At 36.0% G+C, this 51,119-nt stretch overlaps 1 protein-coding gene across 1 annotated transcript; it reads left to right on the forward strand.

The window, feature by feature from the left end:
- The first annotated feature begins 1,073 nt into the window (after positions 1-1,073).
- On the forward strand, positions 1,074-49,362 carry STXBP3 (syntaxin binding protein 3). Its single transcript, XM_045801618.2, has 19 exons — positions 1,074-1,206; positions 11,688-11,737; positions 12,332-12,413; positions 16,530-16,606; positions 19,100-19,178; positions 20,488-20,588; positions 25,037-25,191; positions 27,975-28,065; positions 30,700-30,824; positions 33,574-33,669; positions 33,804-33,861; positions 37,742-37,807; positions 38,546-38,626; positions 40,494-40,632; positions 40,920-41,026; positions 41,787-41,879; positions 43,541-43,626; positions 47,515-47,663; positions 48,457-49,362. Exons 1-19 carry the CDS (start codon positions 1,158-1,160, stop codon positions 48,549-48,551), a joined length of 1,779 nt encoding a protein of 592 aa, XP_045657574.1. The 5' UTR covers positions 1,074-1,157; the 3' UTR covers positions 48,552-49,362.
- The last annotated feature ends 1,757 nt before the right edge of the window (positions 49,363-51,119 follow it).

The raw sequence follows: 51,119 nt of genomic DNA on the forward strand, positions 1-51,119 counted from the left end.
CAAATTATCCCATAGACTACTCTATTGCCTTCTGTGTAGCTTATGCCTTATCGTAGTCCCCACTCCACCACAAGCTTAGTATCCGTTTCCCTGTCTTTAAGGGTTGCTTTGAGGATCAATGAGATAGTCCACTTACCATGACACCTTGCGTATAATAGCACTTAGTAAATATTAGCCATCATTATTACGGGTATAGTGACTATTTCCACTTTTCTATTAAGACCATTGGTTCTTTGTAAATCTGCAGGAAAGTCTACTTTCTGACAGTGTATATGATGGTTATGTCACAGATGGGGCTCTCAGCAGCTAAACTGATTTATTTTGTGATTGATTACTTTCATTTTGCCTCAAACAAACCCTCCCAGGAGATAACTCTCTGCCAAAAATTTCTTTAAGAAAAATTTTTAAAAAATTTATCAGAGAGAGAGCACATGCACAAGCAGGTGGAGTGGTACTCAATCCCAGGAGAACCTAAGATCATGACCTGAGCCAAAGGCAGAGGCTTAACCCACTGAGCCACCCAGGCGTCCCAAGGCACTTGCTTTTTCAACTAACTTTTGACTACCTTCAACATGCCAGGAATGGAGGTCTCAAAGGAGATTTAAAATTCTTCAGAAGTGGGTCTTTCATTTATTTGAGTGCCCTGAAAGTCTTGCATAGTTCGGGGCACACTGGAGGGGACCTCAGAGTTCTACACAATTATCATGTCCTTGAAAAATGAATAAAACCTTTAAGACATAAATTTTCTATTCGGTAGTTGAGCTGGCTACTGAGTGGAGTGTATTATGAATGGCTTCGCAAAGTGAAGACTTCCTTTGCAAAGAGAAGGAAGTACTTCTTCACGTACTGTGTGCGTGAATTCGGAATTACATCGCGTTGTCTGTCAACCGACAGGCACGATTTCCCTTTTGACCTCACATGTCGACGAATTTCTGCTGCCGCAGCCTCCCGTTAGGGGGCGCACGACGGCCCAGGCAGAGTCCACCCTCACTGCGCAGCCTCCGTCCAGGGGTGGGCGGGAATCCCCTTGCAGTCGCGCGTGTCGTCACCGGAGGGCGCGGCCCGGGGGTGGGGGCGGGGCCAGCCGAGCTGCTTTCTCGCAGCTAAAGTAGGTTGCGAGCGGGAGGTGGTGGCTGCTTCTCTGCAGTGCTGGGAAGATGGCGCCGCCGGTGACGGAACGGGGGCTGAAGAGCGTCGTGTGGCAGAGTGAGTGCGGTGGGGCAGGGGCTGAAAGAGGGAAGGCCAGGAGGCCGCCTCACCGTGCTTTGCTTTCCTGCCCCGGACCAGCAGTCTCTTGGGGAGCCGCCGCGGGCACTTGTTGCTTTGGAAGCCGCGTCCCTGTGGGGACTTTTTCCTGCTTTCCTTCCCACCCCTATTTCTTGCCAGCACCAGGGATGGGCAGGGTGCGGGTGCAAGTGGCCTTCTCCCTCTCATGGGGCACCCTCTCGCGTCGGCCTGGCTTTGGCCCCAAGGCCCCGCCCTGGGTGAGCGGCCCCCAGCCTGGCTTTTTCTCCCGCGGCCCTTGTGCCTGTCCTCTGCGGTGCTCCCCACGCCCCTCGGCTCCCCCCCGGAGCCCCACCAGTCGGTGATGTCTCTCCACCCGGGACAGTCTGTGCACTGTGTTTCTGTAACCCGTCCCTCCCCTTCTCCCCACACTTGTTCCCAGAGATTGCTTATTCTGCATCTTCGTTTTAGTACCAAGCAGGGTTTTATAACTACACTTTTCGGTGTCCCCTAAAAGAAAAATAAAACCTTTCTGTTAAATAGATCCTTCTTCCTGTATGTCTAGAGGAGCCCACTTTCTAGAGTTCTTGAGAAGGAACCGTTTGAATGATTAAATCTCGGGGCAAAAGCTGCATCTTCACTTCTCTCTCTGCACTCTCTGGGCCACTCCCTGCTGTTAGGACTGTACTACTGCTTGTTAGTTACTGATGTTCGCTCTTCTGCCTTATCATCTACGATTTCATAAAAATCGCTCCAGAACCTAGGTCCGCCAGGTTAGAGAAGGAATGAAACCACCAAACAGGAAGAACCATCATTGTTTGGCTTGCTGAGTTGAAATTAATTATGGCCTAGTAGTGGAAAAGGGAGTAACATCTAATTAGTATTTCTGACTCCAGCGTGTTAAGCAAAGGATAGAAATGACTTGAGTTAACAAAATTCTGAGAGTTACAGAGTTCCTTGTATAAAATTAAAGCTCCAAATCAGTAACTGGCATATTGCTGAACATACTAGATACTAAAAACGACTGTATAAGTAGAAGGGGGAAAATAAGTTATGATAACATGTTTTTAAAAATTCGATAATTATAAGGTTGGCATTCTGTTTTTTTTTTAAGATTTGCATGGGTGACTTAAGATTTGGTAGTATTTTTCAATCACAATGGTATTTAAGTACATTTATGTGAAAATGGGTAGTCAGTTGCATTGTATAAATAATTTCCAAGTATATATGGTCCTTAACATCAGCATTTATCAGAAAAACCAGTTAATGATAGTAACATGAGTTTTGATACTGTGGAAACTGGGCAAGAGGGAGAGTTTAGACATAACAAAATTTCCGTCTAGTGCTGTTAACTTGAGGTTGCACCAGGATGTCAGATGCTGGTAAGATAAGACGGGAGACTGAAAGGAAGGAAAGAGATGTCAGGGTTAAAAAATAGTTCTTTGAATCTTTGTATAAATAGAAACATAACTAAAAAACAAGATGGGTGTATGTAAAGTAGAGAGAGAGACAGAAGAGGAACTCTGAGTTCTGTTAGCAAAAGATGATAGAGTCTGTAAGAAATGATGAAGGAATCTTCGAAGAGGTAGGAGAATCCTGCATTTGCCTGGGGAAGGGTTTTGCTAGATTGAAGATAGTACAGTTAGGTCATGGTAGAAAGCTAAATAACTTAACCTTTAATTTACCCAAAATGTAGGGAGAAGGAAACTAATATTTTTTTTGAACATTTATTCTGTGCCAGGCATTATTCTTTCCATCTATTAAAATTTGGTAAGAATTATTATCTTTATTTCATAGATGTTAAAACTGATACAGCTATTATCATAGCTGTATTATTCATAATAGCCAAAAAAAATCAAACAACCCAAATACCCATGGATTGATGAATAGGTAAATAACAAGTGGTATGTCCCTACAATGGACTATTAGGCAGTAAAAAGAAATGAAGTACTGGTAGATGCTACAATATTGAATCTTGAAAAAGTTGTGCTGATGAAAGAAGCCATTCACAAATTGTATGAGTCCATTTACATAAAATGTCGAGAATTGACAAATATATAGAGACAGAAAGTAGATTGGCAGTTGTGTACCTCTTGGGGGAGGAGAAGATGGGGAGAATTTATTATGGTGGTGGATGCACAATTCCGAATATACTGAAAGCTAATTGTACACCTTAGGTAAATTATATGGTATGCAAATTATATTTCAGTAAAGCTATTTTTTAGAAACCTGGTAGAGCTATTAAATATAGACTTAGTATTCACACTCAGATCTTTCTGGCTGCAGAGTTAATGTGTCATGTGACTGACTTTCAGTAATGTTTAATTTAAACCATAGTTCAGAGCCTTATCTTATGCTCAGTCTATCGCAATAGCCTCTCCCTCCTAACTATCCCTCCAAGCCCTTGTTCTCAGTCTATCTGGCCAATAGCTGCCAGAATAATTTTCTTGTAACAGTGCAGTGCTGTGATCATGCTGATCTCCTGCTTGAAGACCTGTGGAGAGAGAGCCCTCCAGTTGTCTAGAGCTGATTTCAAATACTTGGTCTAGTTTTGAAGACTTATAACCTGACCTTAACCTACCTTATGATCTATCTTTCCCTTGTATGACCTTGATGTTCAACTAGCCTGTACTGTTGACTCGAAATCTTCTCCATTTTTATGCCAGTATCTGTCTAGAATGCTCCCATTATGCCCTGTTCTTCACCTATCCAAATTTTAGCTAGCCTGCCTTCAAATCTTGGCTCAAGTGGGGCTACTATCTCCATAGTGGCTTCTTATTTTAACCCAGCCTCCTATATTTCTGTAGCATTTGGTTTATCCTCAAATGGCACTTTTCATTACTGCCTAATGTGTCTTGATAAGCTTTTTAAAGTTGGGTCTACTATTGTGTCTTCTAGAGGCTTTAAATTCCAGACAGGCCCTAGTAAAATGCAAATGCTTGTTAAAAGTAAACAGTAGATTAGTTTTATAATTTTCTCCATTTTTTGCTACCCAAAGTCCCATTTATTCAATAAATATTATTGAATTCCTATGGCAATACAGCAATAGAAGGCAGACAAGTTCCCAGCCTTCTTGAAGCTTGTGTTCAAGTAAGAAATAATAGAAAATAAAAATGTAAACAAAAAATAAACATCATTTCAGTTTGTGATATATATATGCGGGGGACTACTTTAGCTGGATGGATCAGGAAAGGCTTCTCTGAGTAGGTGACATTTGAGCTGAGACCTAAAACATGAGAAGGGATCAGCCTTTAGGGACTGTCTTAAAAACACCTTTTCACAAAAAGCTTTCCTATTTTGAGTGCAAAGGCTATATTTATTTACAAAACTAATTTCCATACTTAAAATCAATGAAAGTTTCTAGTGTGTGATATTTCTCATTTGCCACTTTTTGCTACAGAAAAGCAGTAGCAAAAATATCACTGAAAAAAGGTTTTAAATAAAAATTTGATGAAGTTTATTTAAAAAATAAAGCAGCAAAACAAGACTAATTAAATCAGCCTCAAAGCGAGCTTAAGCCACCTATGGCATTTTTTTTTTCCTTAACACAGTCTTTTTTTGGGTCTGTAAATAGTATAGTCTGATGTCTGTGACTCATAGCACATATTTTACAGGAAGTGTTAAGAGAAAGTTGATCTAGAAAAATTACAAATAAAAGAAATCAGAATGCATTTAAGCCAGTCCTTTACATGTTTAATAAGCTTTTCCCCTTTTTCACATTTTCCTTTTAGTCCTTATATAGCTACAGATACATTTTTTATTATTTGTCATTCTGTGACTTCTTTTTTTTTTAAATACCTAACATCGACATAGCATTTTCCATGCTATTTCATAATCTTTGCTATTAATATTTTTAAGTGTCTAAATACCTTGATGTGGCAAAAAAATTTTGATAGCAGAAAATTGTCCCAGCCTCCCACTCCAGATACAACCACTCTTAGATTTCTTACAAATTCTTCTACAAGTTTTCCATGCAAATATAAACACATATAAAATATATTTTTGTTGGGGCGCCTAGGTGGCGCAGTCGTTAAGCGTCTGCCTTTGGCTCAGGGCGTGATCCCAGAGCTCTGGGATTGAGCCCCACGTCAGGCTCCTCTGCTGAGAGCCTGCTTCTTCCTCTCCCACTCCCCCTGCTTGTGTTCCCTCTCTCCCTGGCTGTCTCTCTCTCTCTGTCAAATAAATAAATAAAATCTCTAAAATATATATATACATATATATATATATTTTGTTTGTTTTAATCAATTATTCTTGTTTTATGTATTTTTTTATCCTGGTCATTTTAAGTTTATCTTGTTGAGCAAAATTTTATTCTTTTAATTTATGGATATTTGCACAGTCATACATTTATTGAAATCAGTATTAATTGAGTATCTACTCTATGCTGCTCAGTATGTTAGGTGCATATATCTCTACTTCCTGGAATTCACAGTTCAGTGGGAGGTGATGGTACACAAGTAGCACGTGCTGTGTTATAAGTAGTGCAAAAAGGTTTCATGTGTGAAGAGAAAAAAAAAGAACCATTTCCTCTCTGGGAGTGGATCCAGGAAGACTCCAAAGAGGAAGTGCAATTGAAATGTGGTAGGATTTTGCCAGACAGAGGAAAATCTGAGCCATGGCCCAACATGAGAAAGTGCAATTTTTATGGGAGAGGCAACACAACAATTCCTTTTGAGTATAGAGTATTTGTTGCAAGGAATAGGGTGATGAAGACTAAAAGGTAGGTTGGAGCTAAACAGTTTAGACATTAGGCAGTGGGGAACCATTAAAAAGGAAAGATTTTTTTTTCTCTCTCAAATATCAGTCAGTAGCAAAATAAATAAATAAAAGTAGCATTTTTGAGATTCTGTTGAAACAATGCTGAAAGAAAGTTGTTTTCTTCTGTTTTAAAGGGAAATGACTAAGATTTCATTAAGCATATGGTGAAGTGTGCTAATGCTAAGTATACAGCTGGATGAATTTTTATCCATGTAAGATCGAGATACAGAATGTTTCCAAGTATCCCATAACCCTTCCCAGTCCAAATCCTAACCTCTTCCCCAGAATAACTACTATTCTGACTTACATTGCCATTAAATAATTTTGTGACAGTAGCTTTTTATTTTTATACCTTTATGTTTAAGAGAGAAACCCTCCAGACCTTATAATGTTAACTATTTTCTTTACAGAAATACAGAATTTACTAAGTCCCTACCTAGAAATATTACTGCTTTAATATTTGCCTTTGTATACATTTAGTTGGTCTTAAAGTAGTCCTCAGTTTTCATATGTTCTACTTTCATACAATTTTTAAACAGTATACCTTGAAAGCCCTAAGTGGTTTTTCCCGTGTGCAGTTCAATCTGTTTTATTCAACTGACTAATAATGAGTATTGCGTTTTTTCCTGCCCCGGGCCCCTGGTTTTACCTTTATAAAGATTCTTACCTGGGATGCCCAGATGGCTCAGCCACTTAAGCATCTGACTCTTGATCTCAGCTCAGGCCTTCATCTCAGGGTCATGAGTTCAAGCCCTGCATTGTGCTCCATGCTGGGCCTGGAGCCTACTTTAAAAAAAAAAAAAAAAAAGATTCTTACCTGTTCACTAAATAACTTGGGCCACAGGTCAGCAGAATCTGTTGGAATCCTAATTAGGAATTTAGTGACATGTGTAAGGTTTCTGAGAATGTACATTTCTTTATGGCCTACAAGTCTGCTTTGACTCTTGGCTTTTTGATTTTTCAAACACATTGTCATTATGCATTACTTATAAAAGACTGGTTTATTATTTCTCCTCATTGGACTGAGTTGGAAGACTTGGTTTCCACTCCAGATTATACTTAATATTCCCAGCCTAAAGAATGAGGAGTTTGGACCACATGTTCTTTAAGATCTTTGAGCTTGAATTCCTTATGATTTCATTTTTTAGATCTTCATTTTGTTATATTTTCTTTATTTCCACTTGCATTCCTTTTTTTTTAAGATTTATTTATTTATTTGTTGGGGTGGGGGGAGCAGCAGGCAGAGAGAGAAGTAGGCTCTCCACTGAGCAGGGAGCCCCATGCAGGTCTTGATCCCAGGACCCCAGAATCATGACCTGAGCCGAAGGCAGACAGATGTTTAACCAACTGAGCAACCCAGGCGTCCCGTCCACTTGCATTCCTCATAGTTTCTCTTATGCCATAGTTTTTCTTTTATGTTGTTTTGTTTAGGTCATAAAAATATTAGGTTTTCATTGTTTAATGACATTTTACAAATCATTTGTGTCTTAAGGCATTTTGCTCTGACATCTGCTTAGCATGATTCTTTGCTCCTTGTTTATTTACTTAAGCATGATTCTAGTCCAACTTTAGCAAGTTAAAATGAATTCCATATGTATTAAAGATCTAAAGTGTAAAAAGTAAAACAATAAAATGTGGGGAAAATATAGGATAGCATGAGCTAGACTTTTAAAAAAACTAACTGGTAACCCAAATCCCATTTAAAAAAAAAAAGACCCGATTAAATAAAAATTGTAAATTCCTATATGGTAGAAGACACCAGCTAAACTACAGATTCAAAGAAAGTATTGACCACATGTAGGAAGAAAGGGTTAATCTATAGAGTATCTGCAAATTGATAAGGAAAAGATAATGACTCAATAGAGCAATAAAGGATGTAAACAGTTGATTTGCAGATTAGGACATTGAATTGATTATTTTTAGTGGAAATGTAAATCAAGACCAGTTCCTTTTTTTGACCCATCGGATTGATATCATGCTGTAATTGGGAAGCTTGCTGGTGGGAATGTGAATGCTTAAAAGCTTTTGAGAAAGCATTTGGCAACATACAGTAAAATAAGGGACACATTTTTTTTTGATGCCAGCAATCTCACGGGAACCTCACTTTCAAAAATAAAAGTAATGGTAAATAAAGATATATGTATGGGGCGCCTGGGTGGCTCAGTTGGTTAAGCATCTGACTTCAGTTTGGGTCATAATCTCTGGGTTGTGGGATTGAGCCCCCCGAGGTGGGCTCTGGGCTCAGTGGGGAGTCTGCTTGTCCCTCCCCGCTCTAGTACATGTACTCTCTCCTCTCTCTCTCTCTTCTCTCTCTCTCAAATGAAGGTTGTTTTTTTTTTTTTTAGATTTTATTTATTTGGGAGAGAGAGAGAGCGCACAGCAGGGAGAAGGGTAGAGGGAGAGTCAGACTCCCCACCGAGCAGGGAGCCCAATATGGGACTCAGTCCCAGGACCCTGGAATCATGACCTGAGCTGAAGGCAGAGGCTTAACCCACTGAGGCACTGTCAAATAAATAAAGGCTTTAAAAAAAAGATACATGTATCAAGATCTTCATTGCAACATTATAGTGGCAAAAATGGAAACAGGATGAGTACCTGTCATATAGGAGAATAGCTGAATAAATTATGGTGTGCCTGTACTAAGGAATGTAATGTAGCTATCAAAAAGAAGTATTTGTATCTATATGCTTATAGTCTGTATAAAGGGTATCTATAATATATATTTAGTGAAAGCAAGCAAGTGACAGAGTAATGTATATATGTTGATTCCATTTTTGTAATAATTTGATTATTAGAAAAACCTCATAGATGTTAGAAGAGGATGTGCACTTGGGTGATAAATTGGAGTGGGAGGCAAAGAGACTGTTATGGTGTTGGTCCAAGAAAGAAGGTCAAAATGTGGCAAAGGAGATAGAAGACAGAGAGTATGAGAGAGATTCTGGGGACAGAATAAATGGGATTTAAGCGGGGGGAGAGTCATCCTAGACCAGGACTCAGGGCTAGGAGACTAGGTTGCAGATGATGCTGTTTATTGGTAAAAGAAAAGAGAAGGAACAGTTTTGGAGGGAAAAATAGTTTAGGTTGAGAATACAGTGTTAAGTGAAAATTGCGGTATCTAGTGAGCAGGTGGAAATACATAGGTGTAAATCACGGAAAAGGGAGCCGCATTTGAGATCTGGATTTAGATAAAAGCAGGTAAAGAGAGAAGGGTACCTTTTCCAGGTCCATGTTGAGATTATCTTTAGTACTGGTATTTTTCCCCTCTTATTTCCTTTATGACTTACACATTGCTAGGTTTTTTGGTTTCCTTAAAAATTGTTATTCATAGATGATTTCCTATTTTCCAGACAAACCAGTTTCTTGTGTTGTCACCAGGTTTATTAATAGTTTCCCTGTGATTTAAGATAGTTGTGCAAGTATACTTTACCATACTGCTGATGCAGCATACTAAGTTAGCTCTACTCTCATTTTTCCCTTCGAAGTTTTCATTCCCTCTTTGGTATTAGTTTTAAATACATTTCCTTTTGCATTTAGGGGAAAGAATGAGCAAAGCGGAGTAGTTGGTATTAGTTGTTATTTGGGTAGCATTTGAACTGGTGGAAGGTCAACTTAGTAGTCGGAGGCCATGTGGTAGAGGATATTGTAAAATCTAGATTTTATTCTGTAGGCAGGAGTGAACACTTGAGGGAATTTCGAGGTAGGCTTTGATATAAATAAAAAATTGCGCTTCAGGAAGATAATTGACAGCAATGTGAAAAAATGGATTGAAATGGCAAAGGGGAAATCCAGGTAGGAGACTGTTAGAGTAGTTCAGTGAGAGATGATGAGAATCATCTGTTAGTTAACAGTTGGGGATAGTGGCAGTCACCAGAAAGAACAATCAACACTGCCTGATTATTGGATATGGGGGATGGAGGAAATATCCAAAGACTATGACTAAGAAAATGCCAATAAAATTCTTAGAGAATTCTAGAGCAGTTTTTAGGGAACTATAATCTCAATTTGAGGCATGTAAGTGCTTAAACCTGTACTGTATAATTGAATGAAGGAGATAGGCTGTAAGATTTGTAGAAAATTGAAGGACTGTTGGGTGTTAGGGGATAAAGGGAGAAGTTGGTCAGAGTACAAACTTACATTTAGAAGGTAAGTTCTGGGGATCTAATGCACAACATTATGATTATAGATAACAACACTGTTCTATATACTTGAAAGTTGCTAAGGTAGATAGATCTTAAATGTTCTCATGCCCCCAAATTACTAAAAGAATGGTAATTATGTGAGGTGTTGGGAGATGTTAACTAACATTACAGTGATAATTATATTGCAGTATATGTGTATCAAATCAACACATTGTATATCTTAAAGTTTTGTTTTGTGTCAGTTATATCTCAATAATGTTGGGGAAAAGTGAAGGATGGATCTGATAGATGAAACTTTTAAGGATGAATATGCTTTCTGAGGGAGAGAGTAGAGCAAGCAGAATAAGGGAATTGAGTCTTTGAGATATATCCATATTTGGGGTGCTAGAGAAATGTATGTAAGGTCAAATAATTTTCATGAGTATTTGGAGGAAATACCTCTTTAGTTCTATAATATTAGTTGATGTGATTTCCTTTGATTGCCTTCCAAACATATCTTACCTGTGACGGTATCACTTTTCATGGATGCCCCTAATTTCTAGTCCACAAAGCTAGTTTTTTCTTTATTGTTTATTTTTAAGATGCTAATACTGTCTAGGTATCTTTGGATTCCAAGGCAGCACTATCCAGTAGAAATAGAATGCAAGCCTCATATATAATTTAAAATTTTCTAATAGCCACATTTAAAAAAAAAAGTAGAAGGAAATGGATGAGGATCATTTTAATAATAAATTTCTAAAATGTTATCATTTAAACATGTAAATATAAGAAATTAATATTTTCCATCCCTTTTTTGTACTAAGTCTTTGAAATCTGGTGTGTATTTTATACTTTCATTGCAAGGAGCATGTTAATATTTATTGATTATAAATCAAGACTGAATAGTGCTATAATGTAAATTGTTGAAAATTGTAATGCAGTAAACCAGGAAGAAAAGTACCTAGTTTTATCAGATATAATTTAGCAATGGGCTAGTTAGGGATTTTCCTGTGGGTTTTGTTTTCATCTTGTTTACTTGGGATTTAAGTAGAATAGGAGAAAGCAAATCAGTTAATAGTTTCAGAAATATTTTCCAGATACATTTATATACTTAAATATATTCTTAAGTGTATTAGTCTTTCATAATATTTTTATTCTCAAAAGTTTAAAAACATATTACAGTTTAAATATAGGTAGGGGGTGCCTGGGTGGCTCAGTCGGTTGAGTATCCTGTTCTTTATTTTGGCTCAGGTCATGATCTGAAGGTCATGGGATGGAGCCCCCGGTTGGGCTCCCTGCTCAGGCACGGGGGAGTGGGAGGGAGTCTGCTTGAGATTCTCTTTCCCTCTGCCCCTCCCCCAACTTGGTATGCGTGCATGCTGTCTCTAAAAATAAATAAATGTTAGGTATTAAAGATAACTGGATTTTCACTTAAAGTTTAACAAGTATATGTACTTTTTATGTAGGTTAGCAGATTTTCAAATTGGATACTTCCCCAAGGTTTTTCATCTTTTGAGTAGTTATTCTATTATTATATTTCTAACTGTTGATTAAGATTCATTAATAATTCTTTTTTTTTTTTGGCAGAGATAAAAGCAACAGTGTTTGATGACTGCAAGAAAGAAGGCGAATGGAAGGTAGAATTTGCATATTTTGCCCTTTAATTGAGGACATCGATATATTATCCTTATTATACTTCTGTAACAGTATAGAGTCTGGAACCATACTGATTGCATTCACATCCCAGCTTCACCACTTGATAGCTGTGGTTTCTTGGATAAATTCCTTGATCTCTCTGTTCCTGTTTATAAAATAGGGATAGTATTACCTCATAGTGTGGTTGTAAAGATTAAATGAATTAATCCATGGCAAATGATCAGAACAGCACTAGAATATTTATTATTCCAGAAGTGGAATTTTATAAGAAAATTTGATGTTAAACCCAAGATACATTTAAAATGAACAAGTTCTCAAAAAAAATAAAACGAACAAGTTCTCTGCTTCAAAATGGAAATGTTTCTATTTGCTTACTTATATATGATATTATATGTATGTGTATTGAGAAAATAAATCTCCAGGTCACACAAGTTAAAAGGTGAGTTGAGATAATTTTGCCTGCTGTCCTAATATTTTCATTTTATATCATAAAAGGTCTATGTTTAAATTCTGTCTTTTGTGAATTCTTGGCAATCAAGTACTTATACTATTTCTTAATTTATATTCATTTTAAGATAATGCTTTTAGATGAATTTACCACGAAGCTTTTGGCATCATGTTGCAAAATGACAGATCTTCTAGCCGAGGGTATAACTGGTAAGTGCTAACCAGTACTCATCATGAAAACTTTTCTGTTGTGATTGGGAAAGTTCAAAGTATTAATAAATTTTAGTTAGACATTGTGTTTCTGAGGGGGTTATGTTTTATTATTTTTATAACACTAGCCATAATAATTACACTGGACATTCTTTTCTCTGTGAATCTTCAGAATAAGTTTTTTCTTCAGCTGAGATGAGAATTCAGTACTCCTGACCAAAACTAAGTCAGTTGCCTTGTTGAGTTTGTTATTGAAATTTTTAACTCTTATATTTGATAATGGTTTTGTATGTTGACACACTTGATTTACCTCCTTGTTTTTATAAATGTTACTGGTTTTCACATATTGCTTTTAAGTAGATAGTAAGATTTATGTTATAAAATCAACTTTTGTACATATTTACAAGTGTATAATATTGACTTCATAAGTTTCTCTTTATTACCTAGAAATGAGACAGTTAATTATAAGTTTAAATCAGCATTAGAATGGCATTATGAAAAAAATCATGCTGCCACAAGTTATCTTCCATTAGGCAGGATTGTGTTAATGAGATTTTAATCTCTCTTACCTTTTAGGAATAATACTCATATTTTATAACATTTATAATCCTATCATCGTCCTTAAACTCCTCATCCTTTCACTCATTTATTTAAATTTGATCTTCATGACAACCCTTTATTTTTAAAGATTTTCTATATTTATTTGAGAGAGCGCAGACTGAGAGAGATCTCAGAGGGAGGGGGAGAAGCAGACTTGCCACCGGGCAGAGAGCCCAATGTGGGGCTCGATCCCAGGACCCTGAGATCATGACCGGAGCCCAAGGCAGACGTTTAATGAATTGAGCCACCTAGGCACCCCATGACAACCCTTTAAAGAGATTTAAATACCCTCACTGGTAATGAGGGAACTGAGACTCAAAGTTAAATATAGGGGCACCTGAGTGGCTCAGTCAGTTAAGCATCTGCCTTTGGCTCAGGTCATGATCTCAGGGTCCTGGGATTGAGCCCCATGTCAGGCTCCCTGCCCAGCAGGGAATCTGCTTCTCCCTCTCCCTCTGTGTGTTTGCTCTCTCTCTAGCTCTCACTCTTTCTCAAATAAATACAAATTTTTAAAAAGTCAAATATAATTCTTTTATATTTTGGAACTTCATGTAGGATGTGTACCCTCTGTCACTGCTACTTGTGAGGTTCAAATCTACCAGTATTTTCCAGAAAACCTGAGCATTGTGTATAATGGGAGGTTTATCTAAAAATTTTAATAATGTTTATTTTGATATTTACATATATAAAATCTTTAATATATAATCTTTTATTATTGATTATATATTCAGTTTGTCTTTATGGTATTTATGGTCTTCTCAGTGGAAAAAGCTCTCAACTAGAAATTAGAAGATTAAAGCCTTGATTTTTCTACTATTGGACAAATGTAATATTGATTAAGCCACAAAGTTTTTTAAGTTTCCAGAGGTCATTCTGATTTGCAACTAGAGTGAGAACCATTTGCTAATGTGTATGAAAACTCTATGAAACTACAGAACCATTTTGCACTTTAGGGAGATTTTATTGAATTTTTGTAGACCATTGTTTCTTAGCGTCTGTTCAGTGTTGATGTATTCTTCAAGGAAAAGATTCTGTTGCCAAGTAAGTTTGGGAAATAGCATTAGACAAAGCTAAACAGGTTTCTTTAGGACTTTCCAGAGTTTTTTTTATATGTCAGTGTGTATGTGGATCCCCTGGGTTCAGGAGTAGTACTCAGTTTTCTAAATTTATTTGACCACAAGAAGCTTTTTTTTTTTTCTTCTTTTTTTGAGAAGCATTTCATAAGGACTGTTTATCCTGGAGCACATTGCTTCCTTATATCCTCTGCTGTCACCTCGGTTTGCTGTGGTTTAATCATCGTCATATCTATTAACTTGAACTTGTCACAGTCCTTTTGAGTCCCACATGGGCTCTCAAACTGAGATTCCCTCGATTAGACTTGGCATTGCAGGTTCAGTGATCATACTTTCTGTCATCATTCAGGTCATTTGTGAAAATGTTCAGTAGAGTCTTAGAAGTTTTAAAAAACTGATGAGAAAAAAATGCATGTATGAGGCTACTTCAGTGAGGAATAAAGTAGAATCCTTTTAAAAAATAGACTGGGAGTTAGATTATTCCTTTGTTACTGTTATAGGAATAATCATAAAAATCTTTTTTAAAAATCTCTTATTAGATATCCATTTTCCAGGGAATTGAAGAAGTGGCACTTTGTGCTATTATTAACCAGACATTTCAGAGTATTTGCAAAGTCTGTATTCTAAATCATATCATATTTTCACATTTTAACATGTGCATTACTCACCAAACATAGTAGTATATATAGCACAAGATGACTGTAAAACATTTGATTTTGAATATTCAGCAATAAAAGTAAGTTTACACAGATTTAACCTTAATCTTTTTTTTTTTTTTGATTTATTTATTTATTTGAGAAAGAGCACAAGCAGGAGGAACAGAGGGAAAGGGAGGGAGAATCTGAAGTGAACTTGGAGTGAAGCTGGTCTTGGGGCCTGATCTCACGACCTGCCAAGTTCACTATGTGAGCTGAAACCAAGAGTTGGTTGCCTAACTGTGCCACGCAGGCGCCCCAACCTTAATCTTTTAAAGGTGAAATTACAATTGTTGGGAATGGAGATAACGGTAAAACTAAATATTTCCTTGGAAACCTTATTTGATATCCTAATAGGAGCTATGATAAACCTATACTAGTATAAATGTAGGAATAAAAAGATGATTCACCATATTTACCAGGGAAGTCCAACAGTAGCCTCCTTTGCCTGTTAGATTAATCTTTTTTTTTTTTTTTGAAGATTGTATTTATTTATTTTATTTAGAGAGAGTGTGCCTGCACACAAGCACGGGATGGGGGCAGAGGGAGAGGAAGAGAGAGAATCTCAAGCAGACTTTCCACTGTGCACAGAGCCCCCACAGGGCTTGATCCCATAACCCTGAGATCACGACCTGAGCCAAAATCAAGAGTTGGATACTCAACTGACTGAACCACCCGGGCACCCCAAGTTTAATCTTTTTAATTCTTTCCAGGACCTTTGTCAACTTTAGTCTTAAAAGGTGGTTCTCTTGATTTGTAGAATGATACTTTAGTGTTTTTTTTAATACAGTTTTAACAGTTAATTTGACAGTAGAGAGTTTACTAGTTTTAAATTTACTTCATTTTATGTAAGTTAATCTTATGAACTTAATTTCAATAATAAAACTGTAATTGAGTAAATTGTCGTATATCATTGTTAAAAATATTGCAGAGTTTTAAAAGAATAAGAGTTAATAGCAGTTTATTTGAAGAATATTATAGCAGTTAAAAATTTGTATTCTGGAGTCAGTCAGATCTGGGTTGGAATCTTACCTGTTCTACTTTCTAGCTGTGTGACTTGGACAAGTTACCTAACAACTTCAAGCCTCATTTTCCTCATTTGTAAATACTTACTTTACAGGTTTGTTATATAATACTGTAAGGTTTAACAGATAATTCATGTTAAGTGCTTAGCCTGATATCTGGTATCATATTTGCTATTATAGTAGAATATTTTGAGAAAGAAATACATTTTTTAATTTTTAGTGCATTTTCTTGCTTTCTTCATGGCACGTTGCTTGCTTATGCTGATAGACCTAACTATGAAATAGCTGCTTTATCTTTTTTTTCTCATCATGAGCATTTAGCCCAGAGTTTAGTTTTAGGGAAGATACATTTTGGGGATTTTTTTTTTAAGGTTTTATTTATTTGTTTGTTTATTTGAGAGAGAGGGGGGGTGCAAGTGGTAGAGAGGGAGGGAGAGAGACAAGCAGACTCCATGCTGAGCATGGAGCCTGATGTGGGGCTCGATCCCAGGACCCTGAGATCATGACCTGAGCCAAAATCAAGAGTTGGATGCTTAACTGACCGAGTCATTCAGGCATCCCTACATTTTTGGGATTTTTTAATTTATCAGATGGAGACAAAGAAAATGTTAAACCCAGTATATGTAAATGTGTTTCCCTATTATAAATAAGAAGTAAAGTTTACTTTAAAATTGTTTCAAGTGTATAAATACTTGGTTATATAAAATTACTTTTTTTTATTAGTTGTGGAGAATATTTATAAGAATCGAGAACCTGTCAGACAAATGAAAGCTCTTTATTTTATCTCTCCAACATCAAAGGTGAGTATTTTGAATCTTTAAAAGGTATGTTCATCATTCACCACTGATACCATTTTCTCATAGAAAATTCAAATAAAACATTCTTTATTAGAAAAGTAGTGCCATACACTAGCTTGCTTAGGAAAGTTTTTCTGTTAGAAAATTGTTTCATTTGCACTCTTCTCAGTGAGAATATATAAGTGAAAGAATCCTCCCCCCATATATGAAAGCAGAATTTAATTGTATAAAACGGTAGTTTCTTTGAGTAATTTGCTACTCAGTGCTGTCCTGTGCAACCATATTTTTGGGATGACGGAAGTGTACATAAAAGAAATAGTCTTAGATTAATCCTTTATCTTAGTGACTTCTCTATAGCATACACTTATGCATACCTATACACGCATGTATGTAAATATATTTTTATGTCAAAGGAATATCTTAGTTTAAGATCTGTGATTGAGCTCATACTTAAAGCCAGACTGTTAGAGCCAAGTAAATACCAGATTCCTTTATTCTGTACAATATCTGAGAATGAATTTTTCAATACGTCGTTTCCATATTTCCACTCAGAATGTTAAGTTGGCAATTCTAGTTTCATTTCTTCTGATTCTATTAGCAGGGAAAAAAACCAGATATTCACTGTTTAGTCTCTGCATATTGGCTGCTGCTGTTGTTTTCTTTTTTTAAAGGTTTATTTATTTATTTATTTATTTATTTATTTTAGAGAGAGAGAAGGGGGAGGAGGGCAGAGGGAGAAGAAGAGAGAAACCCAAGCAGACTGAGCAGGGAGCTTGATGTGGGGCTTGATCTCAGGACCCTGAGTTCACAACCTGAGCCAAAACCAAGAGTCAGATGCTTAACCGACTGAGCCACCCAGGCGCCCCTGGCTGCTGGTGGATTTTAGAGACATTTTATATCCTAACACTAATTCTTAGCATTAACAGATAATGGTATGAAAGACTATGTGGCCATTGAAAATGAGATTTCTAGAAAATTTTAGTGATTTAGGTAATTGTTCATTTTTAATGTTAAGTGACAGAAGCAGGATACGAAATTATGCATTTAGTAAAGGAGCAAAGGACTCAGAAAAAAATGGTACCTGAATGTGGCTCCTTTTTCTACTAAAACCAACTCTAGTTTCTCTTTCAGTTCTGAGTCAGTTACCTGTGTCCTACAGCCCTTGGGTTCATTGGACACTAGTGGAAAAACCTAGTGAGAGACTTCCTTCTTCAGTGGCTGTGTGAGCCGGAGACCAGTGTCAGAGTGTTCCCAACCAGGGGTCATAAAATGACAGATTTCAGGAAGAGTTTGGCTATAAGAGATTTTCTGAACACCAGGGAAAGGTCAGTTGGTGAAAAAGAGAAGCCCTGGTGGTTTGTTTGCTTATATACCTACAGCCCTTAGGAGGGGAAATCTTTTTGCCTTCCTCCTTTTGTGGAACTGCCTGTATTTAGGATTCTCCCAACAACAAACCTAAGCCTCCAGTGGGAATTGACAAAGGAAAGCATTGACACATCTAAGTGGGTCAAGCTGCCAGAGAGGGGAAGTTCAGTGAGAATGAAGAAAATACACATCTTACAAAATATAGCTGCTTGGAAAGAAGGATGAAGACCTGAACAGAAAAATAATACACATAAGGGGAGTGTAGTATAGCACATAAAAAAACTTCCTGAAGCTCAAAGATGTGATTTCTCAGTTAAAAAGTTAATTGCAGAAAAGGGTTATCATCATTGAAATTTGAATTAATAGCCTGGAAGGTCAAAATGGAATCTCTCAAAGCAAAAAAACAGTCATGGAAATTATGGGGGAAAGATAAGAGACTTGCTAGATAGAGCCATGAGATCTAACAGAAATAGTTCTAGGACTTCCAGAAGGAGATAAAGGAACAAATGGAGGGGAGATCATTAAATTCTGTGTTCTTCATTTTTGCTTCCCGGTCATTGTCATCTTTAAAACTACCAGCACTATAAATTAATTAATCAAAAAAACCCCACAAAACTACCAGTACTGAGGCATGTAAGAACTACCGGACTATATTACCTGCCATTCCTCCTCCTTGCAGTCATTTCCCAACCTCTGGGTCTTTCACTATCCCTTGACAGTTTTACTCCTAGCTCACTGTTAGTCTCTTCAACACCTCTTCAGTCGTAGTCTCAATGGCTTCATTATCTGGGAGGATAACATTTCCAGGATGTTCATCGGCTTCTCGACTCCCTGATTTGTTACCTTCTTATGGTCTTATGTGTGGCTTCAGCTTTCCTCACTGAATTGTTCCTGGATCTTCTCATTGCTGAAACAGTACTCTGTTCATACATATTACCTTACTACTTAGGTTTTTAGCTATTACTGGCTAAACAACATAGCATTTAAAAAAAAATCAGTTTATAAAGTAAACTTCTAAAAAGTTAAGGTTTTTTTTAATTATCAAAAAAGAATACTCTTAGTTATTTCAAAAGCTGACATATTTAAATTAGTATTTGGTTAAATGTATATTAACATCTAACCTTTTTTAAGTCCGTAGACTGTTTTTTACATGATTTTGCAAGTAAATCTGAGAACAAATACAAAGCAGCGTATATATACTTCACTGACTGTAAGTAGCTTTGTAGAAGTATTGTTTCATTGTTTAAAATCCCATTAATTGTAAAGTATTTATTACAGTACTATGATTTTCTACTTATTGCTTATTCTAATTAGATTAGAAAGAATCTAAAGATATAAGATCATATCTATCCTAATTCATATTAAGGTGATAGAAAATTAAATTACGACTAGTCATTTTTGCTGGTATACAGTGGTGGGGGGTTGGTGGTGAGGGCTGTCCCTCAAATTCTATGCTGATGACAGGAGGAATTTTTTTTAAATCAAAGTTTTAATTGGGGATTTGATTATATAATCAAAAATAAGACCCTTTGGGAGAGTACTGAAGAAATTGCCATCTGCTTGGCAAATATTAATGGAGAGAATATGTCACATTTCTCTTACCATGCCATATGTTCAGATAGAAAGCAGCTAAACTAAAGAATCACAGAGAAGTCTAGAAACACGTAGAATCCTGCTTTATGTTTTACCTTACATAATTATGCTGCAAAATGAAAATGCCATTCATCTAAGTGCAGTCTTGGTCTGTGCTATTAGAGATTCATCATTTGAAGTAGTATATTATTTTTCCTGTAGGTTATTATTTATCTCATGCCCGTAGTAGTTTGCATTTTAAAAATATAATGCCATAACTATTTACCCTTTAAATAACTTTATTATACAGAAATTCATGTTTATGGAATTGATAAAATTTAATGAATGTAAAGCCTCTTAAGGAATCTTGAGGCTAAAGAGCATCATGTTAAAACACACTAAGACCCAGTGGTTGATGTTCCAACCTAGATTAAAGGTGGGGTTGGGGGGAATAGGCTCTAAGGTCCAGAATTTATTAGTCTCAGGATTTCCTGACATTAGAGAAGTTCTTGTAATACGTACAAGGAAAAAACTAACAATTTGTGGGGTATGGTTGCACTTAGTGCCAGATTTAGAAAAGTAGTATAAATTCCTAAGAAGTTCTGAAAGTCCTGTAACGTTTAGTAAGTTGTGGGTTTGGACCTGATTTTCCTTCCTGAAAATTTTAGTTTGCTGTGTAAGCAGCTCTCTAAGGAAATAATCTTATCTTATGGTGCCTATGAATGAGGAAAATGGAATTTCTATCACAGCCCTCTTGGCTAGAATACATCTGCTCTGTAAAATGAAGAAGAATATTTACATACTATCTCATCCTCATAGTAAATTACGTTGTGAAAGTCACTAATTATATGTAAAAAATAAGTATTCTTGGATGTTGAAATGATTTATTCAAAGGAATAAAAATTTTGTTGGAGTTACATGCTTTGATTTTTTTTTCTCTCTCTCAGTTTGCCCTGATAGTCTCTTTAACAAAATTAAAGCTTCTTGCTCCAAGTCAATAAGAAGATGTAAAGAAATAAATATTTCCTTCATTCCACTTGAATCTCAGGTACTTTCTTTTTTTATTTTTAATTTTAATTCATAATGGATTTTATATACTGTGTATTTGGTGATTTTGAACAATCCACAAATAAATATTTCTCATGATGAAGGAAAGGAGATGAGCATAAATTGGAACAGAACATTATGAAAGTGGAACTTAAATTTCATGGCTGCCACTAAGTCCTGTGTATGTCAAGTTTTATAGCACTATTAGATTATGAAATCAAAAGATTTTGAGCAGTCTATGTTAGATGACTCAAAAGAAATCATTTTAGCTTCTGTGACCATTTGTGATATTAAAACAAATGTTTTATATAACATTATAGAGATTATCTTATAAAATCTTTAAGTTTTAAAATTCATTTTGACTTTGGAATAGTTATGAGCCTTCAATTAATAATAATAATCGTGATAGGAAACACCTACATAGTACTCTCCATGCGCCAGGCACTTTCCTCAGTGTTTTCCATAAATATATTCATGTACATCCTCATCATAGTTCTATGAATAGATAGTAATCCTATCTTCATTTTAAAGATGGGGAAATCAAAAAAATTAAGGCACTTGCCCCAAATCACACAGCTTGTGCATTGCTCAGCTTTGATGTGCTCTGTTCTCTGTGTTTGAACTCTAGCATTTCATAGAATTGTAATAGCTCACTGTCGTTTGGAACTATAAAGTCAATATTTTAAGGGACAGGAAGGTCCTAGAAAAGGGATTTTTCTTTTAAGCGGTTGCTGTTTTGGGCAAAGAAAAATTATAATCCAAATTATAAAATTTTAAGATATCTATTTAACATTATACTGTTTCCAAAGGTTACCTTTAGACCTGTTCCTTTTAATGTGATATGTAAGATTAATGTAGGGTGAAATGGGCTTCCTAAATGATGTGGGGTATAAACAGTAGTGTGAGAAATATTGCAAGCATATCTAGAGCATCTGCTGTACAGATGGTAAATATAGTTTAAGTCTCAGAATTCATTAAAATTCTGCAGTTGCTGTATTTGAAGGAGAGATTTGTGTAGCTCTCTGACCAATTTGATTGTTGATGGAAATAACATGTCTTTGTCTATATAGAGAAATCTCATGAGAATCTTCTTACTGGTTTTTGCAAAATGTTGTGATTATTTAAGGTCCTGTCTGCTTTGTTTCCCCCCCATTCTGTGAAGTTTTTACCTTTGTTCCCTTGATAAATATCTTAAGAAGGTTTACTTAGTAAATTTAACTGTTACGGAGAAATTATAGTGAAAATATTTTTAACTCCTTCGTTTGCGAGTGAAGATATAAATGAAATCACTCAGTGATTTGAACTATGAGGAAAGGCCTCTATGAGCATTTATCAAGATCACGTGCAGTGGACATTGTCTGCTAGATGCAAAGTGGTTTGCTGTGCTGGGAATGATATATGCCCTGCACGCACCTGAATGCTGCAAAAGAAATCCAAAGAATTACACATCTTCAAAATGATATCAACTAAGATTCTGTTTAACTGCATATAATAGAAAAATTTGCTTTCAGTAGTTTAAACGAGGGAAATTTATTTCTTAGTAATATAAAAGAAGTCACGGAATGGGTTATATATGCTGGTATGCCGCTGTACAGAATTGTCAAGGGCCTACTCTAGGCACGACCCTCATGATTCAAGGTAACTGTAGTATATTTCATCCTCATTTGAAGAAGCAGGGTGGAAAGAGAAAAAGAAGGAGGTATCTAGATTTCATTTATATCTTGTTGGCTAAAATTTAGTGACATGGGTATGCTTAAGTGTATAAATGTAGTCTTTTACGTAGGCATATGTGGCTGCTTCCCCCAAAGTGTTGGAATGGTTACTGAAAAGTAAGGGAAGAGTGGTTTTGGGGGAGGCAGCTCACGGTCTACCACAAGAGAAGAGAGATTAATTCATACTAGGAGAATGAGAAAATACTTCATGAATGGATAGAATTTCATAAGGTGGGAAAGAAGAGGAAAGTGAGAATAACCTGAATGCAAAGATACAAAAACAGAAACGTGCAGAGGAACAGCAGAAGTGTGGATTAATTATAAGGGGCAAAGATATGCCAGATAAATCTGTCTCTATAGGTAGGTTGGGACTGTGTTGTTGGAAGCTCTAGTTCCCACCAAGAATAAATGGCAGGAAATGAGCTGATGCAGACAGAAGACCATGGAACTGGTCCTAATGTCTTTAAGGAAAAGTAGAAGTCAGGGGATCATTGGGGAGAGATCGTCAAAATCAGATATGATAGTGCTCCGAAGAAAAGTTGGACATTCAACACATTTAGAGGTTGCTTTGGGAGGAAGGAGGTTGATTCACTCTTGAATTTGAGTCAAAGAGATTAAAGAAACCTCTCTCTTTCCCTCTCAGAGGGTTTAAAATAATTAGTGCTATCACATATATATTAAAGCAATTAGATGGAAAGCATTCAAGAATATAGGGGAGTTTGATTACAGTGGACCTTAGGGAGTACAAAGAGTCTGGTGTAGTTAGTGGAGAGAGTACTAGGTGGTGTCTAGGTAGACATAGACCTAAGCCAGCGATAGATTAGCAAGAAAAGTAGATGGAAGTGGTGGGGGTGCGCATAGTCTCCTTAAGAGGGGCGCCTGGGTGGCGCAGTCGTTAAGCGTCTGCCTTCGGCTCAGGGCGTGATCGTGGTGTTCTGGGATTGAGCCCCACATCAGTCTCCTCTGCTAGGAGCCTGCTTCTTCCTCTCCCACTCCCCCTGCTTGTGTTCCCTCTCTCGCTGGCTGTCTCTGTCAAATTAAATAAAATCTTTTTTTAAAAAAAGTCTCCCTACGAGCTGATTATGGGTCATAAAGTTGAAGAAAGTATTTGATAATAGTCTAAAGGAACATGTAATGGTGCTGATGAAAAGTGGAGAAGAGGAGGAGGAAGGAAATGGGAGAAATACGAGTGTAGAATGAAAACTAGCTCCAAAATTCTCTTGATTCATTGAAGTAAGAGATAGCTTAGATTAATTTAAACTATGGTAACAACTCCCTGAATCTCAGTACATTACAACAACCAAGTTTATTTCTCATTCATGTTATTGTCCATTGTGCTTTGCCTGTATTCTCTTCATTCCAGCACTGAGGATGAAGGAACAGCCCTTGTCTGGGACATAGCAGAGGGTAAAGAGAAATGGTGGAGCCACACGATGGCTCTCCCCACCCACACACACACCATGGCTTGAGTCACACCATGGCTCTCCCCACCCACACATGCACCATGGCTTTTAAAGCTTTTGTGGGAAAGTAGCACGTGTCGCTTCTGCTCATATTCCAATGACCATAGCCAAGACTGACTTCAGTGAGTGAGAGGCCCTTTAGGGAAGGGCAGTAAGTTTTTTTCATTGTTGTTTGTTTGTTAAGGGGGGGGATTGGGGCGGCAGAGGGAGAGAGAGAATCTGAAGGAAGCTGCGCGCCCAGTGCAGAGCCCAACTCAGGGCTTGATCTCACAACCCTGAGATCATGACCTGAGCCAAATCTAGTCGGACTGTTCTTCACCAATTGAGCCACCCAGGCACCCCAGGGCAGTAAGTATTTTTGAACAGATTATATTACCTACCATTGTGTGATAGTGTACTATGAAAAGTGCTTTTTGGAAGTTAATACAACAGCCAAGACTGAGTAACACAGACATAAGTGGATTATAATTCAGTAGTTAACCTGTAATATTTATTACATACTTACTTTTACACTCAATACATTATCCTAGGCTAAGAGGGATTGCTATCATTGTTTAAAAAAATAAAATAAAATAAAAATTAGTTTAGTGGAGAACTCTCAACCCCAGTTAGAGAGCTGCTTCTTTTGAACTCTTCAAATAACACAATAATGGTAAATCTCTAATCCAGTTCTTTGTACATAAGTAAATGCTTTTGTTAGTTGAATAAATGTGTCTTTGAGGTTTCAGTGTATCCTATGATTAGACCAATTACTATGTCTGGCACAATACTGTGTTTTTAGAAAATATGTTTCTATTTTAAGGACATGCAGAGTATAAGCTAAAGAATTGAGGAAACATCTCAACTATGGAAAATTTCTAGGTATTCTCTAATGGATTAAGATTTTTAATGTATGTCAAATATATAGACCAATTTTGGCTTTGTTGTATTTGTGCCAGGTATTAGATTTTTATTTTAGTTTGACTACCTCAGATTCCTTCATCTGTTGCATAGGTAGTGAAAAACAAACAGTACAATCTGTATATGAAACAAGAATTGAAGGAGAGAGGTAGACTAAGTAGGAAAGGAGAGTGAGAAAAGAAATAAGGATGAAATCAAGCCAGAAAGAAAATGAGGGTTGATTAGGGTAAAGATACAGTGGTCTCAGGAAACAGCATGGTGAGTGCAAATAATTTCTTTTAATGTCCAAATAATAGCTGCTTTTTTCTTGACTGATTTTTTTTTCATTAAGTCACCAAATTGACAGTGTGACCTTTTTTTCCGGCCTAACTTAGGTTTATACTCTTGATGTACCAGATGCATTCTATTACTGTTATAGTCCGGACCCCAGTAATGCAAACGGAAAAGATGCCATTATGGAAGCAATGGCTGAGCAGATAGTTACAGTGTGTGCTACCCTGGATGAGAATCCTGGAGTAAGATATAAAAGGTAAGACACTCAGTAGTGTCTGTATATGTTATGCTTTCTATCTGATCTCCAGTATAGAGGTTAAGTAATGTCTCTGTGTTTGTGTTTATTGGTTTCAGTTTATTTTCCATGTGAAATTATGCTATTTATAAAGGAAATTTAAAGTTTAAGGTTGACATTTCAGAGCAACTAATATAGCCTCTGTTACTAAATTTCAGCACTTAAATTTGGTAGGATTTGCAAACACTTTTTCATAAGTTTAAGGAATGCTTAGAGGAAAAGTCTTTATTGTCAAGTAGAGAATACAGTCTTACAATTAATGTTTTGTCAAGTTTTCACGAAATCTGAATGGCCATATTAACTGCATAGTGATTTTAGTGTCAAAGTATGTATGTATGTATGTATTTAAGATTTTATTTATTTATTTGTCAGAGAGGGAGAAGGAGAGCACAAGCAGGGGGAGTGGTAGGCAGGAGAAGCAGGCTCCCTGCTGAGCAAGGAGCCTGTTGCAAGACTTGATCCCAGGAACCTGGGATCATGACGGAGTCGAAGGCAGACACTGAACTGACTGAGTCACCCAAGTGTCCCTCAAAGTATTTATAGTATCTAATTCCAGTGGCCATTTTAAATAGATTATTGGGTTTTTTTTTTTAAAGAGATTAAGTTTGACTTAATACTGTGTACCTTTATTTATTTGCTTTTTAAAAATAAAATTTACTGCAAAGTGCATAAATTATATGTGTATGGCTTGATAAATCATTCCAAAGTGAACATATTCCACAAACCCCACCAAGGTCAAGAAATAGAACGTAGATGGCATCTCAGAGGTTCTGCTCATGATCCCCCGTGATCATCACCCCCTCTTTCCTCCCCAAAGGTCACTGCTGTCCTGACTTCTAACACATATTTTAGTTTTGCCTGTTGTCAAACTTGGTAAAAATGGAATCAAACGAGATTTTTTGTTTCTGACTTCTTGGTTCAACATTATGTTCTGAGAGTCATCTGTGTTGTGTGTAATTGAATTTTAATTTTAATCTCTTGAATTTTAATCTCTGCTTGCATTTTAATCTCTGCTAATTGCTAGCGGTGTGACCCTTCTGCGCTCAGTTCCCTTTATCTAAGAAATGGGAATGATAATACCCATCTTACAAAGTTGTTGTTAGAACTCTGTAAAGCATTCAGAATAGTGCATGGCACCAGTAAAATGATAGTAGTAAATATACTGTAGTACAACTAATATGTATTATCACTCATTTCTCTTTTAGAAGTTTCTTTAATTTAAACATTGGCATTGGTCAGGCTATTTGGGCTGAACTGTTTAATGTCAAATTCATGTAATATTTTAAGTTACGTTACTCTTAAGCACTTAAAAAAATCTATTAATTACTTTGAAAAATATAGCAAATCTCCTTAATTCAGATGCTACCTAATAAGCTCTACTCATACGTACATCAGGTATTGAAAACATTCTTTTTCTTAGAGGTGATATACTAATTACATTCTGAACTCAGGGGAACAGAGCTAAGTGGTTTATCTTCTGTTAGAGTTCAGTTGCTGTTCAAGTTTCTGCTCTTGGTGTTGGCTCTGTTCAGGATGAGTAAATATAACCAATTAATAAATTAAAAGCTCACCAATGGACCTGTTTTGAGTTAGTGCAATAGTTAAAGAATAATCCAGGCTTTTAAAATCCTACTTGCACTTTCTCAAAGCATTCCTTTATATCTTATGGACCATTAAAGTAATTCAAACATAAAATTACTTGTTTTGAAAATATTTTAAAGCAAAATGTATACTAAATTATTCTTTATAGTTGCTGCTTTATTTATTCTTAAGGTGTTAAACCTAAAGAGTCTTTAACTCTTTGAAATCCTCAAAATAAGACTCTTCATTTTTGAGGTTGGTATGCTAATTGGGAGCTTTTTCCAGCATTTTTCTTGTAGACTCAAAAGTTATACTAATGCCACTCGTCTTGAAGATATAATTTAGATTATGATTTTATCATTTTAGTAGAGAGTGATTTATAAGAGTTTATGCAAAAGATTATATTGGAAAGCTGATTAGATGTTAGAGAACATGTTGGGAAATCTCACACTGCTAGTGGGAAGGATAATTGGTCAACTAATTTGGAGAGTAATATGCTAATATCTAAAAAAGTAAAAAATGTACTTTATGACTTGGCAGTTATACTTTTAGATGTAGAGAAACATACGTAGAGATTTATTTTCAAAGATATTTGTTTCAGTGTTGTTTGAAATAGTATAAAATTGAGAATGACTTAAATGTCTATCCTTCAGGGAATGAATACATAGAATCCAGTATAATTATATGATGGAATACTATATAGAACTAAAATGAATAAATGTGATATATATATGTCAACATAGATCTCAAACATATATATAACATATACTATTAAACATATATAAAATAGTAAATATATATATAACAGCATTGACAGGAAGAATACACACCAAATTCATGGTAGTGGTTGCAATTGGGGGTTGGATAGAGGTAGAAGAGAAGCCTAGGAATTGGGAAGAAAATAAAGGGAACTGCAATTTTATTTATATTATTTTCTTTACATTAAGAAAATCTGAAGCACATATGATAAGGTTTACATTTGTAAAAATCCAGACAAATTGGTATAACATTATATTTGATATATTATTATCTGAACTTCTCTGTGTTATAAACTCTTTTAAATTAATAAATTGTCATGTGGTTTAATTTTAGAATTCAGCTTTATGATATTGTAACGTGTTTTGAAAGAAAGATAATTGTTTGAACATTTTTTCCACTTTTAGTAAACCTCTAGATAATGCCAGTAAGCTTGCCCAGCTTGTTGAAAAAAAACTTGAAAACTACTACAAGATTGATCAAAAGAGCCTAATAAAGGTAATGTATAAAAGGCAAATAGTGATTATGCACAACGTCTGTGTTATTTCTTCATAAACCAAAAAAATCTGTTCATTTTCCAGTACTGATTTGGGAATCATTAACATGGATGTTAGCTGAAAGCTTAATAGTGTGGTTTTGTGGGGGAGATATGGTTTTTAAAGTAAGCACTGTGTCCAAATCCTGGCTCTGCCATTTAATTCATAGCATATGTCAGTTTGGGCACATTATGTAACTTCTCTTTGCCTAAGTTTTTTTTGTCTGTAAAATGGGGATAATAAGAATACCTATTTTACAGAGAGAGGGTTAAATGAGTTACTACTTTTAAAGTTCTTATAATGATGTTTATTACTGAATAAACAATAAATATAGTTATTCTTGTTATTACTAGCTCTGACTTTGCACAAATTATCTAGTTTGAGTTGTATTTTCATCTATAAAATGGATGAGATAAACATATAGCTTGCTTGGTTGGTATGAAGATTAAGCGAATTAATGTGTCCGGCACATACAGGAGTTTAATGAATGGCAGCTGTTATTATCTTACGAAGGTAGTGTAAAGTAATCAGAGACTAAGGTTGGGACATGGAGAATACCAGCATTTAGACTTGGGTTGGAGAATGAGGAGTCTGAGGTGACTGAAGGAGGTGGGGCCGGGGGGCTTAGGGAGCCATATGAAATGAATGAAAGAAATTGTTGCTAATTTAGAACTAAGAGGAGATGGGCAGGAGTAATCAGTGGTTTCTGATTACTCTGATACAGTGTTTTTTAGTAAGTGAAATGAAAAGAACAATACATAGAATATAATGGGAATGTAGGCAGGGGCTTAATCTTTTTCTAACTGGAATCTTGGAAAGCACCCCAGAGGAAGAGGCTCTTCAGCTTAAAGAATAAGTACAACATCATGGAAGAGGGACTTGGTTGCTTAGATAACCGGTTTCTTTGACAGAGGCATAATGAAAAAGGGAAATTCACAAGCAACTGCACGGGAATGGGAGGGTATAAGCTTAGATGTAATGTTAGTTTAGAACTCAAAAGTTACTAGAGGTCTGGTGAAAGCCATTCTGATGTAGCATAGTAATAGTCAATAAATGTATGTTGAATGAAGGAAGAGATACATGATCAGTATGTTAGTAAATATCCTTTTGTCCTTCATAATTTCAATGAAAAAAAGACAAAATCCACAAAAAACAAACTTGTCCTTTCCATTTTTCTGCCTGGGAAATTATACATCCTTCCAATACTTGATTATTTTCCTTCACCTAAAGACATGATGAAGTGTCACCTCCTTTCTGAAGCGTTTCCTGACTCTTCAGGTCAAATGATGCTTCCTTCCCCATTTGTCATAACCCCAATCCTTGATATAACATTTATATTGCACTGTCTTTTTCCTATTTGTATTTTTGAGGACTTATAACTTAGAGGTATTGAAGGCTTATTACTAAGTGCTAGGTACTAAATGTATTATGGTGTTATTACATTAAATCTTTACAATAATCTTATACAGCAGAAGTTTTGATTATATTTTACAAATGAGAATACTGAGATACTAACAAGTTAAAACAGTTTATCCAAAATCTTAGAGCAAGTTAATGGTCAAGACTGAACTCATCCCTGGATCTGTGTTGATTCCAGAGGCTTGTGCTTTAAACCACTGTACCATATGGGGTCAAGGTTTAAATGAGTAAATGGCTAATTAAACATTTTTTTGAAGGTCTGTCTCATGTAATTTACCTATGTCTCATACATGGAAATAAATAGGAAATGTTCGTCTAATGAGTTGTAGTTACTTATTTTTTCCTTGCAAGAGTGTATTTAAATTCAAGTTAACATATAGTGTAGTATTAGTTTCAGGGGCAGAATTTAGTGATTCATCACTTGCATGGAGTTGTAATTATTTCTTACTGCTTTAAATAATAATCCTAGTTCCTAAAATGAAGTATGAAAAACACTGATATTAACAATACTTTTCCCAGCATTATTATTCACTGTTTAATGATTAGTGCTGTTTGTGAATTAATAACAAGGCTTTCGTTTTGATTTGCCATCTTGGTTGGCCTCAGTATAATCTTTTTAAATAGCATAACAGTTACGAGCACAGGCATGGAGTGAAACTGACCTGGGTTGGAATCTCCATTCTGCCACTTACTAGCTATGTGATTTGGGCAAGTTACTGAATTTTAAGCTCTAATGCCCTCATCAAATGGAGATAATAATACCTGCCTCACAGGGTTGCTATAAGAATTAAATTACATATTTTTTGCTTAGCACATGTGCTTAGAGCCTTAGTCGTGACTACTGTTCATAATTTATATCAGTTTTAGTGTTTATGGAGCTGAATTTCTAAGAAAATGAATTTAGTGCAAGGCAAATGTTACTTTTTTTAAAATGAATTTTCGCAATATTGTTTTATTGAATATAGCCCCTTAATCTAATTATGAAAGCTTTAGTTTTTTGTAGTCTTGTTTTTTTCCCTTATTGTGCCACTCCAATTTTTCTATTTTAATAGAACTTCACGTTCTTAAGAATGAGACAGAATTTAGGAAAGGTCTGCTTTTGTTTTCTGAGATATTAACAAGGTGTTCACACAAAGAAATTGAAGTTTCTGAAGATAATTTTATCTTGTTATTCCAGGGTAAAACTCATTCCCAGCTCATAATAATTGATCGTGGCTTTGATCCTGTGTCCACTGTCCTGCATGAACTGACCTTTCAGGCAATGGCATATGATCTACTGCCAATTGAGAATGATACATACAAGCAAGTATAACTTGAAGGGCATATAAAGGGCATATACAAACAGGGTATATAGGATATGAGCATTTAATGATTCGTGTAGGCACCAGAAATCTAAAGCCCCTGTAACTTTGATATTCAGAAACATTATCATTCTCTTACCCTATAATCAGAACGTATTAAACATATCTTGACCTTGTAAGTTAATGGGTAATTTGACTGCTTTGAAGCTTTTTTGGTGTAGTTGCTTCCTTAACTATGTCTATAACAAAGCTGCATTTAAACAGTTAGAATTCGAACTTTTTGCTTATGTTAAGAGTAAATACCAGGCCCACAACTGTATTTATTGAAGTGGAAACCATATTCAAACTTGTTAGGCTATAATTATTCTGAATCACACGTGCAAAAGTATCTGTGTGTGTGTCTTGTCAATATGTATTTAAGAACATTAGAAAACTAGAAAACTGAATAGGGTAACTATTGAGAATAGGCATAATATTACTAATTTGGTACCTATTGACTTAACTCTGATACAGGCATACTTACTTTAAAAGTAATGCCAAATAGAAAGCTAAGTGAAAAGTGAAGTAACTTTTCTATGAAGGAAACCATTTTACTGTATTATTGTGAATCATTATGAGTGTATATAGGTGTACATACATGTATATATTTACATGTTGATGTCATAATCTCTAAGTCCAAATTGGCATTTTTCATCTATGATTTACTGTTTAAGCATAGTGGTAAAAAAAGGAATATGAATCAGTTCTGAAATTTTATGTTTAAATTAATTTAGTAATTTTGATTAAAAGATCTTTTTTCTACCCTATGTATTGTATTTATGTATTTTCTATTTTATGTTTATTTGCATTCTGGTCAAATCCTGGCTTCTGAATTTTTCTCTGTGTAATTTATATTAATGTCTGGTGACCTAGAGAAATCAGTATTGCTATTTTTCTAATACAAAAGTAGTTTCAAGCAGTTTATTCAGAATTTTCAGAAGAGATATTGTTTACCTCTCTTGTCCTTTAGGTCTCTAAACCTGCATTGCTCAAGAGATTTAGAAAAGAGTTAAACTTAAAAAAAAAAAAAAGTCTAGAAAAGAAAATTAAACTGATGGACGCTTCATAAGTCTCTCCCTTACTCTTAAAAAAAATTAAACCTTTCTTTCCTCGCCAGCAAACCTAGGGAGATAATTTTTTTTTTTTCACGTAGGCTCCATGCCCAGCAATGAGGGGCTTGAAGGGAGAATAATATTTTATTTAATTATTTATTTTGGAGAGGGAGGGGCAAAAAGAGGGAGAGAATCTTAAGTAGGCTCCACACCCAGCACAGACCCCAACATGGGGCATGATCTGACCTGAGCCAAAGTTTGGACGTTTTAACCAACTGAGCCACCCAGGCGCCCCCGAGAGATAAATACTTTATCCATGCTGGGTGTGGAGCCTGCTTAAGGGAGAGACTTATTAAAAAAAAAAAAAAAAGCCAGCAATACTTCTTATTATGAATCAGAAAAGTCCAGAGATAAAACTAAGATGGAAGCTTGAACTCCTGTGCTTTTTGCTCCATTACAATTGTTCATGGAAACAGTACAAAGCAGGAAATTCTAGGTATCCATGTTCTATTTTTTATCTTGGTGATCTCTTTAAATGTACTCTTAAAATGGGGTTGTCATCATCTTTTGGTATTATTAGGCTTGCTGCCTTAATCTTTGTTTATAAATCAAAGGTTAAAGATATTATATAAGTACAAAGTGGCATTTTAAATGGCAAATGGGCTGCTTCTCTCCTTAATGTGTTCTGGTTAAGCACAGTCATTCTGCCTTTGGGTGTCTGCACTTAAGACTGCATAGGTAAATGGTGTTTTGGGTGGGGCCTGTAATTTTGGGAGTTACGAAAGTGATTGTACTCATACAGGAGAAATCTACATTTATTGTCTGTAATCTAGAGCTGGGAAAGTTCAAAGCTGTCCTTTCTAATCTTGGCTCAGGAAATTGACAGTTCCAAGGGTGATTGAATCTCCCTAGCTCCGCAGATGGAAGGAGGCTATCTGTGTAAAAAGAGAAGGGACAAATTACATTTGGGGAGGCAGTGAGTCAGGAAGCCCATTTTGAGTAATTTCATGAACCCCTTGAATTGCTTCTTACTTCAATAGTACTCATTAAAGCAATCACAGTTTTTTATGACTATATTAGTTTTCTCTCATTTCCTTTCCCATTCTTCAAAGGAGATGTGGTTATAGGATTAGGGAAGAATATAGAAACAGATGATACATGTTTATGAATTTATTTACTTGGATACATGTTTATGAAATGTTAACTCTGAAACACCTTCAGTATTTAATAGGCTACATTGGAGGTGATGTTTCTGTTCTTCACTTAATGGGTATTTGATAGTTGCACTGATGGTTACGAACACATCAAAATAGTATTTTAAGCAATTAGAACACGTTAATAATAAATTTAGTCTTGTTCTTAGAGTTGATTGTAGAACATTGGATTTTTGTTCCATAAAATAACATTTTGCTGAGCTATATCCTAACATTTGAAAGCAAAAATGTCTTGGTAGACATAGCACTTTGATTTTTAATGTAAGGACAGCAAGCAATATGCCTTAGTTTTGAGTAGGTATTCATTATCATCCTAAAATACTGGATTGAATGTATGTATTGTTCAATTTCTTGAGCTGTGTCTTAAAATTATTGTTTGTAAAAATGTTTCTTCCACTTTTCGTGGGGGATAATTCAAAAGATTTTTATTTCTGTCTACTTGTAGATACAAAACAGATGGGAAAGAAAAGGAGGCAATCCTTGAAGAAGATGATGACCTCTGGGTCAGAATTCGACATCGGCATATTGCAGTTGTGTTAGAGTATGTGAACCCATTTTAATTTTTATTCCATATTTTTTAGGCACTAAGTACATGAAAGTATATTTTATAATCTTAGAATATTTCTGTAAAGAGTAACACCTTAGAAATCTAAAGAATTTTCTCAAATTTGACAGGGAAATTCCCAAACTAATGAAGGAAATTTCATCAACAAAGAAAGCAACAGAAGGGAAGGTAAGACTTTTATTTAACATTCAAAATAATGGGGCGGCTGGGTGTCTCAGTCGTTAAGCGTCTGCCTTCGCTTAGGTCATGATCCCAGGGTCCTGGGATCACGCCCCACCTCAGGCTTCCTGCTCAGCAGGAAGTCTGCTTCTCCCTCCCCCACTCTCCCTGCTTGTGTTCTCTCTCGCTGTCTCTCTCTGTCAAATAAATAAAATCTTTAAAAACAAACAAAAACGTTCAAAATAATGATGGTGAATTTTTAAATGTGTTTAAAATTTTTATTTTATCTTTTTAGTTTTCTATTTTGGGAAATTTCTAACATACACAAAAGTAGAGAAAACAAACTCCATGTACCCATTTTCTAGTCTCAACAGGTAGCAGCATTTTGTCTGTCTTGCTTCATTGAATTTATTTTTAAAAAGCCATTTAGCCAATTTCATCAGTGCATTTTTGCTAGCTTTTTTTTGAGGTGTAATTTACCTAAGTGCACATATCCTAAGTGTATACTGTGAGTAACTTTTTACTTCTATATATATATTTGGAACCACCACCTAAATCAAGATAGAGAACATTTCCATCATTCCAGAAGATTACACAATAATATCATCTGTGAATAAAGAAAATTTAGCCTGATCCTTTCCAATCTTTACACATTTTAAAATAGTTTTCTTAGTAGTTAATATCTCCTAGCCCTATAATGTAGAACAGAATTGATGATAGAGGATATCCTTGTCTCATTCCCAACCTTAGGAGAAACGTGTTTGATATTTCACCATTGAGTGTTGTGTTGGTTTTAGGTTACTTTAGATAACATCCTTTTTTTTCTTTTTTTTTTTTCTTTTTTTTGAGAGAGAGAGCACAGGGTTGGGCAGGGCAGGCAGAGGGCGAAGGACAGAGAGAATCCCAAGTAGGCTCCACACCCAGAGTGGAGCCCAGTGCAGGGCTCCATCACACGACCCTGAGATCATGATAGCCGAAATCGAGATTTGGATGCTCAACTGACTGAGCCACCCAGGCGCCCCTTGATACATCCTTTATCAGGATTATCCCTTCTATTCTTAATTTGCGAAACAGGTTGTTGTTTTGGTTTTTGTAATCAGAATGGATGTTGGATTTCATCAAATGCATCTACTGAAATTATTTTTTTTTCTCCTTTTTTCTGTTACTATGATAACAAACCAACCATGCATTCCTGGAATAAGTTGCACCAGTCTTGATGCATTATCCTTTTCCTATATCACTGAATCTGTTTGCTAATATTTTGCTTAGGTTATTTAATTCCAGGTTTATGAGAAATATTTCCCTGTAATATTCCTCTTTTTTTTTTTTTTTTAGATTTTATATATTTAGAGAGAGGTGTGTGCAAGCGGGGGAGGGGCAGAGGGAGAGGAAGAGAGAATCCCAAGCAGACTCTGTGCTGGGCTAAAGGAGCCCAACTTGGGGCTTAATCTCATGACCTGAGCCAAAATCAAAAGTCAGACACTCAACCAACTGAGCCACCCAGGTGCCCTAAAAGGTATCATTATCTTATCATAGGCTACTTAAAGTATACTTTTGTCATGTCCTGAATAATTCAGAACCTTATAACTGTTTGACTGTATTTACCCCCTTCCTGTTTTGTGCTATTGTTGTCATATGTTTTACTCAACATGTGTTTATAAACTTAAGATGTTATTTTGGGGGTGCCTGGGTAGCTCAGTTGCTGAACATTTTTTTTCAGATTGTTGGCAGTTACGAATAAAGCCACTATAAAATATTCAGGTTTTGTGTAAACAGATGTTTTCATTCCCTTGGGTAAAAAGAGTGGGGTTTCAGGGGGGCACTTGGGCGGCTCAGTCCATTAAGCGTCTGCCTTCAGCTCAGGTCATAATCACGGGACCCTGGAATCCAGCCTGAGTTGGGCTCCCTGCTCGGCAAGGAGCCTGCTTTTCTCTCTGCCTCTTCCCTTCGCTTGTGCTCCCTCTCTCTCAAATAAATAGATAAAATCTTTTTGAAAAAAAAAAAGTGGGATGGCTGGGTCTATGGTAAATGTATGTTTAACTTTATAAGAAAATTCCATACTATCGTGGCTGTGCCATTTTACAGTCCCGCCAGCAATGTAGGAGAGTCACTGTATTTTTAATTTCTAATATTGCATTTAGTTCTAAGACATTCATTGAATTTTTTAAATAAATTATAATTTTCTGTTGCAATACTGTGTCTTTTCATCCATTTAGTTCATCTTTTCCTGTTTTCTTTAACATAAATGTGTTATTTTTTAATTTTTTGTCTGTTAACTCCCAACATCTGGATTGTCTTGGGTCAGCCTCTTTTTCTTTTTTTTTTAATTCCAGTATAGTTATCATGCAGTGTTATATTAGTTTCAGGTATATAATATAGTGATTCGACAATTCCATACATTACTCAGTGTTCATCACTCTTAATCCCTCTCACCCATTTCACCCACCTCCCCTCTGGTAACCATCAGTTTGTTCTCTATAGTTAAGAGTCTGATTTTTGGTCCATCTCTTTTATTCTTTGTTCATTTGTTTTGTTTCCTAGATTCCACATGAGTAAAATCATATGGTGTTTGTCTTTTCCTAACTGACTTATTTCATTAGCATTAGACTCTCTAGATCCATCCATGTTGTTGCAAATGGCAAGATGTCTTTCTTTTTTTATGTCTGAATAATATTCCATTATGTATGTATACCACATCTTCTTTGTCTTGGGTCTGCATTTATTGACTCTTTAATCACTTTGGTATTGATCACTTTCTTCTGTCTTACATGACCAGTAATATTTTAGCATATGTTAGACATCGCAGATTACATATTGCAGAGGCGCTAGATGATGTTCTCTCTGCAAAGAGTATTGATTTCTGTTCTAGCAGGCATTTAATTTGCTGATAAATAACCTTAATTCTGTTGAGACTTCATGCCAGGTGCTGTTACGGTGAGTGTATTTCCTTTTGCACTTAGTTCAAAGACAGTCCTAGTACTGAATGTCTGGGATGTTCCCTTGGCACTCTCTTCTTTGGATCAGAGAATACCAGCATTTTCTTAGCACTAAGACCCCTCTGAAATCTCTGTCCAGCATTTAGCCATCCAGCAGTTGTTCTGTGCTAGACCTTTAAGAGTTTTGCCCGTTACACATGCAGCTTAGTGTTTGGCCAGGGATCCAAAGGCAACGCCTCTTCAAGTCGTATCTTTGAGTTATGTTGTGACTGGCTCTTTCTCTGTAGCACCTTGACCCCCAGACCCTACCTCACCAGCCCCAAGCTGATCACTTTCTCCTCTGCCCAGGGAGACCAGTGCTTTTTACTTGAATTCTTCTTCCTTTCACCATGTTTTAGAAAGTGCCCCGGGGAAAAGCCAGGGTGAGTGCAAGGGTCACCTGTGTTTTCTCTTGCTCAAGTATCTTAGCTGTGAGCTCTTTTTCTTATCCATTGCCTGAGAGCTGTTGTCTTATTTATTTTGTCCAATTCTGTTTTTGTTTATGGGGGAGAATAATTTTGATATCAGCTACTTTATAGCGACTGAAACTGAAAGTCTCTTGAATTTTTTTTTTAATTTGCCAAATATTTAGAAAATTAGCAATAAAACTACAAGATGTAAGAATTGTTATATTAGGTGCTTGGATGACACAGTCAAGCATTTGATTTTTGGTTTCAGCTCAGGTCGTGATCCCAGAGTCATGAGATTGAGCCTTACTTTGGGCTCTACGCTCAGCATGGAATGTGCATAAGACTGTCTCTCCCTCTGCCCCTCCCCTCTGGCCGTGTGCTCGCATTCTCTCGAAAATAAATAAATAAAATAAATCTTTAAAAAAAATAAGAAACTTCAAAAATTATTGTATAGCATACCTGAATTATAAGTTTGCTTTAAAAATGTTTGACTTTTTTTTCTAGACATCGCTCAGTGCTCTTGCCCAGCTGATGAAAAAGATGCCCCATTTCCGTAAACAGATTACTAAGGTAAGCAGTATTGTATATGAGATACTTTTTCATTTTTAGTTTATTAGTCCTTCCAGTTCTATAGTCAAGTTTAGTAGTGGGTGTCATGGAACACTTGGTGTTAGTTATCCTGTAAAATTTTACTCTAGGTCTATTCCAAATATCTAAGCTTCTCAGTAGTGTTCTATGTAATCTAGATTCATCCGAATCCAGCTTCAGCTTTTTATATCTTTGTCTTCAACAGCCAGACAGAGAATTTTGTATTTATCAACTTAATAACAAAATTCAACATTGTATTAGCCAGCGGTGGTTATTCTACTTGGTTCTTTAATAGTTATATATTAGTAGTTAAAAGCCCTTAAGCTGTGTTGGCAGGTAAACTGTTCTTTTTGCTGTATCAGTCTTTCTAGGAGTCATTATCAGTCATTTTTTATCATACAGCACCTTAGTCAAGAACCAATAATATAAATACAAAAACTTTTTCAGGACTTAGTTTTTTTCCCTCACCTTCTTTTTCAATTCTTAAACGCATATTCAACCTTTCTATTCTATTTTTTGCTGTCTGTTGATTATCCCCTGTGGACTATGTTAATTCTTACTTTTTGCTTTTTCTTCAGCGATTTTCCTTGCTTTGTACATGGTACCTCTTTTCCACCTCAGCCCATAATTTCCTTCAGGCCTATCTCACAAGTTTAATATTATCAGTTGCACAAAAAGAAATTAAAATGCTTTAAGCAATTGATTTCTTTTGTTTTTCAGCAAGTTGTCCATCTTAACTTAGCAGAAGATTGCATGAATAAATTCAAGCCTAATATAGAAAAGCTCTGCAAAAGTGAACAGGTATGTGCAGAGCAAGAAATACCTATGTCATCATAAATTTCCAGATCGAACTTTGTAAGGTGCACTAAATCACAGGATCTCTCTTAGAAGGGGGCTCAACTAGGCAGTATTTAAATACATAACTCCCAGAGCACCTGGGTGGCACACTCAGTTAAGCATCCGACTCTTGATCTCAGTGGAGGTCTTGATCTCTGCAGGGTCGAGTTCAGGCCCCATGTTGGGCTCCACACTGAGCATGGAGCGTACTTAAGAAATACATAAAAATAAATACATCACTCCCCACCAACATTATCAGGTAGCTATAAGTATCATAGTAAGCAGTCCCTCCTAATCTGTGATTGTGCATTTTTGGGTAAATGTGATAATTTTAGTGTTTGGAACATTATTTCAGAGTACCTCTATTGTCAGGCCTTTCTGAGTAGGTGCAACATTTATTTATTTATTTATTTAAACTTTTTTTTTTTTAAGATTTTATTTGTCAGAGAGAGAGAGCACAAGCAGGGACAGCTGCACGCAGAGGGCGAAGCAGGCTCCCCGCTAAGCAAGGAGCCCGATGCAGGACTCGATCCCAGGAACCTGGGATCATGACCTGAGCATGAAGGCAGATGTTTAACTGACTGAGCCGCCCAGTCGTCCTAGGTGCAACATCTAATGCACCACCCTGCAGCGTACTGCATTGGCACAGTTAACTTGTTTTAGAGCCCCCCCCATAATGCCAAAAATGTTTAGACCAGTCCTAAAAGAAATAGAATGCAAGCCCTATGTAATTTGATTTATTTATTTATTTTGAGACAGAGAGAGCATGAGCAGGGGAAGGGCAGAGGGGGAGGGAGAGAGAATCTTAAGCTATAGGGGCTCAGTCCCATGACCCTGAGACCATGACCTGAGCCGAAATCAAGAGTCTGAAGCAGAGCCACCCAGGCACCCCAATCCATATGTAATTTTAAATATCATAGCTGACTCTTGAACAAGGATTTAGGGGTGCTGACGTGGCAGTAAAGTATCCATGTATAACTTTTGACTCCCCCAAAACTTGACTCCCGCACACTAATAACCTTCTGTTGATCAGCAGCTTTGCTGATAACATAAGCAGGTAACACGCGTTTTGTATGTTGTATGCATTATGTACTATATTCTTACAGTAATGTAAGCTAGAGAAAATGAAATGTTCCTAAAAAATCATAAAGAAGAGAAAATACTTCTAAAGTACTGTGCTGTATTTATTGAAAAATATCCATGTATAAGTGGATCCACACACTTCAAACCTGTGCTACTCAAGGATCAATTGTAGTCACATAAAAAGGTAAAAAGAAACAAAGGTAGTTAATTTTAATAATATATTTGACTTAACCTAATGCTTTCGAAATCCTATCATTTCAACACGTAATCAAATATAAAAATTTTTAGTGAAATATTTTACGGTCCTTTTGACACACCAAGTCTTCAAGAAACCTGGTGTTTTCACTTATAAATAAGCACATCTTAATTCAGGCTAGCTACATTTCAGGTGCCCATTAACCACATGTAGCTCAGGGCTACCATAGTAGCATAGGTTTAGATTCATGATTTTCTCTCTGAATTATTTTTTGACTTTTTATATTTTGTACAATCAGAGGTTTACAAGTGATGCCTACATTTGAAGTATCATCAGTGTTACATTAAAATTTGACAAGATTTAAGATATTTTTTTAAAGATTTTATTTTTAAGTAATCCCTACACCAACATGGGGCTTGAACTTACAACCCTGAGATCAAGAGTCGCATGCTGTACCAACTGAGCCAGCCAGGTGCCCCTGGATTTAAGATATTTTTAACTGAAAAGTGAATTTGCATTATAGGCCACTGACTACATTTAATTGTCATTAAGGACCTGGCACTTGGAACTGATGCAGAAGGACAGAAGGTGAAAGATTCTATGCGAGTACTTCTTCCAGTTCTACTGAACAAAAATCATGATAATTATGATAAAATAAGAGCGATTCTACTTTACATCTTCAGTATTAATGGTAAGAGAGATTTTATTTTCATCAACATATTAAAATACTCAGCTCTAAAATCACTTTATAATAAGTAATTTACTATTAACCATAAGAGAGTCTTAGAAAATTCAAAGGTAGTAGCTGACATTGGGTAAGATAAATATAAGGAAAAATAGGAGATCGGGAGAAGACCAAAGGATATATAATTAAACATTTGCTTTTTCTTTAATAAGCTTTATTCATGGGTACTCCCTGAAACCTACACATGATTGTGGTAGCAATTATGTGACTGTGCACTCATATTTTTATCTAAGGAACTACGGAAGAAAATTTGGACAGGTTGATCCAGAACGTAAAGATAGAAAATGAAAGCGACATGATCCGTAACTGGAGTTACCTTGGTGTTCCCATTGTCCCCCCAGTAAGAAATCTTACGTTCAGTATATATTCATATCTGTATATATGTGGTTGTTTGCATTAAATATGTTTTCTTATATGGGAATCCACATAATATTCTTAATTTCACTCTGTAGATTTGGTAAGTAAAAAATGTTTAATTTTGTTTTCTTTTCCACATGTGAGTAATTTGGACAAATATGCTTTTCTAGTGAATTTATATCTTATGTCTTCTGTTGTAATTTGCTGTTTATGCTTTTCTGTATGATTCCCTTTATAGCAGATTTTGAAAGAATTGTGTTTAGAATCTCTCTCTTTCCCATCAAGTTTTATAGCACTTTTGAGTAAATATATTTTCTGATACTATTCTACATTTTATCATTAGAGCACAAAGTATGGTGAATTATGTGATTCCAACTATTCAGATTTTTTGAGTAAGCATTTCCATTCTTAGTTTTTTGTTTTTTGTTTTTTTTTTAAGATTTTATTTATTTATTTGAGATAGAGTGAGAGAGAGAACATGAGCCAGGGGGCGGAGTTGGAGGGAGAAGCAGACTCCCCACTGAGCAGGGAGTCCAGCATGGGGCTTGATCCTAGGACCCTGAGATCATGACCTGAGCCATAGGTAGACGCTTAGCTGACTGAGCCACACTAGTGCCCCTTAGTTTTAAGTCAAATACAATATAGTATTTGCTGTAATTTAAATATCTTTTTAAGAAAATGTAGTAAGAGAATATTACTAAATAAAATTATGGGTTTTAAATTTTTTTCCTCTATTGTATTAGTCTCAACAAAGCAAACCATTAAGAAAGGATAGGTCTACAGAAGAAACTTTTCAACTCTCTCGATGGACACCTTTTATCAAAGATATTTTGGAGGTAAAGCTCATTAAATTTTACTTTCTGGTGCCTTTCTGTAGAGTTTTCCTTACTCCCTGTGTGTTTATCTGTCAGTCTGAGCATATCTATTGACCAGGAGTTTCTGCCGTACTGGGAGGGTTCACAAAAGAAGGCTGTATCTGGGGTCAAGGGAGGAAGGGAAATTTGAAGATTCTTTCCTTGAAGATCTCAAACTTACACACTGACTGCCTCAAAATAAATAAAAGTAAGCATACATAACTGCCTTACGAAAAAAAAAAAACTTGTTTTAAATAACTATATGTAGGAGAAGTATAAATAATTCATTTGAATGAAAGTTCAACAAAATAACATTTGCATACGACCTTAGACTCCGGTATTCTTGGAAGAGTGTTTTTGTTATTAAACTGTAAGTTGTAAACTATAGTTTGCTGTTCTATCCAACAGATGGTTTATGCCTTTAGTAATGTTTGCTTTTAGAAATAAATATTCAATTATGGGAAATTAGAAAATGAACTAGTAAAAATCGTATTATGAGCAATAAAATTATGACATTGGTTCTTCAATTATAATAATATAGTTTCATTTATTCCAGTTTTCCTTTGACTTAAACCCGTTTCTACTTTGCTTTGGGAACTAAGTGTGTGCAATTTATGACTATGATTTTCCTGTTTTGCTTGGCTAACTTTATGTCATTCACACATTCTTAATCACAGATGAAAAGTTTAAAGAACCTAGACTTTGTTTTCTACAATGTAAGATTTTTTTCCCTACCCATAACAAGGATGTAGCTAAGTAGTCTTTCTTGGATAGTACTTTTAAAATAAGAGTTGACTTCCTGAACCCTGTAACAAGGATTTGCATGTTAATTTAAAAAAAAGAAAATCCAGTTTGGGCCCAGTGGCATTCCAAGGCCTTCAGGGTTTCTCCTGAAACTTGATTTCTTTGCTTCTTACAGTTTTAATGAAATATTCTTGGACTACTGAGTACCTTGTGTTCATTCCTTATGCCCACCTAACAATATCTTTTCTACTACTGTGCTGTAAAGCAGTTGTCTCCAAACTGTTTTAATCATGCATACTTAACCACAAAAATTGTGAACATGGGCTTGTAGTATATGATTATTTACAAACTCTGTATTACTGTACTGGTGATGCCTATACACACAAGTATATCATAAAATGTAACCCTGCCTAAAACAGGAAATTTTTTTAAACAAAAAGGAAAACGCTCTCATCCCATTGGATTGTTTTGATTACCCCTAGGTCAGGGGTGCACATCCTACTTTAGAGCCACTGCAATGAAGGGTAAGGCCTGGATTCTCCAGTAGCCTAAAAGAGGTATGTCAGGACTAGGATGGTATTTAGAAACCCCTAGCACTCTAGAGATAAAGGTCTTGATGAGGTCTCTGCAATCCTTAACACCAGTATGGAGACCTTCCAAATGAAGAAATGTAGACATTCAGTAAATACTGGTTTAATAAGTAAAGGATTGCATTAATTTTTGAAGCAAGTAAAGTTTTATAAGTCTCAGAGAGAGTGCTAACCTTATTTTATTAAATATTCACATCTCTTTAGGTTCCTTAATTGTAAACACAAGTTTTGAGTCTTACACAAAATATACAAATTAAAAAGTCCGAGAATGTACATTTTTTCAGTGCTGTTAATTCTTTTCTTTCCTAGGATGCCATTGATAATAGATTAGATTCGAAAGAATGGCCGTATTGTTCCCAGTGTCCAGCAGTATGGAATGGCTCAGGAGCTGTAAGGTAAAACCTATCAATGAAAGCCAGTGAAATTGTCAGTATGATATTGCAGACTAATAACTGAAGTGATACAGAAGTAACTCTTACAGTGGCAACTCTCCTGGAGGGATAGTCACTTAAGGGGCAGTTTTTCTTTAACTGCAAGCTATTTTAAATGAGTCCAGGTAAGTAGTCTGAAAATGTACTTTATCATAAAAAAATGAGTGCCCTACCTTATGCAGGGTGTCAACTCCCAGTCCCTCCCTACATTGCATAATACCAAGGCTTTGTCTCTTTTGTTCATTAAACAGGTAAATACCCAAGTCTCTGGTTTGCTAAGTTTAGACTAACACTCCACAAGGCAGACCAAGCCTCAACTCAGTTTGACTCTAGTTTTTAGCTTCCTCTTTACTGCTAGCCTTCGGAAATTTCTCTTATTTGTTTACTTTCAGCTGTGCTTTTAAAAAGAAGTTCACTCTTAAAAATGAAACAAGATGAAACCAGAGAGGGAGACAAACCATAAGAGACTCTTAAGCATAGGAAACAAACTGAGGGTTGCTGGAGGGGAAGGGGGAGAAGGATGGGGTAACTAGATGATGGACATTGGGAAGGTATGTGTTATAATGAGCACTGGGTATTATATAAGACTAATGAATCATAGACCTGTACCCCTGAAACAAATAATACATTGTATGTTGATTAATTGAATTTAAATTTTAAAAAATTTAAAAAATTAAAAGTTCATTCTTATTTTAACCAAAGCTTCTAGGTGCTTTCTGGAGTGAGATTTTCAGGATCTAGGGCTTTAATTATTGTTTTTATATCTATCAGAATATAAAACACTAGCACAACATCTTTTACATGTATGTGAAACACATTAAATATAATCCCATTGTCCTAAAATTGCTATTCAGAAATTTAAAAATTTTTAGAGTCACATAATTGTTTTGAGCAGTATTATCTCCTTTTTTTGTTGTTTGTTCTTACTCTATTTCTCTTCTGTTTCTCTTTCTTTTGAAAAAATATTTTTTAAGGTTTATTTTAGAGAATGAGAGTGTAAGGGGCAGAGGGAAAGAATCTCAAGCAGACTCCCCACTGAGCACGGAGCTGACACAGGGCTTGATCTCACAACTCTTGAGATCATGACCTGAGCCGAAATCAAGATTTGGATACTCAACCAACTGAGCCACCCAGGCACCCCTTGAAATAGTTTTTAAACCAAAATTGCACTTTTAGTATCTCCTTGATTTGCTTTATATGGGAATTGTGAGTGTATCTTATTCCTGTTTCATCTTTTAAAACCAGTTACTGATTCTTTTTACTTTTTTTCTGTTGTTTATGCCCTCATCATTCCTTAAGATGGCAGATGGAAATTATCTAGACAAGAACATTATTAAAAGTTTACCATGGGATCCTACATTTCAGGGTCTTAGAAGTCCTCTAGAACATGGATTCCAAGATGGATAACAAGATGATCTGGGGGTTATTTATTTTTACCTAAAAAAGGGAGAAATTATGCTTTATTAATATATACCAGTATACATATATAATTTATAAACTGATATATATTGTTAATAGAAGTACATACATTTTTATTTTGAAATATTTACTTTTCACATAAAAGCTCAAAATTTTTACCAGTGGAGTGTGAGAACAAAAAAAGTGATTCCTGTGCTCTTGAGCAGTGCTATCCCATAGAACTTTCTTGCAGTAATGGAAATGTCATATATCTGCCCTCTCCAGTATTGAGTCAGTAGCCACATGGAACTGTTGAGCACTTGATATGTGGCCAGTGTGACCGCGTTTTAAATTTTATTTAATTTTAATTAATTTAAATTTGCTTCATGTAGCTGGTGGCTGCTGTGTTGGGCAGTGCTGACCTAGAGCATCTGGGGGAGGAAATGATAGAAATATTAGCTATTATTTATTGAGTGCTTCCCTGGTACCAGATTCCATGCTTCGTGTATCCTCTGCATTATTTCATTTAATCCTGAAAACAACCCTTGAATATTAGAGGTTCAGTAACTTGCTGAAAGTCTTACTGAATTAGAAAGAAGCAGAATCAGAGTTGTAACCAGGTCTTTTTTTAACAGCTTTATTGAGGCGTAATTGACTTAATAGCACTGTATATGTTTAATATCTACACCTTGGTGTTTTGATACATGTACATTGTAAAATGATCACAAGCTAATTAATATATCCATCACCCCCACAAATTTAACATTTTCTTTCTTTTGTGTGTGTGTGTGTGTGTGTGTGGTGAGAATGCTTAATTTAATAATTTAAGATTTACCCTTTTAGCAGGTTTTTTTTTTAAGATTTTATTTATTTATTTGACAGAGAGACAACCAGCGAGAGAGGGAACACAAGCAGGGGGAGTGGAGAGGAAGAAGCAGGCCCCCAGCGGAGGAGCCTGATGTGGGGCTCGATCCCAGAACTCTGGGATCACGCCCTGAGCCGAGGGCAGACGCTTAATGACTGAACCACCCAGGCGCACCCTTTTAGCAGTTTTCAAGCAGATTTTGTTAACTATAGTCACCATGCAATACATTAGATCTCCAGAATTAATTCATCTTGCATAACTGAAACTTTGTGTTCTTTGACCAACACTACCTCATTTCCCCTCCCCCGCCCAGTCCCTGGCAACCAACATTCTATTCTCTGCCTTATGAATTTGACTGTTTCAGATTCCACATAGAAGTGTTTGTCTTTCCGAGTCCAACGTAATTTCACTTAGCATAATGTCCTTCAGGTTCATCCACGTTGTTGCAGTAGGCAGAATTTCCTTCTTTTTTTAATTTTTATTTTATTTTAAATTATTTTTAAGATTTTATTTATTTATTTGAGAAAATGTGCGAGCACCGGCGGGAGGGAGGGGCAGAGGGAGAGGGAGAAGCAGATTCCCCACTGAGCAGGGAGCCCACCTCAGGGCTCAGTTCCAGGACTCCGAGATCATGACCTGAGCCAAAAGCAGACGCTTAACTGCTGAGCCACCCAGGCGCCCCTTTCCTTCTTTTTTTAAAAGGCTGAATAATATTCCACTGCATATATACACTGCATTTTCTTTATCCATCTCTCCACCAACGGACGTTTAAGTATTGTCCATGTCTTGGCTATCGTGAATAATGCTACAGTGAACATGGGAGTGCAGATATGTGTTTGGTGCCTCCTACCGTCCTACCTCACTGAGTTCCAGCATGGGATGTCCCGGTACCACATCGGCTCCAAATCTGTACCTGTGCTTCCCTCCCTGTACCTATAAAATAGAGCTGACACTCTTTTATTTCATATGAAGAAATAACATACTTGAGAAGTCTATGACTTTCTGAAGTTAAAAAAATGAGAAAGGCACTGAAACAAAAGGGTTTTTAAGACAGAAAGTCATAGACTTTTGGGGCACCTGGATAGCACAGTTAGTTAAGTGTCTCACTCTTGGTTTCAGCTCAGGTCATGATCTCAGGGTCCTGGAATCGAGCCCCACATCAGGCTCTCTGCTCAGCATGGAGTCTGCTTGAGTTTCTTTCTCCCTCTCCCTCTGCTCCTCCCCCCTACACTTGCTCTCTCTCACTCTCTCTCTCAAATAAATAAATCAATCTTTTTTTAAAAATGGTAAGTCATAGACTTTTCAGGTATATAGACTGTCATTGTCAGCTTTATTTTATGCGTAAAAATGCTAAACTAGGTTATGAGTGATTTGTCCAAACTCTCTATTAAATCAAAATTAAATTTGAAGTGGGGCTGTCCTACCTAACCTGTCTTAGTTTTCCAGTCATACCATTGTTAAGTCATTTCCATAAAAACAGGGTAATTGGTGCCAAATTTGAGTTTGCTGGAGTTAGGCTTTTTTAAAACTCTACAAGCACTATGGCTTTGGAAATGTTTTTAACATGTTTGTGTATGTTTATTTTTTAGTGCTCGCCAGAAACCCAGAGCTAATTATTTAGAGGACCGAAAAAATGGGTCAAAACTGATTGTTTTTGTAATTGGAGGAATTACATACTCTGAAATGCGTTGTGCTTATGAAGTTTCTCAAGCACATAAATCCTGTGAAGTTATTATTGGTAAGACATTTTTTCCTCTTTTTAGTTTTTTTTTTAAACAAACTAACTGTAAAACTTTATGTTGTAGATTACATGTAGGTCTAAATTGTTGAGTGCAAAAAAACTTATTAATCATAGTGTGTTTTTTCTGATGTACTAGAGTTTTTTCCTGGTTGACTTTTTTGATAAGTTGATTTTTAAATATTCTGATTTTGAGGGAATAAGCTTCAAAATATTGTATTATTTAGATATTATTAAATATGTCCTTTAAAATATTATGTTCTGGTCTTGCCCTTATTATTAAATAATTTTTGAGGCATGAATACATTTCTACTACAGAAATACTTTGAATGTTTTTGTGGATGTGAACCTGACATTGGCAAGTCCTATATGGAATTTAGTTTTAAGAACTTCAGTCAAAGCCACTGATGTAGAAATTCCGCTCAGCTATGGAATGCAGCATTTGTACACCAGGTCTAAATCTGCAGCACTGCTTAATGATCCTGTGACTGAGCAGTAACTGTTCTGTTCTGCCACAGGGGTACAGTAACCTCCAGTTTTCATCTTCAGCATATCAATGTATCACACAAAGTAGACAAAGTATTAGGAGTGGTTTACTGAGCATGCCATTCAATGAAGAGGAAGGACTGAAATATTGTAGTATAGGCAGATTTTAGGAATGTGTCCTATAGAAATTTTGTTAAATTGCCCCCAAGCTATGGCACTTTGCAAATTGAGGGACAGGGCAATAAAATTAGCCAAGGAGAATCTACTTAACTTCTGGCCTCTGAAAATTTATCTTTTCTCCTACCAGGTTCTACGCATATTTTAACACCCAGAAAGCTTTTGGATGATATAAAGATGCTGAATAAACCCAAGGATAAAGTCTCCTTTATTAAGGATGAATAATTATTTTTTTTTGGAGATACTTATTAACATGTTCAACTAAAATTAATCAAGATAAGGTTGCTATCATGTAATTTAAACAATGTAAATATTTTATGGAATAATGATTTTTCAGATATATTTCTTAAGGGACTTTATGATTACATATCATTGGATTTGCCATTTTAATAATTTAAAGAGTGTTGCTGCTTTGTAGATGCTGAGAAGAAATGTTAAAATGCTCTCTAAAAGGAAATTTTTCACCTTTGGAACTGAATATATTAGAATTGTGGATAATTCTTCACAACTACCTGTGTACATATTAATTACTTATCAGATACTTACGTTCAAGTATAGTTTTTTTGGGAAAGAATGATTTTAAATGAAAAGGCTATAAAAGTAAAAATTGTAATTGTATGTGTCATAGAATGATTTTCTGTAAGTGCAGGTTTTTTTTTCAATTGAAATTCATAATTTCTTTTATGCGTAAAATAGAAATAGAATGATTTCGCAGTGTAAACTGTCTTCCCAGATACTTCTAAAGAACATAGTTTTATATAATTTCAAAATCATGTATGTTTAAAGTAGAAAACCAAAAATAAGTGTGAATATTCTAAGAGAAAATATATGTATAGTTAAAAAGTTATCTTTTGGGGGACAGGGGATGATGGGCAAGTCGGGAAGCTTAAAAGTTCTAAATCAGAGAGTTGCAAAAAAGAGAAAGAATAATGCACCATAATCTTCCCACCAAGATAGCCCCTGTTGACTTTTTATAAAAACAATGTAATATTTGTATAAGGTTGGATAATAAAGGGATATGTCCGCACATGTGTTACACAGAGGGAACGTCTTCATTTCAAACCTCTGCTTTTACCCGGCCTCATAGCGGCCTCATAATTTTATATATTACTCATCTTCCGAGTTTTGCTCTTACATGTAATGCTGCATTGTTTGGGTACATACCTTTGCAAACACACACAAATACTTCTATAATATAAATTTCTAGCAATGGCATAGCCGTCAAAGTATTTGTGCATTTAAAATATAGTTAACTTTTGAACAACATGGGTTGCTGACCCCTGCCCCCCAACCCCAACCGTGCAGTTGAAAATCTCTTGAAAAACTGTTTACTCCTCAAAAACTTTACTGATTGACTAGAAGCCTTACCGAAAACATAAACAGTTAACACAAATTTTGTGTTGTACGTATTATATATTGTATTCTTACAGTAAACTAAGTAGGAGAAAAAAATGTTAAGAAAATCATAAGAAAATACATTTACAGTATTATACTGTATTTATCCAAAAAATCTGTGTGTAAGTGGACTTGTGTAGTTCAAACCTGTGTTGTCCAAGAGTCAACATGTTGATAGATAATCACCATTTTAAATTTTTATGTAGATAAACCCATAGCTTTTCCTTTTTGGTTTCTGAATTATATGTTGTACTTAGAAATAACCTTTTACAACTAAAATGATAAAGTCACTCATTGTTTCTTGTAGAACATTTCAATAGGTTCATTTTATTTTTACAGGTAATTCTTTCATCCATCTGGAATTGGCTTTAGTGTGAGAATGTGTGCTAGGTATGGTCTCTTAGCACTTGGCATTATGTCCCATGCCTCTCCATCTCACACCACAGGGGATGAAAAGCTAGAAATGAAGTTTTGCCGACTTAAGATAAGCAGGGTTTGGAAGTGGTTAGGTTCTGCCAGTGATTGGCATTTGGTCAAGAGTTGGAAGGTAGAGCTCATGTACCGTCTAGTGGACAGGCAGGCTCCTGCCACCTGAAGTTGTTTGTAGCAACTAGATTCCGTATTTCTTTGTCTGTCCCCTGCTGCGTGGGCATGAGCCAGTGCTGGTGGCAGCAGGGGCACTGACTTCCTGTGCCCTGCATCCCAGAAGATGATAGAACCTTGAGTCTAAAAGCATGTTGGCTCCCAGTTTCTGCCCCTTCGGCTTTTTCTCTGGTTTTTTAAAAAAGACTTTATTTACTTATTTATTTGAGAGAGACAGAGCACGAGCAGGGGGAGGGGCAGAGGCAGAGGGAGAAGCAGACTTAGACTCCCCACTGAGCGCAGAACCAAAGGCAGGGCTCAGTCTCAAGACCCCGGGATCACGACCTGAGCCAAAGTCAGATGTTTAACTGACTGAGCCACCCAGGCACTCTTTTTTCTCTGATTTTTAAGGACCTGTATTAAATTCTATTCTTTGAAATACCTGCGGAGTTTCTGTTCCTATTGTGAACCCTGACTGATACAGCATTTAACAGGGATCCAGCTTTCTTCCTAAATAGCCAGCTATTGTACAGATTTTTATTGGGTAATCCCTCTTTCCCTGTCTAGTCTGAAATACTACCTTTATCATAGACTAAATTTATATTTGTATTTGGGTCTATTTCTGAATTCTCTTTTATTGACCTATAGTTCGTGTCTTTTTCCCTATCTATTTTAATTCATGCTATGTTTTATTTTATTTAAAAAAAATTTTAGGGGTGCCTGGGTCGTACATTTAGTTAAGTGTTTCATCTGTCTTCGGCTCAGGTCATGATCCCAGGGTCCTGGGGATTGAGCCCCGCGTCGGGCTCTGTGCTC

The sequence above is a fragment of the Ursus americanus genome, chromosome 12 (assembly GCF_024610735.1).
Source record: "Ursus americanus isolate L20-20 chromosome 12, mUrsAme1.1.p, whole genome shotgun sequence".
NCBI classification, from domain to species: domain Eukaryota; kingdom Metazoa; phylum Chordata; class Mammalia; order Carnivora; family Ursidae; genus Ursus; species Ursus americanus.

Coding starts and splice junctions, on each gene's coding strand:
- STXBP3 (XM_045801618.2), top strand. CDS start 1,158: ATGGCGCCGCCGGTGACGGAACGGGGGCTGAAGAGCGTCGTGTGGCAG. Junction 30,825..33,573: donor ATTGAGAATGATACATACAA/GCAAGTATAACT, acceptor GTCTACTTGTAG/ATACAAAACAGATGGGAAAG. Junction 43,627..47,514: donor AATGGCTCAGGAGCTGTAAG/GTAAAACCTATC, acceptor TTTATTTTTTAG/TGCTCGCCAGAAACCCAGAG.